Source organism: Acipenser ruthenus, chromosome 9, assembly GCF_902713425.1.
Source record: "Acipenser ruthenus chromosome 9, fAciRut3.2 maternal haplotype, whole genome shotgun sequence".
In the NCBI taxonomy this organism is placed as follows: Eukaryota; Metazoa; Chordata; class Actinopteri; order Acipenseriformes; family Acipenseridae; genus Acipenser; species Acipenser ruthenus.
This window is the reverse complement of record NC_081197.1, coordinates 29,097,189-29,169,277: the sequence shown is the minus strand read 5'-3', so window position 1 is coordinate 29,169,277 and position 72,089 is coordinate 29,097,189. Positions and strand designations below refer to the sequence as shown.

Here is a 72,089-nt window from a genome sequence, read left to right as displayed (position 1 = left end):
GGGATGCAAGCCAATGCATCTAGCTTCTCAGAGTTTGAGTTCTTTAAAATTAAATAAATGGCAAATGTTTAGAATCTTTCGTTTTAAAAAAAACCAAAAAGTAAGAGGCATTGTCTAAAATACATTCAGAATTGTTTTTCCTACTAGTACTCAAACTCCCAGACACAACTCATGTGTGCCGGATTTTTTCCTTCAACAGGCAGTACAGCATGGAAAAGAGTGCAATTTTATTGTCTACAAATACTATAAAAAATACCATTAAAATCAATTACGCTTTTAACATAATGTGTGCCTCTTTCATATATGAAAAATGTGAAATTTACGAAGTGATGGTAATATATATTAATATATATAATTTATGGGAATTATTTTGTAATCGATATGCACTTTAACTAGACAAAAACAGGAAACAGAAGAATTATTACCTGTTCCTTACAAGAAATTAGTTCCATATTTAAAACTATATAAAGCATCACCTACTCTGCTTTATAACTTATGTCCCAACATTACAGCACCATCAATAAATAAATGATCAAATATGAACAATTTAAAAAGAGTTTGAAACATATTGGGTTATTAATAAATCTTAACCATGATGTATTCAGTATGTTAGAAATAGTTATCATTATTTAATGTTAGCCTGTACCGAGGGAAGCAGCCTACTAAATTAATTGTAACTTCTATTTATCCCTCATGAGCATTCACATTCGTTTGAAAGGAAGAGCAATGATGACCACCATTACTAACCATGCCTGCTCCCTTCACTGAAGCATAATATGTCACAAGGGACTGGAATTTTAAGCATACACATAAATCAAATCTAATAGATTTCCTTGTGTTGAATTTTGTGTATATAATTGAACAAAAACAGTCAATGGATGGCACAATATAACATAAACATAAACATAAACTAAACATAAAAAACAAAGCAAACGTGTTGCAAATAACATTTGGAATATTAAAGTCTGTAACAACTCAATGAAAACCAGTTAAAACCTTAATTATGTTTTGTCGTACATTTTCACAGGCATGTTTGAAAGATCTCTAATAAAGACCTAGGTGAAACTAAATCGAGAGCCTCAACAACATGCAAGTCCTTTTTCTACCAACTTTCTCAATAACAACTTCCATCGTACAGTAATGTCAAGTAGTTGCAGTATTCTGTATCTGTGCTATTTGCATAATGCCAGAAGCTCTTAGCTCTCAATATGTAAGCCATTGGGTTTATATTATTTTCACTGTGCTTACACATCTACTTTGAATAAAACTAGTGTATGTGTGATGAGGGACCAGCAATATGTAACATACAATTATTTAACTTTTGTAATATGAAAATATATTGACTTGAAAAGCATCTCCAAAAGGTCACGCAAGTTGTTTTGCATTTGCATATATTAAGCAGCCTATTTCTGCGCCAGCCAGAAGCGCCAGCCAACAGAAGAGCCTCAACAAAAGAGCCGGGAGTCTAGCTGTGGGAGTCCAGCAAGGGGAGGCCTGCGCTGAGACGCTATTCCAATAGATCCAAACCTAACGGGGCTCTAGAAGAAGCTATCTACTAGTCAGGTCTGTACCCTCCACCCTACTGCTCCTACTGTGCCTTTTGTCCTGCTTGCCCTGCTATGACTGTCTCTCACATCCCTGTTCTGTCCTCTCGTCCTCGTCCTCTGCCCTCCCTCCGCTGCTGCTCCTCCAACCCCTCTAACCTCATTTCTCTGCCTCTCCCCCCCTCCCGCACACTCTCTGGTGCACTCTGGAACTGTCACTCTTCTGCTAACAAAGCTGATTTCATATCTGCCTTTGCCTCCCACCTCTCGCTCGATTTCCTTGCTCTCACTGAAACCTGGTTGTCCCCTGATAACACTGTTACTCCTGCTGCCCTGTCCTCTCTCTACGTCCTGTCACATACCCCGCGTCTCACTGGACGGGGAGGTGGGACGGGTCTTCTCCTCTCTCCCTCCTTACTCTTTTCTGTCCCCTCCGATCTCATCTCACTCTCTGTCAATACCTTTGAATTTCATGCAGTCCAACTAACCTTTCCCTGTCAACTCCTGCTCATTGTTCTGTACCGCCCCCCTGGGCCTCTCACTCACTTTCTGGATGAACTCGACTATCTACACTCCTCCCTCCCCTCTCTGTCTACCCCGACTGTCCTGTTGGGTGACTTCAACATCCATCTCTCCAACCCCAGCCACTCTGCTGGATTCCTCCCTCTCCTGCACTCCTTCGACTTCTGTCTCTCTCCGTCCCCTCCTACCCACAAAGCTGGCCGTCAACTGGACCTCACCTCTCCAGGGCCTGCTGCCCCTCCACCCTCTCTGTCACCCCCCTGGACCTCTCTGATCACTATTTCATCTCTTTTTCTCTGTCTCTCCCCCCTCTCCCTGCTCCTCCTACCCCCACTGTCACCTCTCGCCGTAACCTCCGCTCTCTCTTCCCCTCTGTCCTTGCCTCCACTGCTCTCTCTCACCTCCCTCCTATCGACTCCTTTTCACAACTCTCCGTAGACTCTGCTACCTCCACCCTCTTCTCCTCACTCACCTTCTCCCTCGACTCCCTCTGTCCCCTCACCTCCCGTCCTGCTCGCCCCTCCCCTCCCCATCCCTGGCTCTCATCTGCGCTCCGCTCGGCAAGAATCACACTGCGATCTGCTGAAAAGAAATGGAAGAGAACCAAACTCCCTGCTGCCCTAGACCTTTATCGCACTCTCCTCTCCTCCTTCTCCTCTACTCTCTCCTCTGCTAAATGTGCTCATTTCCAATCTGTAATCCAAGCCTCCACTAACAACCCACGTAAACTATTCTCTACCTTCTCCTCCCTCCTAAACCTTCCCCCCTCCTCCTCCCTCCTCTATCTCCCCTGATGACTTTGCCTCCTTCTTCTCTTCTAAAATCTCAGATATCCGCAAACTCTTTAACACCTCTCCCTCCCCCGCACCCCCTCCCGCTCCAACTCCTACACCCACTGCAACCCCTACTAACTCACCCTCCTTCTCCACCTTCTTGCCCCTCTCAGACTCTGACCTCTCCTCCCTGCTCCAGATTTTCCTCTCCTTCCCCACCTCTGACTCCACCATCCCCTCCCGTATCTCTAACTGTCTGTCTGCTATTTCCTCCTGGATGCACTTGCATCACCTCAAACTCAACCTCTCTAAATCTGACCTCCTTTTCTTTCCCTCCTCCTCCCCCTCCTCTGATCTCTCTATCTCTGTTCCTCTGGAATCTACCACACTCTCTCCCTCTTCCTCTGCTAAGAACCTTGGAGTCACCCTGGACCCCTGCCTCTCTTATTCCCAGCACATCTCCACTCTGGCACGCACTTGCCGATTCTTCCTGAGCAACATCCGAAGAATCCGACCCTTCCTCACCAACTATGCTACCCAGCTCCTGGTCCAGGCCCTGGTACTCTCCCGCCTAGACTACTGCAACTCCCTCCTGGCTGGCCTCCCTGCGTCCGCCACCCGTCCACTCCAGCTCATCCAGAACTCTGCTGCCCGCCTGGTGTTCTCTCTGCCTCGCTTCGCCCACGCTACTCCACTACACCGCTCGCTCCACTGGCTCCCGATCACCGCTCGCATCCAGTTCAAGACTCTTGTACTAGCCTACAGATGCCTTGACCAGACTGCACCCAGCTACCTCCAGACCCTCATCTCTCCCTACACCCCCACTCGACCTCTCCGCTCCGCCTGCACTAGAAGACTAGCTCTACCTCCGCTACGCTCCCCTGCCTCCCGAGCCCGCTCCTTCTCCACCCTTGCTCCGCAGTGGTGGAATGACCTTCCTACAGATGTCAGGACTGCTCAGTCCCTGACCACATTCCGGCGCCTCCTCAAGAATCACCTCTTCAAAGAGCACCTGTAGAACTCCTCTGTTTGTATCCTGGGACACTATCACCCTTCATGTAAATGTGCTTTATTTTGCTCTTATCTGCCCCCTATTTTACTGCATTTAATCCTGTACTTCAGAATACTGTAATCTGCCAAGTGTTTAACCTGTAGTACTTTGTATTTAATCACATCCTGATGTAACTATCACTATTTAATCATATCCTGATGTAACTATCACTATTATCTGCTGTATTATTGAATTGTGGTTTGTCACACTTGTACTTTGCTTGAACAAAAGTTATTGTATTTCTTGCTCTTATTGTATTACTTGTATTGTAACACTTGAAATGTATTTGCTTACGATTGTAAGTCGCCCTGGATAAGGGCGTCTGCTAAGAAATAAATAAAAAAAATTGCTGTAACAAGTGTCGGGACTATGAAGTCCACTGTATATATTGTTTGCAAGTCAAATAAGGCGAGGAATGGGCTCCATAAATTAAAGAAGATGGTAAGCATTCATAACAGTGAGTTTTAAATTAATAAACTTGAATAGAAAATTCAACAAGCCAATTCAGATGGCCTGCTTCACTAAATAATTAGAAAAATGGTAAGGTTTAATTTTCAGTTCAGCTATTATCGAAAATATAAACCAGATCATTCTAAAGGTCTCATAACCTTTTGTATAAAAGTCGACGGGTCCTACAGACTTTAACCCTTGTAATAAATATGTTTATGAAATTGGTTTCCCAGGAGTTTACAGTTACTTTTGCATTGCATGTATATGATTTTGAATATCTCCTGGAAACTTGTATTGTATCACTTTCCGTGTGTTGTGATTTTCAGTAGAGTTTGCGCTGGGTGCTGGCAGAAAAAGGGCTAGACATTCATGTTAATCCCTGCACTTATATTTTCTGTAATTTTGATAAGTAAAAATAATGATTGAATAATAATAAAATAACCTTGACTTCATAAACATTAATGATGAAACATTTAACATTTAACATATCAGGGAGAAAACAGGCACCACACAATTTTTTTTCTTCTTCTAAATAAACTTTATTTATAGCACTGACATCCCAAAAGAACATTAGAAAGGTAAACATCTTTATACATCTTTGAAAATTATGGTAACAGTAAAAAAGCGTGCATTATATTTGAAAATAAGTAAGATTTAAATGTGCAAAATCAGTTCGTTGTTTGTTATATTACTTCAGAAGACCCCGGAGAGTATAAGATTCCTTTGCTATTGACGATGTCATGAGAAATACTGCATTCAGCTTCTCCCAGCAATGCCTTCAATATGGTGCTTTGTCATGCTAGGACATCTCAAGTGCTAGCTATGCATATGATGCATATTAATTCTAGCAGGGGAAAAAAAACTCACCCATGTCTGACTGCAAAGTTTTGTTGTTCCAGCTTTTTTAATGCACTTTGTAAATTTGTACTTTGCCATACTTTCCTCACACTTACTCTATGAATATACTGTGCTGTCCAAAACATGTCAAAAAGCACATCTCTTTAACATTCTGGGCTAAAACAGACATACTGACAAATAGTGGGCCAGAAAACCATAGGATTGGTTTACTAAAACAAATTATACTACTATGACTACGATCACTACTAATAATAATGTTACGGTTAGGACTGAAGCCACTGTAGGGTAATACAATTAAATAATACAAAATTACATAATATTTTCTAACTATAGTAATAATTATTATAAAGTGTTATTCCAGTATATTCACAGAGAAAAATAGCACAAGTAGTGAAGGAAAAAATATTGATGCATGTTTGATTTGCTGTCAGTTCAGTTCTTTCGTTGGACACAAAATGCAAAACGGAAACCAAATGCAACCTGCCACTGGCTGGCTGCCAGAAAGACAAATCCAGTTGTGTAGCATGGAATGAAGTTGTTATTGAGAAAGTTGGCAGAAAAAGGACTCGCTTGTTGTTCCAGCTCTTGATTTAGTTTCACCTAGGTCTTTATTAGAGATCTTTCAAACATGCTTGTGTTCTGTACGAGATTGTTGTGTTTTCCAACAACTTCAGCAACATAAAGATCTCCCTACATTCTTTACATTTTAAACAAGGATTTTGACAGAACTATCAAGGATAAACTATAAGATTTCAAAGGTCATTTGAAATTGAAAGCCCCCAGCATTAAATTATCCATCGATTGTTGCAAATAGGCACTGAAGTTATCAGAAGGCATGTTCTCGCATTAAAGACAGACCTTTGTTTAAGACCTAGATGTGGCTTAAATGTGGAAGTGTAAAAACTTGTACCTTAAAAAACATAACAACACGGCTAGACAGCATTCCTTCCTAATCACAAGGGAGCCAATGCAGTAATCATAACTTACTAAGCATTTATCTACTTTACATGGTTTCTTAGTTCTTCCTTGTAAACATTTCACAATTTTGGAATGCCTTTGCACCTTCACAGTCAGCATTCAAATGTAACAGACGACTTACTGTACACTGTGCTTTTTGTGCTTCAAGATGTGTTACAAGGGATGTATCAAATTAATTGAAAACGCAGCCTCTGGCTTCCCTGTTGGATCCTATTTATCAACTTGCTTGATTGTTTTTGAATAATCAGGTGTTAAGTAAGCAATAACAAATGACAGGGTGTGTCGTAGCTGTATAATATACCACATCTCTGGTGTGGTGAGGCACATGGCAAAGCTAAGGGTCTTTTAAATAACAGGGAAGTCCACCCTCAGGCTCAGTGCATGCTGAACTCGGATGGACAAAGGCAGACAGGCAGGCTGACTAGCTTGTTTGCTTGCCTGATGTCACTCATAGTCAAAACTGCAAACTGCAACTTCAAATCTGAACTTGTCAACTAAAGCCTGACGGCTTCACAAGCACTCTTCAAAATAAGTGAAAAAGATTATTAAATCCATGATATGTCTTCCATTGAATGCCAAACAAATCTGTTGCTGATGTACCCTGGGAGTATAGGTGGAAACCTGACATCAGAGTTGATGTTATAAATATAAACAGATTATAATAGTACACTGAAATATAATGATGTCTGGATGGCAGAATGTCAGAACAACTTTCTTCTCAGGAAAATCTAAGCTTCACCCTTGTATGCCTGGATGTATGCGATTTAGCTACACTGCTATATTGCATTTAAACGTGCATGCAATTGAAATTTTCCATTTGAAACTTTTGTTGTAGAATCTGCTACTGTAAAAATGTATGGGGTTATATGAAAAAATTATTTACTTCAGCTATACATATTTTTCAGTAACATCTCTAACTGAGCTTCTAGGCTTACTGTATATTACAATGATATTGATGTGTCCACAGCGGTACCCGTAAATGAGGCAGCATCTGTTGTAACAGCTATTAAAAAAAGAGCCAGACAATGTAACTGGAAGAGCAGAACACACCTTTCTACCATGTAGCTAAGACATTACATGCATTGGGAACCATTACTCGGTCCACACCAGTCAGTACTGAAAAAATACTGCAAACAGCAAAGTCTCAGACAGTCAATATGTGGCTAGTGCAGTATGTTGTCATTTTCATTCTAGTTGTTCCCTATGAACAATTTAGCATAATTTTACTTGTGTCCATTAAGTCATTGTTTTGGATGAGATCAATAAGGAGTGCATTTGGGAAGTTAGGGAGGCTAAACAGGGTGCTAATTATTTGTAACAGAACAGTGTAAAATTGCTATTTTACCATGGCACATTCTATCTGTGTGGTGGTCAAAAGGTTCATTTGTGTCTCTTAGGTTTACAAGCTAATGTTTTGCACATTTTCTTCGTAGGTGGCTATCAGTTGCAAGAATCATGTATAGTACAAATGCAACATGTTGGTGGTATGCATCTTGTTTGTTCCTTCAAGCTCAAATCCCTTAACAGGAATATCGCCAGTATGGGTCCAAACCATCAGAAATGCCATTAGACCACTTTTGTTTGAATTACCAGGAATTTTACATATACAACTAATGTGCTGCTGCCAACTGAATATAAAGGGCTTGCATTTTAAAGTGATTGGTTTACATATGGCAAATACAAATACATTTATAATATTCAGTATATCCCTAGTGGCAACCCCTGCTGCAGTAATTAAGAAGTAAAAAAAAAAAACCTCATTCATCTTCCCCATGATGGGTACAATGAATGAAAAGATACATTTAAAAATATTAAATGTAACAGTGTTTGGCAGTTATCCTAGAAAACTTGCTGTGCATTTGTTATCTTCTGGAAGTGTTCATTTACCCATACTGGTTATAAAACTGTACACGAAAGGATTGTCTCTCATATATTATCTTTAGAGTGTAATCTGTTCATTGACCACAATTTATTCTGTACAAGAACTGAAAATTCCCACAGCAATCACTTGTCAGAGAGCATAACTTTGCTTATTGTTCTCCTCAATTCTCTCGCACACAAACTTGGCTGTGTATGCATGTAAAATCCACACAGGATTTCCTTACAGATTGTCTGTTAAATAAATATTACTGTAATACCTTTATTACAATCTTTTATATCTGAAAGCAATGACATTCATGCATTTTGAAATCACTTTTTATCCATTTGCACAACATTTAAACACAGCTTTTGAAATATCTGAACTGATAAATTAGGACAGCCTCAATTTTGAGTAAGAGCCTTAGGGGTAGATGTACTAAGATGGGCCAGTTGCAGCGCAAACATTTGCATTTTCATTACGACAATTCGCAAAGTGCACACTTTGTCATATGTACTATGAAAAAATATGTTTATGAAGCCGCAATATACTAATTTAAATATTATTTGCGTCATCTTAGCGAGATCTCTAGCGAGAATTGTGCGACATTTTTTCAAATAAAATAGTGGCAGTTGAGTTGTGGTTTGCTGCAGTAGAGAGTGCCCAACGGATAACATCTATACATGCAAGGGTACAAGAATCAAAATAACATTGTTTTTGTTAAATGTAAACGTCATCTGTACAATGCATTTTGTTCTGTCTTCATTTTACCTATTTTAATACTGTTATATATAAAAAATGAAAGGCAGTTTAATCCCATCAGACATGTTTGTCCGACATAAGGAGGTGACGGGTTTAAAAACAATACAATAAAATCGCACACACATACATTTACAGTTCTTGATGTATTTTAAATATAAATCACTGCGCTGAAATAACACTAATGTGTTTTAGGTAGGCTACACATTAAGTAAAAATATAAATCTGTACAGTAGGCCTATACAGTATACAGTACAGTACTAAAATCAACTGAAATCCTAGTGCACTTTTTTATACTTAAGCATGCTGGTTTTAGTGAAAATTAGGTACTTGGGTGTTCGTCTCAAAAATACATTGATCACAACTGGCAACACATGAGAAAAAGTGGACTGTGACATGCCAGCAACAATAGCAACTGTTAAAGACACTCAAAAATTCTTAACAAATTGAAGCAATTGTAAGTGTCGCAATTGCTCACAGCTTTAGTACATCTCATTACAATATTTTTGATCCCTCATTTGCACTCCACCCTGTTTTTGTGAATTTTTGCAGGAACGCCCAGAATTACATGTTCATTTAAGACTAAAGCGCAAATAAGAACTGCGGCTGCAAAGCATTCATTAAAATGATGCTAACAGCGTTGCGTTTGTTTAGTACGTTTCACGCTACACTTCCGACTGGTTTGCATGTGGTTTGCAACGATTGCGACCAATATAAACCAATATGACCAATTCCTTTCAGTTGTTATATCTTATCACTTGATTCTTGATTTCAAGCTGAAAATGCTCCTATACAAATGGTTGAAGTTGATACTGACTGGATTGACATGCAGTTTCCAGTCCAAGTCACCAGATGTGTGTGTCTTTGAACCTCTATCATTCTGGCAAATAGACTTTAATGTAAATTGCCACTTCAAACTTCCCTGAAGGAGTATAAAGCATTTTCAATATTGATGCCACTTCAAATCAGCACAGGCCTACCTGTCCATATAATCTTCCACACACCCTTTCGGTGTTTCTATTTTCTAAACCATGTATTTGCGTAAGGCAGAAGCTGGGTGCAAACCGCCGACCCTGCGCAACTCAAATGAGCATCTAAACCACAATGCATTTGTTGTAGTGCTTTGAACCTCATTTGATCTCATTGACAGGAAACAGAATCCATAATGGCAGTATATCACACAACACAGCCTGTTACATTCACATTCAGGCTTTTCTGTCACTGGTATTCACTCACTGAATCACATTTAACAGTAATCATACAGCTCTCTACATGGAACGGTATATTACTAAAAGTGTTTAGAACTGTAGAAAGATCAATTAACATACTATTGTGGCAGGGTGAAAGCGCTGCCGGTGCATGTGTGTGTGTGTTGGTGTGGAGAATATTGGGTTGGCAAAACATGTGGGAATGTGGCTGGAGCAGTGAATTGAATACGTGAGTAAATTATTAATTAAGGCTGCAGTCACAGGTGTATAAATAGGGTTATTACGGGTGTTAGTTAGACTTGGTAGCATTAATGTTGGTAGTAAAGGAGAAGGTCTGTGTTCTGTGTTGCGTACTGCACTGTATTTACATCTGTGTCCGTGTTTTTTACGTTTCGTGAGTTTTGTTAAATCTGTTTATTTTGGCCACTATGCCTTTTATTTTGTTCCAGTGTTTGTTTAGTGTTATTTGTATTTCTAATTAAAGTGCGGATTAGCCTTCCTGGTTGAAACAGTTTGCTATTGATGCTACCTTGTCACATGTGGCATGAAAAACGGGATAGTGCCCCTAGAGATTCAGAAAAAAGAAAAAAAAAACATAACCATAAAGAAAGTGTGGAAGAAGGGAAAGAGTGGCCGGTCCAGGAGGCAAATGTGGGAGGTGCTGCCGGCCCAGGGGCCCAAGAAGGGGGAGCCGTCTCCCGCAGTCAGGAGAGCGGCTGGGACGACTACCTCAGCGCTCGTAAGGCTATATGTGTGTGTATCATCTGCGGGGATCAAGGGCGCTTTACGATCAATTGCCCCCTCCAGATGGAGGAGGAGGAAAAGCTGCTGGCCCGAGTGATGAAGAAGGGGAGGAGTGGCCATACCCGGAGGCAAGCCAAGGAGCCAGTACCATCTCCAGCGCCAAAAAAGGAGAGCAGCTGGGACACTCTTCCTGGTTGAAACAGCTTGCCAGTGACGCTACCCTGTCACAACTACGTATCACATGACCGCACAGCTTGTTTGTCAAAAAGACAACGTTATTGTGAAAGCTATGCCCTTTTGTGTTGTATCAGATGCTGTAGAGGCTTCACTCAACATGACTTGACTCATAATAGCCTGAAGCAAAATTACTAATTTGTTTAGTGGTATGTTAAGAGAATGCTCAAAGGAAGTATGCAGTTGTTGTAATAAGCACATTGTCATAGGCAAAACATGTGGGAGATAGAATGGTATGATATATGATGTTCTATTAGTAGAGACTACTAATTCAAAATAAGATGTTCTGGAGAGACAGACAATTTTATTTCCCATTAGCAAATTGAATTTTTTGCCTTTGTAAATACAGAAAAAATAACACTAGCATGGCTTGCGTTGAAAGGGAAAATGATATACAGAATCTGCATTTGCTAAACTGTAGGCTATGTTCCCTACTAGTGTTGTGCCGAGCAGCAAGTACAAATTAATAGTCTGCTGTAAACTGTGTGGGTGTGGGGATGTAAGGTTGGCAGGGATGGGGTTAAATCTGCCCCTGCCAGCAATCACAAGTGTGGCCATTCCCCAGGTAGGTAATTGGGGAGTGGCTGCATGTATAAAAGCAAGGAGAAATCATTTGTTTGGGTGTGGTGTTTGGAGAAAAAAAGCCAGTGAAGGCGTAGCTCAGCCTGGCTCATGTAAGTTTTGTGTTTGACTTTTTATTTTGGCCTTGTGCCGTATGTTTGTTTATTGTTGTTTTGTCCAGCTTTGAGTCTCCATCCTGCTGGTAACGGCTTGGGCCGTGACGCTATCCTGCTACAGGTCCCAATAAGCTCTTTAACAAAATTTCAAATCCAATGCTAGCCTGCTAGTCTTAATCTTGGGTATAAACCCAATAATGTGGTACACATTTTAAATTGCAAGTGGTATAATTAAATTTGGGTAGAGTAGGGACATTCTTTTTCTTTGGAACTTCTTTATTTTCTGTCCCTCTCCATTTATTTATTTATTTTGTTAATGAAAGTCAATGTGATATTCTCACATCAGCTTTTATTTACCCTATAGAATTGTATATTTCAGTGATTTCAGGAATGAAACACAAATTACAAATGCCCTGTACATGAAAAGGGGGCAGGGCAAAGCCCTGCCGTAAAATGTGTTTGTTTTTGTATGTGGAGGCCGAGCGAGGTGCCGTCCGCCACGTTATTGTTTTGTTTTTATTTTGTATTTATTTTAGAACAGGGTACCCCTCCCCCCTGTGCAATTTATTATTTTGTATTTGTTTTGTTGTGATTATTATTATTATTATTATTATTATTATTATTATTATTATTATTATTATTATTATTATTATTGTTGTTGTTCCGATTTATTATTTGTATATATGACGGCGAGAAGCCGTAGGTTTTGTTTGGCAGCATGGATGGGAAGCCCCATCCACAATTTAAAAACCTTGTGTAGAAGGTGGCCATCTCCCAAATTGATTAAGTGATTAATATGTTGATAATCGGGAGATGGTCACCTGCATAAAAGCTTGCTGCTCTCTGCACTCGGTGTGGGTTGTTCGGAGGAGAGAACAGAGCGAGAGGGAGAGGGAGAGGAGTTTAAAAATAAAACTGAAACTAAATATAGGATCAGTGAAGGCGATTGCCCAGCCTGACCTATATATTTTTTTGTGTGTTCGAGATTTGTTTTATTTAAAACCTTTATTTTGCTCTGTTAGCAAGTGTTTTTGTTTGAATATTTTATTTATTTTTGTTCTTTAAAAATAAACAGCGCTGCAGCGCCTTTACAACTGCAGTACTTTGTTTGTGTCTCTCTGGCCTGACGTCACCACTCAGCCATCCCTGTCGCACTCATTATTAAAAATGATATTGCTATCAGTGTACATACCCTTATAACATGTTCCCATAGTAAAGGCATAGCAACGTGTAATAAAGCATAGTGAAAATGTGGTAAAGCATACTGTAGGTAAGCATTGTAAAATACAGCTTATTAAAAACAAAAATGGCAAACCAGGGTAAACTATTTTTGCATGCATAGTATAAGCTTGAGAAAAGCATGGCAAAAGAGCAAAAATACCATTGTGATTTTTTATAAGAGTAACTCCAGGCAGGTACTGATGTACTGTATGGTTGTGATTTGTCACATAAAGGGTTTTCAGGTTTTAAAAATTGTCCTAAATGTAAATGACATAATATAAAACATAATATAAGAAGTCATTTTGTGAAAGTTTACACAGTCATAAGACACGTTTGTGATGTTGACTAATGCTAAGTGAAGAGTAGTGCCTTAAAAATAAATTGATTCTAAAAGCTGATGAACAACCTCCTAATAGATACAGGTTTTCAAGCCAAAAGTGACAATTTTCAAAGGTGAAAGAGGAGAAGAATGCATTTGCCATCTGAAGTCTGAAAGAAGGTCAAATATATGTTCCTTGTGAAGCAGATAAAAGTTGAGATCAGGTAAGAAGAGTATGTAATTACATATAGGTGGTAACAGGTGCAGCAGGGTTATCATAGTTTCATATAAAACATAATGGCTCCAGTAGAGTACCATCTGTTGGTGAAAGGAGATACTGAAGATAAATTGAGGGAGCTTGGTTTACACGTCACATCAGCCAAACATGATGAGGAGCTGTTTTACTAGCAGGAAGATGTTGTTTATCCGGCATTTGGAATGTATAAAACTTAACTTAAAGAAATGTAAGTTTTAGTGATAAGCCTTTTTTATTTGTATGTTAGTACCCCAACCCGAAACATGCCCCCGTCTAGATCGGGTCGACCACATGGGGTTAATTAAAGTTTTTAAAACCCCGACATTTTTTCATGTTCCCGGTGGGGTTGTCTTGAGAATGCCCCCATCGCAATGCAGAAAATTCACTTAATTTGAACCTGATCTGAAGAAGATCATCTGAAGATATAAACTTAAGCAGAGGTTTACATTACATGTAAAGCATAGTGAAAATTTTGTAAAGCATACAACGATTAACATTTAGCAGTGCTTTGCATTTCTCAAGAGAATGACAGCCTCTTACTAGTGGCAACAAGTTCCAAAGTTCAAGAGCACTAGTGGAGAAACTCCGACCTCCCAGAGTGAAAAGCCTGGTCAAGGGAACAGCCAGCAGCTCTGAGCATGAAGAGCGCTGCTGACGCCTAGGGATGTAGGGATGCATCAATCCAATAAATATTTAGGGCAAGTTCTGACAGACAGCCTTGAGGGCAACAGAAGAATCTTAAAAATAACCCGATATTTTAAAGGTATCCCAATGCAAAGTATTCTTGCAGCAGTAGCATTCTGGATCAGTTGCACCATTCAGATTATTTTATTAATGTTAGAATATTTAGGTTGATATTTGATGTGTTATTTTATTCTGAATACAGCAAAAATGATGGTACTCTATTGTGTACTGTGCAGCTAATGTGGTACTGTAGCTATAATTGGAACCGATGTGCCCTGTGACGTTGCTGCTCACTGCTTAAGTTAGGTTATGTCTTTGAATCATCTTCTTCAGATCGGGTTCAGGTTAAGTGAATTTTCGGCATCGCAATGGGGTCGTGAGACAACCCCACATTGAACACGAAAAGATTTTGGGGTTCCAAAAATTGTAATTAACCCCAAGCCGATGTGGTCAATCCGATCTAGATGGGGGCGTATTTCGGGTTGGTGTCCTGACGTATATGCTGTTGACACATTATACACTTTGCTGTATGTAAGTAAGATGCATATCCCTTGATAAGGATATACTGTAAGCAACCCATTACAGAGAATACTTTGAAAAAGTAGGCCACTATGATCAATATCCACATGCAATATGAAATATAATTTCATAATACATTCAGGTAAAGGTGTGTGACGAAGTGCCCGCCCCTGTGTGTATTTTGTGTGTTATGTGTTGTATGTTGCGTGCGTGTGTTAATGTTGGTGTATAGTCATTGGTACAAGGGATATAAATGTAATTATATACAATTTAAATACGCCCTGGATAAGGGCGTCTGCTAAGAAATAAATAATATATTTAGGCACGGGATTGCACTTCACTTCACTTCACGTGCATTTAAAGTATAGTATGTGAGCACTGGGTTGCACAGAATTAATTCACGTGCTGGGATTCAAGTGAATAATTAATTAGTAATTGAATCCCAGCACAACAATATATATAGATGCACGTTTGACTCACTCGAGGTTGGGTGTTCGGTGAGTGGAGAACGGGAGAGGGAGAAGGAGGAAGTAAAATAAAGTAAATTAAATTGATAGTTGTTTTCACTCACCGTGTTTGTTCGTTTGTCTGTTCACTGTTTAGTCAGTTTTGTTTATATATTTATTTTGGCATAAGTGCCGTGTCCTGTGTTGTTTGTTACCACCGTTTATTTTCTGTTCTGTTTGTTAATTATTAAATGCTGAGCGCGATCATGCGCTCAGCTTCACCAAAACCCCAAGTCTCCGTTGTTTATTTCCTGGCTCTGGTCTGACGCCACCCACTCCAGCCGTCTTTGTCACAAGGTGCTATTCACAAGTTCACAAAAATCCACGCCAATTGGAATGACATTATTATAATATACCCTGTGGCTTATAATAATTACTTGCTAGCCCTAGTATTTCTACTTTTTTCATCTGTTCTCCAAAAGTTAATCAAAACAGGTATCTGACTCTTTCTACATAAGATAATAAAAAGTTTGAAATAGTTTTCAAATGTCTTTCATTTGAGCAGCTGTTTAAGAAAAGTACAGCCATGGAATGACTTTACAACAGTAGGTATCAACATTTTAAAATTGACTCTGGGGTGGTTTCACAGACCAGATTTACACTAATCTTGCACTACCTTAACTAAGTTATCATTAGGTAGTCCAAGAATAGAGCTTATCAGGGTCTGAGAAACCTTAGGTTAAATATATATAGGAGGCTGTGTGATCTGGTGGTTAAAGAAAAGGGCTTGTAACCAGGAGGTCCCCAGTTCAAATACCAGCTCACTCACTGACTCACTGTGTGACCTTGAGCAAGTCACTTAACCTCCTTGTGCTCCGTCTTTCAGGTGAGACGTTGTTGTAAGTGACTCTGTAGCTGATGCATAGTTCACACACCCTGGTCTCTGTAAGTTGCCTTGGATAAACAAATACATTTAATCATTTAATATATAAAAACAATTGCAGGATTGTGGCAAAGTGGTGAGTGAATACAGGTGAGTGCAGTGCAGAGCGAATATAAAACAGACAGACAATGATTTCCAGGTGCAAGGGTGTTTATTGATTTAATTATCAATGTCCAGAGCCTTATGGTAAACACCTGTAAATAATAATGTTGGAGTGATACAGCGGCATGTATCACTCGTTATTTGTAATTCCCCGGGTTTGACCCGTAACCAAAAAGTCCAGTTTTACACACCAACACTAAACACAAAACACAAACACAGTTCTTAGTGATAGTGAATATGTGCAAGTGGTGTAATACAGTTCTCCATGAAATGCAGGGGTGAAAGTGATGTCCGGGTTTATGCTGGCTTTCACTACAGCTCCGGATCGTGCAACTGGTAATCTATTAAAAAACAGACGACAGTTAACAAAACACAAACAAACACAAGACAAAACTCATGGTTCACGAAACAGCACCTTGTAGGTTTTCAACACTAACCATTTACCAAGGAACAGATCACGTATCCTAAGTCCCCTATTTATATCCTTGCTCATGACCCCTAGGTTAACGAGCGCATCCGCTCCTCCAATCCTCAGATGCCACACCGTTTACCGTCTGGGTCATTGAGTTTGGATACCGTAGCTGCGCCCCTTTCTTAAATGACCAACTTCCACCTACCCTACGGAATAAATTGTCGTGCCATTTAATAAAAGGGTACTCTGTTCCCATTACACAGTGCCCTCACAGGTCGAGAGGGAGATCTAACACCAAGCACCATTCGATCTCTGTCACAAGGATGAATAGAATACATTGTTGTTTTAAAATGAGTACAGGACTGTGACAGGGTGGCTGAGGCATGACGTCAGGTCAGAAGCAGGAAGGAAACTGACACCAGGCAAGTACTGCAGTTCAAAATAAAGATGCGGCTGGGTGCTGTTTATTTATATACAAAAAATAAATAAAAGGTTTAAACAGAAAACACTTGCTCACAGAGCAAAATAAAAGTTCAAACAAAACCAAAATCTCAAAACAAAATAATACAACACAGGTCAGGCTGGGCAACTGCTGTCACTGTTCCTGTGTTACTATTTAATTTTTAAGTTTCGTTTTCTCTCTCTCCTTGCTCTCTCCGCTCTCACTCCTAATACACCCACCTCGAACTGAGAGCGTTGCATGGCTTTTGCCCAGGCAAAGCAGGACCCTCGACAACCCCAGGCGAAGCAGGACCCTCGACGACCCCAGGCGACGACAGCAGCAGCGGACCCTCGGGAGGCGACGGCAGCAGCGGACCCTCGGGAGGCGACGGCAGCAGCAGCGGATCCTCCGAAGGTGAACTCAGGAGGGGAGCCCCTGGCCATGGAGGCGGCAGCGGGAGCTCCACTTCTCCCTCGTACCCTGTAACTGGTGCAGAGCAACAGGCAGCCCCAGGCGATGCGGATGTGGCATCCCTGAGTGGTGCAAGGCAGGCACCCTTGGAAGGTACAAGGCAGGCATCCTTGGGCGGTGCAAGGCAGGCATCCTTGGGCGGTGCAAGGCAGGCACCCTTGGGCGGTGCAAGGCAGGCATCCACGGGCAGAGCGGGCGAACTGGCATCGCCAGGCGATGACGAACTGGCATCCCCAGGCGATGGCGAACTGGCATCCCCAGGCGTTGGCGAACTGGCATCCCCAGGTGATGCACGACAGGGCGGCAACGGACCCTCTGGATCTTGTCCCGGTCCGTCCTGTCCTGAAGAGAGAGGCAGCTCCTGCTCCTCTCTCTCGGGTGGTGGTGGGACCAGCAGGTACTCTCCCTCTGCTGGCGGAGGTGGGAGCGACACACAGTCCTCCTAGGGCAGTGGAGGTGGCACCAGTAGGTATTCTCCCTCTGCTGGTGGAGGTGGAACCAGCAGGAACTCTCCCTCTGCTGGCGGAGGTGGGAGTGACACAGACCTCCCACAGAGGTGGAGGCGGAACCAGCAGGAACTCTCCCTCTGCTGGCGGAGGTGGGAGAGACACACAGTCCTCCCACGGAGGTGGAGGCAGAACCAGTAGGAACTCTCCCTCTGCTGGCGGATACCTGGGCTGTGGACGTTCGGCCTTCCCCCTGTTGGGTTGTGGACGCACCGACTCCCCCCTCTTGGGCTGTGGACGCACCGACTCCCCCCCTCTTGGGCTGTGGACGATCGGGCTCCTCTCACTCAGGCGCAGGACGTTCGGGCTCCTCCCACTCAGACGCAGGACATTCGGGCTCGTCCCACTCAGGCGCAGGACGTGTGTGTTCATGAAGTGTGTGTTCATTTTCGTCCTCCCGAGTCAGCGCAGGGGTGGTATCGGTGAGCTGAGCCTAAAAATAATTGGCCATTCCAAATTGGGAGAAAATAATAAAAATAATTGGCAACGACTAAATTAAAAAAAATAAATAAAAAAATAAAAATAAAAAAGTGCAGTCTACAGGAACACTGTCAGGTTATTAGGGATACACTAATGAGCAACTTAAACTTTTGAGTTTAACAATCTAAGAAGGGCACGATGCAGTATTTAACTAGTTCATTTTTCAATTAAAGTACACTTACAGAAAACCTATTTCTGAGAACAGAAGATCCATTTTTCAACAGCAGTATTTTTTCTCAGGATATCGCAATCCTCAGTGTGGAAAAAATAATTAGATACTTGTTGTAGGGAAAACTTGGAATTCTATCAGTAAAGATCAAAAAGCTTGGGAGAGATCATAGTGTAGCGTAGTATGACTTTATTAATAACGATAATTATTGAGCATGGGAATAAGATACGGCCATTCTTCGGTGGTGAACTAAAAGAACTTTAATCATTTCCAAGATCTCCCACTTTTGACATATAGAAGTTGACATTCTATGACAGTGTCTGAATTGACTGTTACACAGATAAGGTTAACCAGCAGAATGTAAAGACATTAGCCATTTTAATACTTATGCAGCCTTACACAATGCCTCTACTGTTGTTGCTTGATAGAGTAGCACACAGCTCGCTTTACTGGTAGAACCCTTTAGCAGAGCTCTCCAGACTGTGTCTCAGCGCCAGACAATGCACAGCCCCTGATCAAAGAAGAGAAAGGAAGTGACACTCTTATTCAAGTTCAATTTCTGTCTGTAGAATATTATAGAAAAAAAAAAAAAAAAACATTTAGCCCAGTAGACCGACATGACCGACATATATTAAAGGATATTCATTTCAGTTTAGAATTAGATTTCTGATTACTGATAAAAGTGATGACTCCTTTACTCTTTATGACCCCCAGATATCCAGTGTCCATTTTCTCCATGCCTCGCCCAAAGGAGCTTCTCAGTTTTAACACTATCTCCCTTGTGATGTATCATATACTGACTTTTCACCATATTGTTCCCAAAAGCTTACTTTCCTGAATAACAGAACAAAAGGTATCAAATGCTTAACAGGTGCCGCTCTGGGACACAAGATCACACCACATTTTAAGTTGGGAAGGAATACAAAAGGAAATGTAGGTGTTCAGTACAAAACTGTGCTATTGCTCTTGGCTTAGTACACTGCTCTGCACATGTACTGATACAGCTGAATGAATGCTAAACTTCTGGGGTTGGAACCTGTTTTTCCCCACTAAGACTGCTTGTTTACTGAATTTCTTTGTTTGATCATCAGTAATAGGCAACACAGTTTACTAAGCAAGACGTCTTATTAGTGTTGAATTCAGAGGACATTAAATGTGTCTTATTTTATTTTATCAATAGACACACAAACAGTACAGGTATGCAATAGGGTTCATTTATATTTTTAGAGGATTTCAATACTTACATGAAAACTGATGATGTGTATTATATATTCCTAAATACAGGACTAATAGTCGAGGTAAAGTAGATTATATTGAATGTTGAATACATTTCTATATTTAGGTACTTATAGAATGGCAACCCTTAGCCAAATAAGTGTACAGTATTTAAATGGGCACTTGTGGTATTGAACTGAAAGGAAGAAAAAGGAAGAAAACATCTTCCTTACAGTATGTGTTACTCATATCATCTTGGAGCTGTCATTGAGAAAAAATGTGTTGGAAAACATTCATTTATGCTTTATAGAGAAAAGCATGTCCTAATAACAAATACATAAACATAGGCAGATCCCCATTAATCCTAAAATATAAATACAAAGACAAAAACAATTTGGCCAGAGAGGAGGAGAAAAAATTATTGTAATATACCAAATACAATTTTAAATAGTGTGATTTAAATAACTGGAGGCTCTGATTTTACATTTATTGTATTCTTCACACTGTTCACTCAAATTTGTGAACATTTTATTAAAATCATTGCATTTGTTCAACTGTCAAAGGAAATTGTATCAGTGAAATCAAGATTAATAGAATAAGCTTTTGTCATTTTGACTGTTTTACCACATTCAGCATGCACTCGATATTAGAAAGCTGGATCTGACATTGTAATAGTCCAGTAGAAATACAATGAGGCCTTTTACTCAATTTTTCAAATGGAGAAAAACACACAAATACAATAATTTCATTTTATGTTGTTTAAGTAAGTTAGGTGCTTATGCTTATGTAATTTTTGATTGAGTAATTTATATTTTGAAGTAAAAAGCTTTGCAAATTAGCCACATCAAGTGTGATTAAAACCACATATGCAGTTAATATACAGTACCACGCAGGCAAGTGTTATAACAGGAATCCACAGTACTTGGTAAAAATCATAAATCCGTGGAATTATTGATGTATAATAAAATGTATGAATCTTAGTATTTTATAACATTATATGATGAAAGGGAGATTAAATTGTCGTGTTCTTAACAGAGCCCAATACCATTCAAAAGACATTGTATCATTCTGTGATGCATAACACAGCATCACAGTTGTTGTAGAAAAAAAATTTGGTTTGTATTATTTAAACATGCCAAGCTTTATTTGGTACATGATAAAAAAAGAGTACCATAAGCACTACCATAGATGTCATGCACAAGGGCACCTGCAATATAGTAATCTCTTCTGAAAGAACAATGCAAACCCCAAATGCCTGCTGCATTGACCAGTGAAGTTTACATATACTGTGCAAGTGTACACTACCCTTGGTTTCAGTATAGAGGAGGTAACCTTCACAATCCCCCACTGTTCTGTAATTAATAATTATAAAAAAATAATAAAAACATCTGTCAGTTGATAAAAGACATTTTGGTTAAGAAGGCAAAAATGTATTACTGTACTGCTTGCACTATATTTTCAAAACTCTTTTGTTGAGGATGAAAGTCAGAATGAGAGTACATGTCAAATACCGTACAGTGGTTTACAAAACATTACAGTGGATTTGTGGCAGAGTGTCCCGCCCCTATGTATTTATTTATTTATTATTATTTGTATTTTTGTTCTTTTATTATTTATATTTAAAAACCCTGTGAGGATGCATGACTGATCAGCTACTGATTATGTAACTAGCTGACAGTCATGCATCCTTACCAAACGCGTGCAGACTGTGGTCGAGGGGTAATCAGATAATTAACAACTAGTTAACCCCTCGGCCAGAGTATAAGAACCGGCAGCTGTCCGTGCTGCGGGGTTGGTTGTTGAGTATAGAGAGGAGAGTACGGGAGAGCGGAGAGAAAGAGTGAGGAAAAACAACAATTGCTATATTTAAAAATATACTTGTTTCTGTTTGTTTGGCCATCGCGCCTTTTTGTTTTGTGTTTTGTTACTGTTTAAATCTTTTGTTTTTGGTTTGTTCATAAATCCACGCTGAGTGCCATTGCATTCAGCTTCACCCGCCCATCCACTGTTTTGGTTTCAGTTACTTCCTGGTCCGTGACGTCACCACACCTCACCACTGCTAGCCATCCTGTCACATATGGTGTCAGAGTGGGATAAACAACGCCTCCAGGAGCTGGACCAGGAAAGAAAAGGTCGGGTTTTTTTGTTCGTTTTTTTTTTCGAATAAGTGTTTTTGTGTTTGGAGAAAAAAAAAAAAAAAAAATGGATAAAGTGGATGCCTACATGGAGAGCTGGCATGAGCATCAGAGGGTGTTGAAGGAAGGAGGGGCTACGTGGTGCCTTGCCTGCCTGGAGTATGGGCACCTCTCTGAGGTGTGCCCATATGAAGACCCCCTCTTTGTGCAGGCCTTTGATCAAGGTGAGGTGGAGACTGCGGAGGAGTGGATCCACCTGAAGGCCATACCATCGCCGCAGGTGGATCAGGAAACCTGCCTCACCTGCCTCAAAGAGGAGCAGTGGTGCTTTGCCGTCGGCAAGGTCGGGCACAAACCACCCGACCAACCCCCTCCATGGCAGGAGGTGGAACTGCTAGTCCCAAAGAAGCAGGCTCCCGCGCCTGAGTGGGAGCAGCCCGGACGTCCACAGCCCAAGAGGGGGGAGCCCCTGCATCCAGCGCCCAGAAGGGGGGAGCCCGTGCATCCAGCGCCCAGAAGGGGGGAGCCCGTGCATCCAGCACCCAGAAGGGGGGAGCCCGTGCATCCAGCGCCCAGAAGGGGTGAGCCCATAGGTACAGAACCTAGGCCTCCAGGAGCAGAGCAGCGGGAGCTGCCTCTGCCTCCGCCACCTCCACCGCTTCCACCACCAGCAGCAGAGCAGCGGGAGCTGCCTCTGTCTCCGCCACCTCCACCGCTTCCACCACCAGGAGCAGAGCAGCGGGAGCTGCCTCTGCCTCCGCCACCTCCACCGCTTCCACCACCAGGAGCAGAGCAGCGGGAGCTGCCGCTGTCTCCGTCACCTCCACCACCAGGAGCAGAGCAGCAGGAGCTGTCTCTGTCTCCACCACCGCTAGGGGCAGAGCAGCAGGAGCTGCCTCTGCCTCTGCCACCTCCACCGCCAGGAGCAGAGCAGCAGGAGCTGCCTCTGCCTCCTCCACCAGCAGAGGGTGAATGCCTGCTGGTTCTGCCTCAATCGGCGTGGGAGGACTGCTTGCCCCTCCCACCTCCACCAGCAGAGGGTGAATGCCTGCTGGTTCCGTCTCAAGCGCTGTGGGAGGACTGTTTGCCCCTCCCACCTCCACCAGCAGAGGGTGACTTTCTGCTGGTTCCGCCTCAACCGCCGTGGGAGGACTGCTTGCCGCTCCCAGCTCCACCAGCAGAGGATGAATGCCTGCTGGTTCTGACTCAACCGCCGTGGGAGAACAGCTTGCCGCTCCCAGCTCCACCAGCAGAAGGTGAATTTCTGCTGGTTCTGCCTCAACTGCCGTGGGTGGATTGCTTGCCCCTCCCACCTCCACCAGAAGAGGGTGAATACCTGCTGGTTCCGCCTCAATCGCTGTGGGAGGACTGCTTGCCCCTCCCACCTCCACCAGCAGAGGGTGAATACCTGCTGGTTCCATCTCCACCTCCACCAGCAGAGGGTGAATACCTGCTGGTTCCACATCCACCGTCATGGGAAGGACTGCTCCTGCTCTGCCTCGCACCGCCCAAGGATGCCTGCTTCGCACCGCCCAAGGATGCCTGTTCCGCATCGCCTGGGGCTGCCTGTTGCTCCGCATCGCCTGGGGCTGCCTGTTGCTCCGCATCGCCTGGGGCTGCCTGTTGCTCCGCATCGCCTGGAGAGCCACCAGTTACAGGGTACGAGGGAGAAGTGGAGTTCCCGCTGCCGCCTCCATGGCCAGGGGCTTCCCTCCCGAGTTCGCCTCCCAAGGGTCCGCTGTGGCTGCCGTCGCCTCCCGAGGGTCCGCTGCTGCTGCCGTTGCCTGCTGAAGGTCTGCAGCTGCTGCCGTTGCCTCCCGAGGGTCCTGTTTTGCCTGGGGTCGCTAACAGTCCTGCCATGCGGCAGGAAATACTGTGGCTGGAGCCCCATGAAGGGGAGCTGCCGGCCACAAAGAAGGGGGGGGAGGTCAGAAGACCAGCTCCCCCAGCCGCACTTTCGCGGCAGGAGCCCAATGAAGGGCAGCTGCCAGCCATGAAGAAGGTGGGGGGGAGGTCAGGAGACCAGCTCCCCCCGCAGCAATTTCGCTGCAGGAGAATGGGTGGCAGGAGCCCCACAGAGGGGAGCTGCCAGCCATGAAGAAGGGGGGGGGAGGTCAGGAGACCAGCTCCCCCCGCAGCAATTTCGCTGCAGGAGAAAGGGTGGCCGAAGCCCCACAGAGGGGAGCTGCCGGCCATGAAGGAGGGGGGGTAGGTCTGGAGACCATCCCCCAAATTTTTCGGGCCAGACGAGCCGGCCTGTGCATGGTCAACTGGGGCGCTACATTTGCTGGGGTGGGAGGAGGACATCCCGCCGTGGCCGCCCCCGGAGACACCTTGCTTCCCCTGTTCCTGGGCCGGGACTGCTAGCCGGGACTTTAGGGAATAAGGGGGGGAGGTGGCCGAAAAGGCCAGTCCCTGTGTATTTATTTATTTATTATTATTTGTATTTTTGTTTGCGGCACAGTTAAAAGCGACGCATCTTTTATTATTTATATTTAAAAACCCTGTGAGGATGCATGACTGATCAGCTACTGATTATTTAACTAGTTGACAGTCATGCATCCTTACCAAACGTGTGCAGACTGTAGCCGAGGGGTAATAAGATAATTAACAGCTAGTTATCCCCTCGGCCAGAGTATAAGAACCGGCAGCTGTCCATGCTGCGGGGTTGGTTGTTGAGTATAGAGAAGAGAGTACGGGAGAGCGGAGAGGAAAAAGAACAATTGCTATATTTAAAAATATACTTGTTTCTGTTTGTTTGGCCATCGCGCCTTTTTGTTTTGTGTTTTGTTATTGTTTAAATCTTTTGTTTTTGGTTTGTTCATAAATCCACGCTGAGTGCCATTGCATTCAGCTTCACCCGCCCATCCACGGTTTTGGTTTCAGTTACTTCCTGGTCTGTGATGTCACCACACCTCACCACTGCGAGCCATCCTGTCACAGGATTTTAACAGTATTTAAAAAAAAAATCTTTATTAATAGAAACATGTGATTTAAGACACAATCCCATAAGAGACATATGTACCAACTGTATGTACGAATAGCCTAAGGCTATAACCTAAGGCTATTGCACTTTAGCTTGCAACAAATGATTGCGGGTGTTGGGTTGGGAAATTGCGAAAGTTCTGCCCTAAAAGGAATACAAATAAGATACAAGTGGGAATCTAGACAGAAAAAAATGAGGTCACATGTAATGCTCTATGGCAGCTGTTGTGCCATTAATGTTTCCAGTAAAGACCTTTATTGTGCTTGAAGGTTTGAAGGTGACCTATAATTAGCGGAATAATAAATCTCATTGCACCCTTTTAACAGGAGTTTGTGTCCCTAAAGCTAAAACTAACAATCTGTGTAGTTTTAAAATAAAAAAATGATTGTAGGACACTGCAGCTTCCCTTACAGTAATTGGATAAAAGCTGAGTGAGTCAAGGTCAAATTTAAAATCTAAAGCCTTACAATCTAAAGTGTAAGGTTTGTCTTCTTCAGGTAATTTCAATCAAAAGAGTTTTATTCAGGAACACAGCAAAACCAATACTGTAAGCAAAATTACAGGTCTCAGCAGATGAAATCTTGAGCTGGCATTAGTGTAGATGTAGTTTACTGAGCTGCCTTGGCGGCAGAGTTGGTGTTTCTACCCAATAGAGCTGCAGGTAAACTTAGAGGTCTCTGTGTTTTTTTCAAGCCAGAAACAATAGTTACAGACATTAATCTACTGGGCAGGTTACATCCCACGGGATGTCCTGATCCACCCAAAAGGGGTGTAACCTAGTAATTCTTGCCAATAACAAAGTCGGCCCCCCTCAGATAGGAGGTGGTTCTATGATTAGATTGTGTCAGTTAAGCAGAAGTTTGTGGTTTCCACATATGATCAAAAACAGCTTTTTAAGCAAAAGTACAAGTTGCATATCTGATTTTATCAGATAAGCTTGCAGTTTTATAATAGAAATAAAGAAATGCACGTCTTGTGACAAACAAAGATAGGACCCATGTCTAGACCAGTTTATTTTGGTCTTGTTGAATCAGTGCATGTGTGGAATGTCTAGCAAAGTTGCATGGTTCACAGATTTCGGCTACGTTAGGCAGCATCACTTAGTTGGCTTAACCCCTTTGCAACCTCCATCGGCTATGGTGTTTGATTCCCTGAATGGTTTTTGAGTAGCCGCCATCGGCCGTGTTCGATTTTACACTATGCGTCTGTTCATAGCTGTGTAACTGTGGCATTTCATCATTAAACTGCACCAAACTACATAGACCGTCAAGTCCTTTGCGAACCTAATACACAGCTTGATTGACAGGCTGTTCTCTTTGAAGCGACAATATCTCTTGGCTGTAAAGGGGTTCAAATATGCAGTATCCAGTATAAAATGTCCAGTTTTATTGTTCTCTTTCAGAAATTGTCTAACTAATGTGGCAGTATTTTGATATCTTGGTGACTATATAAATGTAAAAAATGCTATGAGCTTTCCTGCTAACTCCCACTTCCCTGACCCCTTTGTACTAGATACTGTACCATACCTTTGTTAGAACACAACTGACTGGAGGGTTCAGATCTGTCCCTGAGAGATGTCAAAATAAATAACGTAAATGATTTCAACTGTTTACACGCTTTGTGCTGTACCGAGTTCTTTCTCAGTGGAAATGTTACACTTTTAAATGTATGAATGTTCATTTTTAGAGATAAACATGTTCTCTCTGTAAAGTTAATATTCCAGATTATTAAAGCGTCTAATGAGAAACTATCCAGTGTAATACAGCAATGTCCATTAGTATTATAAAATAACATCAAGTCTTAAGTCCTTTGCCAAGATTATATTCAGTATTAATTCCAATTCTGGTTATGACAGTTTTCATGAGCTGTTGAAAAATGTGGCAACAAAAATCCTGCATACTTGTGCAGAAGTATGAGCCAGGATTTCATATTGATAAAAAACTGAAATGGCAGTGGATCTAATCAATGCTGGCAGCATGATACAAGAAAATTGACCGCATGAATAAATTGACAACCTACTAGTGGCAGTATGTGTCCTTGTGGCAAATTATTATTATTATTTATTTATTTATTAGCAGACGCCCTTATCCAGGGCGACTTACAATCGTAAGCAAATACATTTCAAGTATCACAGTACAAGTAATAATACAATTAAGAGCAAGATAAATACAATGACTTTGGTTCAAGCAAGTACAAGTGTGACAAAATACAATTCAATAATACAGCAGATAACAGTGTCAGTGGTAGTTACATCAGGATATGATTAAATACAAAATACTACAGATTAAACACTTGGCAGATTACAGTACTCTGAAGTACAGGCAGTAAAACAGCAGGCAGATAAGAGCAAGTAAAGCGCATTTAAGGAAGGGTGATAAGTGTCCCAGGGGAAAAACAGAGGAGTGGTTAATAGTGTGCAGGTGCAGGTGATTAAAGAACAGACAGACAATTGTAATCCAGGTGAAAAGGTTTGTTTTATTTGTTTTTGTCCAGTGCCTGACAGCGAAACAGTAAACAATAATGAAGGTAAGTAATACAGCAGCGTGTATTACTTACTGTAATTTATAATCCCTGAGTTTGTCCTGCAAATAATAGTCCTGTTTTTATTATACACCCACACAAAACACATACACAAGTTCGTTAGTACGTGAATTAGTGCTAGTGGTGCAAATACAATTATAGTGATATGAGTGCAGTGCTGTTCCGGGTTTGTGCTGGCCTCTGGCGACAGCTCCAGAACATGTTAGCTGTCTAGTGAATACAAACAAACAAATAGATAGAACAAAACAAACACTCACGATAATTTCACCAAACACAGGTCCTTCCAGGTCACTTATTAATAACCAAAACGAAGGAACAGATAACATCGCTTCAACCCCTATTTATACCGTCACTCATGACCCCTTGGTAAACGATTGCAGCCGCTCCTCCAATCTGCGGCTGCCACATCATTTCCCTTCCGGGTCAATGAGTTAGTGTACCGAAGCTCTGTCTCTTTTCTACATGACCGACTTCCTTTTAACCCTCGGAACGAAGTGTCAGGCCAAGTAGTCCAGAGTACTCTGTTCCCGTTACTTAGCACCCTCACAGGTCGAGAGAGAGATTTACCACCAAGAATCATTGTCTTTCTGTCACAGTCCTACAGATAGATACAGTAGTCAAACATTCCAAAACCAAATGCTGCACAACAGGGGTGAAAGCAGTCTGGTTAATTTAGCCTTATTCAATTTGTTTTCTGGAGAATTGACCCACACCATAAAAGTAGTAAGGACTTATTGCAATACTGAATGCTACTGAAAGTGCATACAGTTGTGTACTTTAAAAGTGTATTGCTCCCAGTTAAGAGCCTCTGTGGGAGTGATAGGAGCCGAGACAAGCCGAAAAAAAAAAAAAAGGGCGTATCTCATGAATAGTCATACTTGCCCCTGGCATCAGATAACGGCGGCCATAAGGAAACAAGCTGGCTGATACTGCATCAGCGCTCAGAGAATATCACAGACATTTGCAGAGCTTTTTTTCAGATCTTATAGTAATAAAATAATGACTTGGATCGCATTATTGAGGCGTTTGGTGATAAAACGAGTGATCAGGAGATGTACGACTATTATTATTATTATTATTATTATTTATTTCTTAGCATATGTGAAAGCTATAGTGAACGAAAGGATGGGGCGGGGCTGGAGATGCCTAGTGAGTGCTTTGTTAATATGCAGGGCCTTTTAAACCCGTTTGGCTGTGGAAAAAAAATACTTTTAAACAGCGCGTCTAAAATTAACTGCACGTGTGAAAATAAATTGGACCTGACGCGCCTGACACACACTTAATAAATGGACTGCAAAGGGTTAATAGCAGATGTATAGCAGGTGCGGTGTGGATGCATTAATCCCAAGAACAAATACACAACAAAGTAAGGGTGAAATGGTTGTTTTAATGATTGTAAATCCAATGGTCTGATAACCAGCTAGCAAATAATAATGAGCTGGCAATACACAACAATGTGTATTGCACAGAAATGAAAAGGGTTGCAGTCCTGTAAACAATAAGCACAGTACTAAACACGCACAATTAGACACACACACGATCACAGGTCCAAAGTGAGTACTCTCAGTGCTTGTGGTGAAGTACAATATAATACGTCCTATAGTGGTGAAACAAGTGCTGATAACAGTGTTAATCGTGACTATAGTGCAGTGCTAATCTGGTTTTGTGCTGGGCCTTGGCGACAGCTCCGGATTTGTGTTTAGCTGTCTAGTGCTATATAACAAAAACACAGACAGTTACTAAACAGACACGAACAAACAAACAAAACACTCACAAACTCTTTTTCTTTTTACTGTGGGAAATCTCCCGGTCCTTACAGTTCCTTGTATCTCTCAAACCCAAGCGAAGGAAGGATTTACAATTCTCTGGCCCCTTTATGCGATCATGCATGACCCCTTGGTAAACAATTACAGCTGACTCTATTGCCTGCAGCTGCTACCTCGTTTACCTTCTGGGTCAATACGTTCCTGCAGCGGAGTCTTGCCTTCTCCAGGCTGACTGACTTTCTGACCCAGGAAATGAACTGTCAGGCCAACCCGTCCAAAACCTTTCCCTTTCGCTACTTAGAGACTTACAACCAGAACTCATTATATTTCCGTCACAGGCAGCCACATTAAGTCAGAAGTTAATGTCATGGGATATTTTTACACACTATGATAGTAGAACTATTATTCTTGAAAAAAAGTCCAATTGACACTGTCATTTTTTATATGGATTAAACAAACTAACTTCCACATGCTGAGCCAGTGGGTGTAATTTCATGGCATTAAGAGAATTGTGCCATGAATAAAACGTGCATTGCATTAAAAAGGGTGCTTTCAATTAATTCTGATACTACAGAAACCCTCCAATTTGACTTACGTAATCATGGCCATCTGGGTTTACAGCAGATGTAACTGGAGTGTTTTTTTTTTATCTCCAAGGGTGGTTAAATGTAATTATTTGTTAAATGTTTCCTCAGAACACAAGAGATCTGTTAATGTGCTGTGCTGAAGTTGTGCCAGCATGCTACCACGACCACTAATTCAATTTGAGTTTATTTTTTTTATATTTTATATAGCAATTTATTATTAATATGTGCTTTATTTTATGATAACTAAGCAATGCGACTATCAGAATAGCTACATTTTAGTATGAGCATCATAAAACAAAATGTGTCGTAAAAGTACATTTGTAACAAAATACTTTCCAACAGCGGAATTAAATGCCATGATCTTTAAGTCCACAAGATAAGGCTTTATTGACTGAGCTACATGGAGAATGGCTTGTTGCTGACATTTCAGTGGTTTTATCAGCAAGTTTTGAAAACCATGTGGAAGCACTGATGTAGCTCTGCTCCCTTTCCATGGTAGGCTTTTTTACAGTATCGAGTTTCATTGCCTCTGTGTTATTTGTTTGACGTAAGATGATGATTCCTCAATTTGTCCCTCGAATTTGTCACTTTTTGACCCATAGAACAATGTTAATTCTAGAAAAAGAATGTTCTGTTCTTGGTGTCAAAAGTTGTAAACATAGCCATGGTCAACAATTCATTTTCAAGATCTATATAACCCTCCAGGTACTGTACAATATCACTATCGTAAAGGGTTTCTGAGGCTTGGACATTGTGTTTGTGGCAGCTTCATAAGATAACTGGCAAAAAAGTGTAACTTTTTTTGTGCAATACCCACTTTATGCAGTTGTGTATCAAGTATGAAGCCAATATCTCGAACAGTTAGGTTATTATTGATTAAAAGCTATAAATAACAAGCTGTGCTAAACATGAATTTACAAATATTCTAATAATTCTAATAATTCTAATAATTATTCATTATAACAATTATAAATCATACTGAAATAGAAAATATGTACAACTGTTTTACAGTTTTGATTTTGTATTTTATTACCACACTCCAAAACTACATGACTCAAAAAAATTTAAAGGAGCAACATTTCAAACTTGAATTTTTCCAAACCATAATTAATAACAAGAATCAAAACTTGAATATTTCAAGGGAGCACTCTTTACACACTGAAACTAACTGATCAATGAATTATATTAAGTGCTTACCATCCGTGACATGCATCTGAGCACGAGACCAAAGGAAACTAAATCTACTGAAGAACATGAAAAGATCTGTTGGCGGATGCCTTAACACATTTGACAGTATGTTCATGTTGGGTTTTATGCAATATTTAACATTTGATAGAGCATATATGTGGTCCTATATGTGTTCCATTGCAACCATGACCCTATCTGCACTGTCTATGGAGTAATAAGCCAATTTTACAATTGACATTTAGGAGAGGTCAAAGGTCATGGTCAATTACATTTTTAGGTAGAGCATACATGTGTTCCTATATGTCTTCCATAGCAACCATAACCCTATCTGTATTCTCTAAGGAGTTAGTATCCAGTTTTACAGTTGACCTTTAGGAGAGGTCAGAGGTCACAGCCAATGACATTTTGCTATAGAGCATATATGGGTTCCTATATGTGTTCCATAACAACCATGACCCTATCTGCACTCTCTAAGGAGTTATAGGCTTTATGCTGATGATGTCATCCAGCGTGGCAGACATGTTTTTTACTGTAGCAACTTCCCTTGAACAAGTGTAAAAGGCAACCATACTGAGATCATTAATTCCAATTTTTGCTTCAATCGGATAAGCAGTTTCCAAGAAGAAAGTGTTTGTTTGTTAATCATATTACGGTTTGTACAATATTTGTATGATGTTATCCAACATGGCCGCCAAACCACAGAACCAATCAGCTTCTTATGAACACTAGTTAATCTTGGACTATTCCTCAACATATATATAGCAAAGGAGTTCTAAACAAGGTTTGCATTTGAGCTTTAGCAAGGTAATATATGCAAATATGTGCAATTTGACCATAGCTGAAATTTGATTGGCTCACGGTGGCCATGTTTTTTTATGTAGCGACTTGCTTTGAACAAACTTAACAGACAATCTTGCCAAGGCCATGTATGCAACGTTTTTATTCAATCGGCATAAAAAAAAATATTTAATATTTTTGACAATTCCAATATGGCCGCCAAACTATGTGACCGATCGACTTCTCTTGAACAACTGTAAATCTAGCCAATGAGGGGAGAATGTGCACCAAGTTTCAGATCTCTGCTGTAAACCGGTTCGGAGAAGATTTTTTAAAATTGTTCAAAATTCTCAAAAAATCCAATATGGCCACCACACCATGTGACCTATGATCTTCATTTTCGCTCTGACACAACTTGCCTTAGGTGCCTACCACCCTACCAAGTTTCGTGAGTTTCCGTGCAACAGTGTTGATTTTAGAGATTTTTTGAAAAGAGCGGGGAAAAAAAAAAATCCTAACAGAAACAAAAGGCTTCCCCAGCCATTCTGGCTAGGAAGCCTAATAATAATAATATTTTTTTTTTATTTATAGAGCGCCTTTCATGCCGCGAGGTTCAATGCACTTCACACAAGTTAAAATAAAACAACAAATACAAAGACAAATATTATAAAAACACTAACAGAGGACAACAAATACTCATAAAATGATTTAAAAAAATACAAAAAAAGGAAAAATAAATGAAACAGTTCAAATAACCATGACATGTCAGAATAAAATCAGAAAGCTAAATTATAAAGATAAGTCTTAAGCCTTGATTTAAAAGTAGTCACTGTAGGTGAACCTCTGACATGATCGGGCAGTTGCGGAGCCCAAACAAAAAAAGCAACCTCTCCTTTCTTCCTAAGCCTTACCCTCGGAGTGCATAGCAGGCCCCTATCAGCTGACCTCAATGCACGCTGAGGTCGATAGGGAGAGAGTAACTCTGACAAGTACTGTAAAACAAGAACATTTCACGAGCAAGAAATGTTTGCTAATTTCGCGTTTTTGTCAAATCAAGTTGTTGCTGAGAACTTACTATCAAAACTTTGATGTCACTAATACACTCAAGTAAGACTGATTTAGTGATAATGTAACCAGGTTTCACAGAGATATATAACTGTGTATCATCAGCATAATAGTGAAAATTTATAGCATGTTTATGAATAATCTGGCCTAGAGGTAGCATGTATAGAGAATAATATTGGACCAAGAATAGAACCCAGCGAAACAAAAGGTAAGATCTAAACCAGTTTAGTACATTGCCTGCGAGGCCCACACATCCCTTCAGAATGGATATAGCATTTGAATATATAGCATATATAAATTAAGTGTATTAGTTCATTATAGATTAAGTATATAACATGTCTTTATAGTACCATTTTGTATTGCTTTAGTGGTAATTAATTTGAATAGGTGTAGTTCATACCTGCCAAACCTCCAGATTTTCCCCACACTCAGGGTGGTTCTGTGGAAGGAAAGACACAAACTTGGCGCAGATGAGGCCAGATGAGGAGGCATCTGTGTTTTGAGAGCGGTTTAAATTAAAACATGTATGCAAGTTCAAAAGATACATTTTCTTAAAATAATTAAGTAGGCTATTGAAATAAACAGAGAATGTGCAATGGTTTTAAGTTGGTTACGGGAATGCCAAAAAAATCAAGTTAGGTACTAAAGAGGATTAAATGTGCCTATAGTGTTCAAATCTATGGAGAGAAGCAAAAAGGTCAGTTTTATATATTAATATAGTTGATTATTAGTTTTTGTTTGCATATATTTTACTGTAAAACTGCCAATACTGAGCAGTACACCAGGTTGCAAAAATCTGACATTTGTATAAAAATAATCTCAGGGTTTTTTAGTAGCTCACATGTGGGAAGGTATGGTCTAGCTTCACCACTCGCTGGATGATCCTCTTCGTGTTTGGTGGACTACTTTAGAACATTTTACATAAATAGCTTCTCCTCAGTGATGTTGGGACAATAAATCCTTCATCAGCAAGTCTACTAATCTGGTGTATAGGCAATAATCCAAGCAGCAATGGGTTATGATGATGCAGTTACAGTATGAATTTTCTGAAGTCTCTCTGTGGATGGGGAATCACTAGATGCAATTTTAGCGGGTATTTCATTTAATTCTTTAAATATCAGACTGAATCTTACACCTTGTAATTCTGAACGTTTCTGAATCTTACACCTTGTAATTCTGAGCATTTCTTATTTTCCTGATGTTGGACTAAAAAAAAAAAAAGAGGATTTAAGGATTAAACACCAACAACCACTGTACTGTATACTCCTTTTGCCCAGGCAGCAAACTGGCAGCTGCTGTTACTTACATAATTACAGTTCAGGACACTCATTACATAAATATAGATGTTAAAGATATTTCAGTAAACTGTATATGCTTTCCAGGTGTTTTTTGTTGTTTTTTTTTTTGCTTCTGAAATAAAAACAGGCACAATAAAAATGGGTAAAATGATAAAGAAATGCCCTATCCAATCATGCTTGATTGTTAGTCAAATGATAATATGCAGGGTGCCATTTCATTTAGGATTACATTGCACTTGCAGAGATTGCTAATTAAAAACATTTGCTTGTATTTGAAAATGGGATAATTATCTTACCAAGGCTACAACATTTTTTAGTAAGCAAGGTTTCTAAAATGAGTAAAACTGCCTCCCAGTTGTCTTTCTGCATTATTCATCTGATCTCAAACGAGTTTTAAAATAAACACATGTTTTTAAAACAAAACCTTGATGACTATTTATATCAACAAGTTATTTAATGACCATACTGTGTACACATATCACTGGAATACATGGCTTAATAGCATTTTTGCATAAAAGCTGCGAAGATTTAGAAACTCATGAATAATAATTGGCCTCAACCAAATAAGTTTAACTAAAAGGTAGCTTGTCATTTAATGATAAAAGTATAAAATGCAACCATTTTTTTCAGTTAAACACCATATACTTTGTATTATAGCTCTCAGGCACAAATTAGCATTTAAAACAGCAGGGGATAACTGGAAAGCAACAAAAATCTAATGGTGCATTTACACTGGCTGTTTTTAGGACGGCTTTGGGCCATCTCAGGTCTTTTTTCTGCAGTGTAAACGCACACGGCCGACTCTCAGATGTCCAGACATCTAAAAACAGCCAACTAAAGACGTGGCTCAGTGCCATCTTAGGTCCATTCAAAAGGCAGTGTAAACTCACCCGACTTTAGTGACTCACAGGCCGCTCGGCTCCTCCCCCATGGAATCTAAACAGGAAGAAGCAAAAAGAGAAGAACGACTTGAGACAAAGGCGTCCTGAATATTTGAATTTATTAACTGTTTATATTGGAGAGTATTTGTAAATATCTACGTTTCATTATTAAGTTGTCGTCAAAAGTGTACATACCCCAAATATCCATACATTGGGCTATGTAAACTTTTGACGATAAGTTTTTTGCTTTGTTAAACAGCTGCAGACGCCAGTGGAATTATTTAAAAAAAATGCTATCAAAAATAATTTTATACAAAAACTATCATGGATTTTCCAAGTTATTTTATTGTAAACCACTTATTTATCGGTTTAGTTTCAAACACGCTTTAACACACCATATTTTTGTTGTTTGTTTTTATGGTTATTTAAATAAATATTTTGATTGTACCAGTGATTAGTTAAACACAGAATAGTTTATTTTTTTTACAAATGTTTTTTGTTTGTTTCTGACAACCGCGGCGTGAACTGGGAGAGCAAGAAAGCAGAGCTGTCATAGCGTTGTGGGGCGAAACGTAAATCCAAAGTGCACTCTCAGCAGAAACACAAAATAAATACGTATACCGAAAAATAATGGCATAAGATCTGGCAAAAAGATCTGTGCAACCCCCTCTCAGCAGTTTTTGATTTTAGCTGATCTGTTACACAACTGCGTTTTACATGTTATGTTCTAAGTTTAAATAAATATTGTTTTAATTATTTGCGGTCCCTGTCATTTCGTTGTTAAAAAAGGAAATGTTTGGGCTCCCGAGTGGCGCATCCAGTAAAGGCGCTCCACGTGGAGTGCAGGATGCACTCTATAGTCTGGATGTCACAAGTTCGAGTCCAGGCTATTCCTTTGCTGACCGAGGACGGGATCTTTCAGGGGGCAGCGCTCAATTGGCCGAGCGTCGCCCGGGGGGAGGGAGGTGTTAGGTCGGTCAGGGTGTCCTCGGCTCACCCCGCACCAACAACCTCTGTAAGCTGCCCGAGAGCTGCGTTGTCCTCTGACGCTGTAGCTCTTGGACGGCTGCATGGCGAGTCCGCAGTGTGGAAAAAAGCGGTCGGCTGACGGCAAACGCTTCAGAGGACAGCGTGTGTTCATCTTCGCCCTCCCGAGTCAGCGCAGGGGTAGCGGTGAGCTGAGCCTAAAATTAATTGGCAACAACTAACTTAAAAAAAGAAAGAAAAAAGTTACAAAGAGTTTAGTTAGTGTACTTATATAACAAGGACAGGCTCATTTTGGAAAAGACAAATCTATTAGCTCGTATTCCCTACTATTTTACTTCACTATGATGACAATAAACAAACAAATAAATTTAAAAAATCACATGACAGCACAATATTATAAACTATCCACACCGCACGAATTATCACAGGTTCATCCGTAAAAGTTTTTTTTTTTCTTTTAAATTACACTATGTAACACAATTTTTGTTCCTGGGTAGTAAGTGTTATTTCCTAATTGCTTATGCCTCAAAAGTATAGAAAATGGCTATTATTCCCCACAAACTTTCCTTTTGTGACCAGGACATTGATATTTTGAAATGTAACTGTTTCCAATGAGAAAACGGGTGAATTTGTGTCTTTTCGTTCACATAAAGTCAGAAAAAAACAACATATGAATCCAAATGAACATATATTTATACTAAAGTAATACAAAAATGACTACAAAAGATTTAGAAGTGAGTAGTTTTTCGAGATTTACAATTATACTGTAAATCACTTTCACGAATCAGCCCCCAAATGTAGTCTCCCATCATGTTCTCGTTATACTGTCCTTGGTAGCGGTGTTCAAAGTCCAGTATATCCTGGTGGAAGCGCTCGCCTTGCTCCTCCGAGTACGCTCCCATGTTCTCCTTGAATTTATCAAGATGAGCATCAAGGATATGGACTTTGAGGGACATCCTACAGCCCATTGTGCCGTAGTTCTTCACCAGAGTCTCAACCAGCTCCACATAGTTTTCGGCCTTGTGATTGCCCAGGAAGCCCCGAACCACTGCGACAAAGCTGTTCCAAGCCGCTTTCTCCTTACTAGTGAGCTTCTTGGGGAATTCATTGCACTCCAGGATCTTCTTTATCTGTGGTCCGACGAAGACACCGGCTTTGACCTTTGCCTCAGACAGCATAGGGAAGAAGTCTTGAAGGTACTTGAAGGCTGCCGACTCCTTATCTAGAGCTCTGACAAATTGTTTCATAAGGCCCAATTTGATGTGCAGTGGTGGCATCAGCACCTTCCGGGGGTCCACCAGTGGCTCCCACTTGACGTTGTTCCTCCCCACAGAGAACTCGGTCCGCTGTGGCCAGTCCCGCCTGTGGTAATGCACCTTGGTGTCCCTGCTGTCCCAAAGGCAAAGATAGCAGGGAAACTGGGTAAAACCGCCTTGGAGATCCATCAGAAACAACGGGGTGTCTGAGCAACAGTACGTGAAACAAATACAATCATACAGTGAGCAGGCCCTGTACAGAGATTGCAATAAACATATTCCCGCACAGACCAAGTTACTGTAATGTAACAAATGTACACATAATGCTTACTTTCAGATGACTATTCAATACTGAATTTAAAAAGCATATGCTCTTGTAAACAATTCGACACAGCGACCCTACAAAGGGGTTTCCAAACACCAGAAGCAACTAGACATTTTTAAATGTATTATTATTATTATTATTATTGTGCTTTGCTTTACTTTAATTTGATTTGTTTAATGATTTCTCATAGATTTTTTATTTAAGCGATAGTGCCCAATGATGATGGCTCTGGCTGCGTTCACGTACAATATTTTCCTAATGCTGCCCAGATTTTGTGCAAAACCTGTCCAAGTTCGCCACCTGCGTGAACTCATCCGGAAAAGACGTCACCAGGTCACGCATCTCCCGAGCGCAGATCGCGCATGTCCTGACAGGTACTGCACTGGAGCAGCCGTGGATCAAAACAATAGACAAGCGTTGGCTGACAAAGAAATGTGTAGGCAACCAGATACAATCCTCACTCCATGTGCTACTGCCACCTAGTCAGGGGGTGTGAATCATTTGTAATGATTTGTAATACAAATTAAAATGATTGGACTCTTTTTCCACACAGTTATTATACTTTTCAAATATTCAGATATTTATTCTAAAGGTTTAAACATGTAAAAAAATAAAATAATGCTAAACGGTTGAAATGAACCTAAAACCGCTGTTATTTTCAGCAGGTGTAATTGGTTATTGATGAAAGGCTATCAGGGACAGGGATTAACCTACTTTGAATTAAGAAGAATAAATCAGCTTTAATAAGAGGTAGTTGAAGTGAGATATGTGACCATATGTGGAAGTATTTTAACTATTTTTGTCCCAGATCAAAATACAGTACTGTAACAACCCCTTTGTGAGAGGGCGGGGGGGAATCCTGCCTGTTATAATACTCATTAATTTGTCTCACATCACAAAACATACGTTTATATTATTTCTTTATAGCAGGGACTGTTTATACTATACATTTTCTGATCATGCTGTAAATTATGAAGCTGGTGGAGCACAAAGGGAACTTCGACTGCATCCACTTCTGCGATTAGAATTTTTCTCAACACCACCTCCATTTTGGTTCTGCTCAGAACTGTTGTTCATCTACCAAAGCTGTCCACACTCCGTCTGCACAGACCGTGACGTTACGCGCCGACTCCCGTCTGCAATTTAGCTGGCATTTGTTAGGGTTTTAAAACCCTATTTATAATCTGGACATTGCCTAAGGAATGAACTGAGAAATTACTGGACAGTCTGTGTACGACGGAGTCTGAACTACCAACACAATCTCTCATTAAATACCACTCTAAAATGCCTCCTAACTCACCATGATTCTACCTTCGGCCGAAACCTTTCTCTCCTGAATCATATGAATGGAGCAATATTACGGAACTGTTCGCGTCTCGCTGAAAAATGCTGTGTCTGTGCACCAGTCGAGTGTGATTGGCTCTCAGCAGTTGCAGGTACAAGATTGGTTGCTTTCGTCAATGCAAAGTATTAATTGGCTGGTTTTGGTGGATAATAAAATTAATTTGGACCAATTATGTTTTTGTTTAGTATTTACTGTCCAATAGTGAACTACGCTTAAAAATACAGCAAGTCAAAAAGAAAAAGCCAGCACTTGCGCGGATTGATTTTAAATTTGATTCACAGTTGGTGCTGAGGCATTCCAGAGGGTATCTACTGCTAGAACTGGAAGCTGACGGTACTGAATCAAATTAGAATCTGAAACTGGGGGGGCACTGGAGCTAAACTGGTCGGGCCAGGCCCCCTGGCCCACCCATAACACCGGGCCTGCAGGAACCACTATGTTGTGTCAAACACTGTCTAAACAAATAACCATTTTTCTCGTAGACTGCAAGATAAGTATATATTTTTTTAAGATGAGTCCCTGCAATATGAACATGACACTGTATTGTTTGTTTGTAATCAGGGTTAGTGAAAATAGTGAGTGGACTGTAAAGTACGAAGCAGGATACGCATCCCAAGGACCCACTGATCCAGGTGACAAAGTCCTATTTTGTTAATCAGATTTACAGCTCTACTCAGGGCGGATTAACTATTTCTCTACCCAGCTGATCCCATGTAAACAGGGCCGGATTAACAAAGTCAACAAAATTAATCAATTTTAAAAATGCAAGCTATATCTGATCCAATACACCAACATGAAACAATTTGAACAATAATGATTACAATGCAACTGTTTAAACGTTAAAAAAAAAATCTATTATTTTACATACTGTTTGGTTTGGTAAGTATGTCATTCAAGTTAACTGTAAAGTGAGAGCAGAGATTATTCTACTGCCACATAATGTAAAAACCTCTACTGTTAAACACAACTCCCCTAAATCCTGCTATGCAAATCACAAATTATTTAAAAAAAATCTTAGTAATAGGCCTGTTGTATAAAATTGATAACTTTAACTGTTCCTTGCAAAATGTACAAAAAACCATGATTGTGTCACTATCGTCTTACCGACAGGAACAAAAAAATCTTCAATACTCCTCCTCTTCATCGTATATTAATGGTCGTAACAGTTAAATATTCTAACGTTCATAAAATACACGATGGTGGTTTTACGGTTGTTGCCGAAGATAAAAATAATGGACTGTTCTATTTCTTATTGGTGTGTGTGTGTGTGTGTGAGTGGGGGCGTGTTCACTTTGTCAAGACTCATACAGAAGGCAGCACGGAAAATCGATGCCATTTGAAGTTATTTATGGTGGGGGGTGCACTTCATATAGTATTTTATATTTTATTCATTGATTTTTGTTAAAAAATCAAAAAAAAAAGTGAGTGGACCGTGTCCACCTGCGTCCACCCTCGAGCCTAACCCTGTTTGTAATACCACTCTGCCTCTTCCGCCTTTGTGGTTTGGGGAGGGGAAAATCATCATTCCTTCAGCGGTCGTTATGACGTCACTGTGCACGTATTGTAATTTAGATGGTATGCGCATACATTCGGACCTAAGCCAGCTCAGGGCACAACCGCAGTGTAAACGCTACGTGAAAAATTATAAGATTCTTCGCGATCAGTTGGACCTGAGTCGGCTTAGGTCCGATGTGGCAGTGTAAATTAAGCGTAAGTAGCTGAAAGTAAAACTGTGATTGCTGTGGTGTGCTTAAACAGATGTCTGTCTCCGCCAAGAGACTGGAGCATCTGGATTCAGTAGCATAACTGATTTGTGAACATTCTTGCTGAGAAATTCTAACTTAAGGTTACTGAAGAATATGTGCACTATACACTGTAGATGTTTTTACTTTAGTGAATATTACACTTACAGTATTCTCTGTTTTCTTTGATTTTATTTTTGTACCTTCTAGGTTTATCTTCAGAGTGTATTAACACCAACACCCATGGTCTTTCGAATCTGCCATAAACATCTGAAATGTCCTTGGGATGTTTTCAGTTTATTGCCTTAAAAGTAAGCATTCTGATATTTTTTTTTATTCGTTTTTTTAACAAACAATATTTATGACATGGGTGTCAGCTGTGCCTAACAAGAATCAGCAAGACTATGCTGAATGAAAATGTGGTGGTGTAAGGAGTGTGAAAGACAGGTGTGTGTTCAATGACAACAAGGCATCTGTGACTGCACTTTTACAGAGATATTTATATGCTGTTGATATAAAAGCAGGCTTGGGGACATTTCACTGAAATATGTAACGTTGTCATGGCAGCTTATTGATATAATTTATTGAGGTTTTTTGTTCTAATAGAAGCTTAAATGCCTGCAGGCAGGGAGTTGCATTATCAGGCTACACTGGTTTAGATTCGACTACTTTTACTACTTTAATATGTTAAATGAGGAGTACAGTATATGCTCAGATCATACCATAATAAGTTGAAAATTGAAAATGTGTTGATACTTTAATTAATTATTAAATTATATTGAATTATACATTATTAAAAGAAGCTTGAAGACAGGTCAGTGCAGTATACCGTATTTCTTAAGAACATAAGAACATAACAAAGTTTACAAACGAGAGGAGGCCATTCAGCCCATCTTGCTCATTTGGTTGTTAGTAGCTTATTGATCCCAGAATCTCATCAAGCAGCTTCTTGAAGGATCCCAGGGTGTCAGCTTCAACAACATTACTGGGGAGTTGGTTCCAGACCCTCACAATTCGCGTTGTAAAAAAGTGCCTCCTATTTTCTGTTCTGAATGCCCCTTTATCTAATCTCCATTGGTGACCCCTGGTCCTTGTTTCTTTATTCAGGTCAAAAAAGTCCCCTGGGTCGACATTGTCTATACCTTTTAGAATTTTGAATGTTTGAATCAGATCGCCGCATAGTCTTCTTTGTTCAAGACTGAATAGATTCAATTCTTTTAGCCTGTCTGCATATGACATGCCTTTTAAACCCAGAATAATTCTGGTTGCTCTTCTTTGCACTCTTTCTAGAGCAGCAATATATTTTTTGTAACGAGGTGACCAGAACTGAACACAATATTCTAGGTGAGGTCTTACTAATGCATGTAAAGTTTTAACATTACTTCCCTTGATTTAAATTAAACACTTCTCACAATATATCCGAGCATCTTGTTGGCCTTTTTTATAGCTTCCCCACACACATTGTCTTGTCAAGACATTTCCTAGTCAACATAAACTCCTAGGTCTTTTTCATAGTTCCCTTCTTCAATTTCAGTACCTCCCATATGATATTTATAATGCACATTTTTATTGCCTGCATGCAATACTTTACACTTTTCTGTATTAAGTGTCATTTGCCATGTGTCTGCCCAGTTCTGAATGCTGTCTAGATCATTTTGAATGACCTCTTGTATCAATGGTATGTTTTTTTTTATTTAATCAAATGTATTTATGTGTGCTTTTGCCATTCCTTGTGTTGCACCCTCCATCTCGCCACTTCCACCTCTCAGCTTACCTCTTATCCTCACCTGTTGTTCTTCACAGGTTCTCTGCTCTGGAGATTATGTTTCTACCTCAGTGTCTGGCTGTGCCAGTATGTGTACCGTGAGATATACTACAGCTGTCCCAGAGGTGGAAGATCAGGTCAAACCCTGCCTTTAAATTCATTACTGTGGCTGTGGGGATGGACCATGCTCCCACTTGTCTCACTAGTAAGGTTGGTATAAGACTAGATCTGTTAGGCTAGAGATCTGCCCTTCCTTTACTGTACTGCCATTTGATCTCAACTGGTATGAGACCATGCTTACTTTTGAGACTGTGATGCAGTGTGTGGACCAGTGTCTGTTGTTCTAAGATGAATATTGTGTGGTTTCACTTTTGTAGTTTGTCTTGTCTCTGCTGGAACATGAACATCAATGAAATGTAACAAAATAAAAAGGCAAAACATTTTGTTTAGCTAAAAACTGCATTACAGATGAAATATCCACTGTATTGAACAGGTACAATACATTTATTTTGCTGGAGGAAACACACCAAACACGACCATAATTAACTCCTTGTGCCATTTCTGCATAAAAGACACACACCCCTGTCTTATATTTAGTACAGTATCTGTGAAACTGTTCATGTACATTTAGGAAAGGAAGTGAAATACACTCTAATTATGCATCTGTTGGTTAACCACTGATGTTTCTAAATCTGCCCACAAATATGACATATCTCACATAATTAGATGCAAAGTCATAAGGCTGCTGGGAGATAACATTCTTATGTTGTAGAAAGTCCATAGTGAGTCTATATAGAAAAACATAATTAAATGATTCCCATAAAGTTTGATCCTTTATTGTCACAGTAATTTTTCTACTTGTGCAATTAATATTTTCCCTTTTATATGTTTTATATCTAGGTAGACAGTTGTAGACAATTCTGCTTATAAGCTTAATAGTTCACCATATACCTGTCTAATTTGCACAAAAAATGTTCTATGTAAAATCCTATAACCTGAATATTGTGTGCAACTCCTATATAACTATATTTTATAGATAGATAGATAAATATAGATGCCAGGCTAAAATGGGGCTCAAACACAAAATGTTAGAATATTACATTTTTTTATTCTCATAATACACAAAGTGAACACTCAACCCCCCTCAATGAATTCAGAGCCCTACAGAACACCAGAGTCATACATAACCCTCTGTGGAAGGTAGCATGATGCAATACCATCAGGAGAAATAGGAAGGTCACTGTACACTTTCATGCTTCTATTGAATATTTTAGTAGCAAATACATAAAAACAGCCAATAAAGGTTTCTGTTAATTCAGCTTAAACAAAAGCAAAGAATGTTTTCTACACGACTCTTTAACAGACTAAAACATTTACAAATAAAGGTTAGTTGCTGAATATACTGTACACTTCTCAATCATGATAATGCTGGAATGTATTCTTACATTGGTGACCTTGTGTGGCAATGTGCCCCGCCCCTGTGTGCATTTCTGTGTTATATGTTGCATGTGGTGTGTTAATGTTGGTGTATAGATATGGCTGCACGGGATATGAATGGGTGTGTGCAGCACAAGTTATTTAAAATGTATAATTGTATTTAGGCACAGGGATTGCACTTCACTTCACATGCATTTAAAGTATTTAATATGTGAGCACGGGGTTGCACATAATTAGTTCACATGCTGGGATTCAAGTGAATAATTAATTAGTAACTGAATCCCGGCACAACAGTATATATAGATGCATGTTTTACTCACTCTGGGTTGGGTGTTCGGTGAGTAGAGAGCGGGAGAGAGGAGGAGAGTAAAATAAAGTGAAATAATTCAAAATAATTCATAACAATTGCTATTTACGATACTTGTTTGTTTTGACTCACCGTGTTTGTTTGTCTGTCCGTCCACTGTCTGTTTAGTGTTAGTCCGTTTTGTTTGTCTATTTATTTTGGCCTCAAGTGCCATGTCCTGTGTTTTGTTAAACCTTTTTGTTTGTTTATTAAACGCACTGAGCGCAGCCATTGCACTTCAGTTTCAACTCCACTACTGTCTGTGTTTTCCTTTCTGGTCAGACGTCATCCCTGCAGCTAGCCTGTCACACCTTGGTAGATTTGTGAGCATTTTTGGGGTCTTGTTCTTTTACAACAATCAGGGAAGTCTCTCATTTCAAATTGTTGTTCATTTTAAACAATGTTTCTTGTTTCGCAAAAAAGAAATATCTTAAAACATCTGGAACATTTTGGAGCTGGGCCATGCCTTCTAGCATTGGCAAGTTCAGGCAGTGAATTGTCAGTTTTTTTAATTTTGCAGATGCCCAGAACTGTATGCTGTGGAGGAGGGGTTTTGGAGGCAGTTTTAGGGAATTAAAAGTTCTAATGCATTCCAGTTAGTTTGTTCTACAGCCATACAATGTCTGCTTTGACAAAGCTTATTTTATCTTCATATTTTGAAGTTCAGAAATTACAACTATCCTCAAGATCTACTGTATCTATCTATGTGGACTTCTGTCTCATAATACACAGCATGGTAGAAGAAAGAAAAGAAAGCTGGGAAATACAGGTGCAGTCAAGTTATTAACCTGCTTTTCCATTTCTCAGATGTTTTGGGATCTATAACACTGACTAAAAATACAAATAAGAATATCCACAAAATGTACTAGCTCTTCAATTCACAGTGTAAAATCCCCGAATGACAGGCACATGCGTCCAGGTATTATTTTACAGCACATAAATATAGAAACATTGCATATAGGGTGCTTCAGATGTATATGTTTATTTAAGAACATAACAAATTCAAAAATGAGAAAAGGCCATTCAGCCCACCTATGCTCACTCGCTTTGGTGCCAGCGTGGTCTGGAGGAAAAACAAAAACCCTAACTAGGTTAGTAGGGGAAATGAAACCTGGAAATCCATGGCTAGACGGACCATCCTTCCTCCAGGCAACTAACTAAAGGTATTAGTGTGGTCAAAGAGAGGGTTATATACTATTATTCATGACAGCATCCAGTCTTTTCTTGAATGATAGTCTCAGCTTCAACAGCTCTGTGCGGCAGCCTGTTCCAATGGTTCACCACCCTTTCTGTGAAAAAGCTCCTTCTCCCTTCGATTCTGAATATGCCCTTTAGCTTCCACCCATGACCCCTGCTTCTGTTCTCTGTCACGTGTGAAAAATAATTCTCAGCAGATAATTAAACCCCTTGACAATTTCAAATAGCTCTATTAAATCACCTCTGACTGTCCTTTTTAGGCTATATAGATTCAGCTCTTTCAGTCTATCTTCATATGACATGCCTTTCAATCCTGGAATTAATCATGTTGCTCTCCTCTGTACTTGTTCCCAGGGCTCTATGTCTTCCTTATGATATGGGGACCAGAACTGTACACAGTATTCTAGGTGTGGTCGTACCAGTGCATTGTATAATTTTAATATAGCTTCTCTAGATTTGAATTAAACAGTCTTTGGCTATATAACCTAACATTGTATTTACCTCTTTGATAGCTTCTTCACACTGTCTAGTTGGCTTAAGAGTTTCATTCACGACTACCCCAAGTCCTTTTCGCATAAAGCTTCCTCTATTTCTTTACTATTCATGTTGTACTTGCCTGTAATATTTTGGTGCCCTATGTGCAAGACTTTGCTTTTATTCACATTACATTTCATCTGCCATGTGTCAGCCCAAGTTTGAATCTTGTCTAAATCTATTTGTATTATTAGAGTTGCTCATTGGGAGTTAGCTACCCCTCCCAGTTCTGTGTTGTCTGTAACCAATGGAATTAGTATTAGTGGTAGCATATTGGCACAATGTTTGCACAGGACATTAACCAATCTCTTCTGTGCTACGGGGGAATCTTAACATGTTACAGAACACCCTGTTACAAGAAACACATTATGTTGCCTTTGTTGTGGCCCATGGCGTGGCGTTTGTTATAAAAATAGCCACTGATACCATCCAATGTTCTGTGACCTAAAGAGGAGGGAAGGCTTTTATTTAACAGGATTTATAAATAAAGAATAAATATTGTGCTAATTATGGACCAGAGAACTACCAGTTATGGTTGCATGACACAGTGATAGTATAAGAACTGCCCCATCAAAATCCTTGATCAGTTATAGAGCTGTTGAGGTACTATTTTTATTTATTCAGTTGCAAACACAATGTAAAGAAACTAAACAAAAGCTCAATTTGGAGACCTAGACTAAACACTTGTTTTTCCTAAACTAAGATGGGACAGCTACGCTGTTTCCCCATGTCCCAAAACACCAGCTTCTTTCCAACACACAACTGTTAAACATTTATTATTATTTATTTCTTAGCAGGCGCCCTTATCCAGGGTGACTTATAATTGTTACAAAATATCACATTATTTTGTACATACAATTACATTATTTTTTTACATACAATTACCCATTTATACAGTTTTTTTTACTGGAGCAATCTATATAAAGTACCTTGCTCAAGAGTACCTCCGGTCAAGAGTCCAGAGCCCTAACCACTACTCCACACTGCTGCTCATTTAAACTACAAACATTGTTTGTAGTTCAAGAAAATATAGTACTGAAAAAAAAATAAAACATCTCAAATGTACTCCAATATTTGTGGTTTACCTTATTTATGTTTCTTTTTAATAATTTTGGTGGTGAAAATGAAAGGTGCTAGATTTGGAGAAGTGAAGGACAAAATGCAGTAAGTACCCTTGAGCAAGGTACTTTACCTAGATTGCTACAGTAAAAAAAACCCAACTGTATAAATGGGTAATTGTATGTAAAAATAATGTGATATCTTGTAAGAAATGCTAATAAATAATAATAATAATAAAGAGCTGATAACTAGGGGTCTATGAAACCAGATGGAAATTTCACAAATACATTTCACTTGTCTTTTGAATTTGAACTGTCAGGTACCAGAAGATGAAACATGTTGTCAATGGAAAATGCCTCAAACCATTTGCATCATTATTTAAATTAATAAATTACACATGCTGCACGAAAAGCATTTAAAGGCAATCTAGCTCACCCCATCATGTCACATATCCCACTTTTCTTTATGTTTCCAACTCTGTATCGTGTTGTGAGGTTTCTCTCTAGTATTATTTAGCACTGTATGATTGTTGTACCACCTGTCAACAGCTTCTGTGTCAGTCTATATATTACTGGAACCGATTCACTTACCCTGGGGCCATAAGGCAGACACGATAATACAAGTTTGATCCTAAAAACATGCAGCAGGCAAGGACGTGGGTTCATTTTTGTTCTGTTACCATCAACTTCCTAATTCCTGCTTGTTTTCCACGTGCATTGTTTTTGTAGTTCATGCTGTTGAATTGTTAATTGTTATTCTACCATTGCAGCAATCGCCAGATGCCTCACGGCCATTGGTTCTTACAGCATCCCCTCAGCTTTTCAATCTCCGTGCCTCCTGTTAAGGACACGTGTAATCATCGGCTTGTGAAATTGAGTACTTTGTTGTCATAGCAACTACAGATACTGCACAGCCATTGGTCCTACAAGTGCTGCTCCTCCGGACGTCCAGCCTTTCAATCTCCATTCCCTGTTGTATTTAAAAAGTCAATTTGCTTTATTCACATAGCAGCCATGTTACATTTGAAAATGAGGCTTGGTGTGCAAGCTACTGTCATGCCCGCTGCAGCCACAGATACTCTTATAAAGCAGGAAGAAACTGATAATTGGGCAAATAATGATGTGCGAATTCCTAAAAGCACACAACAGAAAGGGTATAGCAACTGTATCGAGGGTTACATTCATGAAATTTAAGGTAATTTAGCAAGCGTCTTATCTGGCGATCGGAAAATGAATACTGTACTATGCTGTGCTAACATATATCCTCAAAGTGTTTATCTGCCAGTTTTAGTTTGAGAACGTTTAATTTAACTAATATACACTGTGTTGATATTAAGTACCTGTTTGTGTATTGTTTCTACGTGTATTGGTATTAATCATGTGTTTGTACATGTTTTCTTAAATACAGTTAATAGGCAGGAGAATGGATGTAGCTTTAGGGCTAAGGCGTTCCGGTCAATGAGAAAGAATGAGTCTCCTTGCAGGGTTCAGGTAGCGCCATACCTCTGAAACCTAAACGTTTGGTTTGTTCCTTCAAGTTCCTGTCAGTTTTATACCAATGCATATGTAATATACAGATGTCAGATATACATTTTTAATTGATTATCCCTTTTCACATTGGTGCTCCTACCTGGGTCCCGACCATAACTCAGGTTGTGTGTTGACACACTTTGACTTGGGTCGAGCGAGACAAAATGCATGATGGGCATTCGGAAGTGAACTAAGTAACAAAACAGCCATGTCCTTGTGAAGGTTTCACTTCTGCAAGGAACTTCCAAGCCATTTCTGTTTAGCCATATTTCTGTTGATTGAGACATATCCTGAGCCAGATTGCTGCAGGGATGTAGTGGAGCGATGAAACATTTGCTCAAGTCCACATTTTCTTGTAGGCCCCCTTGTACCTGGGAGGCACTACACACATTTAATAAGATTTGTAATATTTTGAAAAAAAGAGAGTATTGATTTTATTTCTTTATTTGAGCATTACAGTATCCCTAACTGTGCAGAAACAGCACTGCAGAACTGATGACACCAATGAAACCTTTTCGTGGAACAAAGTTTTACAAAATGTTGTAGTGAATTTGGTAGTTCCGTCTGTTCAGTTTGGAATAACAGTGCAACTAAGGGCATGTTCTCTAAAGCACAAAAGCCATTAGCAATGCACATGCACATACATTGAGCACCCATTAAGCATTACACATTGAGACCCAAGAAACAAAGAACTAAAGGGGAGGGATATCCCAGTTATACACTTTCCAAGGAACTGCCTCATGGAGTTCAGGGTGTGTCTTAAGTTGGGAGGTAATTCCAATCCTGTGAGAGTTGCTGATCTTGGCTGGGGGCTATATGGAGTGCTACATTGGACATCCAAGCGGGTAGGGTGTGGGTGCGGGGAGTGGGTGACTGCGGTTGGTTCTCCTCATCACTCCACAGTCATCCTTAAAGATCCAGTATCATAGTTTAACCTTAATAATGTTGTGCATGAATTCCTTTTAAATTATTAACAATTGTACCCATTTCAGAGAGACCCGCCTCATCCTGGGTTATGTTAAATAATCATTTGTCTATATTTGATGTAGGTCCTGGAAATAAAGTCCCAGCCATCAAAGTACTACTTCAAAATAACCCTTACTCATTTTCAAAGGACTGCAGGAATCAAGATTTACCTGCTCACTGCAACAGAGGTCACCTGTCATTCAAATACTGCCTCCTTAGCAGTGGAAGAGAATGACAATGGGGTTGATAGTAATGATAGTTCTTAGAATCATGTTATCATGTTTATAAACATTTGCAAATTATTTATTAAGAGATGTGTTTTTAAAATGCATGGTCCTGTTCAGAGTCGAGAATAAAAGGATAAAGTACAAAAGATAATGAAATCTAGTCTACACTCACGCTAGTCATAGAGACGGTTGTTAAAATACTATTGCCCAAATAACAAAACATATATTTTAAAAAAAGTGAAATGCTGTTCTGTTTTAAAGAGTTGCCACAATTTACAAAATGATACCTTTAGGAATGTTTTTCAGAGTTGGTTGATATTTTAGTAATTCAAAACGTGAGTTTGTCAGTCTTTTCTTATTATTATAGTAATGTAACAAACTTTTTTTTTTTTTTTTTAATAGCCGATGCAGAATAACAGTTAGCAATGACTAAACTTCTGGTTAGGAACAGGGCACAAGATGACAACTAAACACGGGTTCTGACCTCAGCTGACAACCGGAGCGGTCTCAGTATTGAGTTTACTATATACAATTACCGTTGCAGTAGGCATTTTACTAAAATTTAAAAATGATGTTTTAATGGTGTATAAAAATAAAACATGTCTAAAACCAATAGGCAATTGAGTTAATTCATCCCAGATGACACTGCTGCACGTGACGCCAGGCAGACTGTATCCTTGAAACCTGAGCAGCTACTGTCTAAAAATGGAGGAACACCTGAAAGAGAACAATAGGTGCATCAACTGACTTATCATGGTGCGCTGTGCTATCACCTGACTAAAAAGAATGAGGATGCTAATTCCAGAACTGCATCCAAAAATGAAAACATACCACCAAGCTTTGTGATAGATAGAGGTTGCCTGAAGCATGATGCTGAAGACGTACTGAAACGTATTTACAGGTATTGTTAAAACTTACAGTATATAGATGTAATACTGGCTCTTTAATGGACAGACACAAGGCCAGGCAGAGACCAGACAAGTTTAAAGGTAATATTTATAGGTCTGACAGATTAACAAAAAAAGTTTACCATTACTGCGTATATGTTTTCCCTTACTCTGATACATTCCATTGTTTTTTGGGTGCAGTTCGGACATTAAAATAATGCATTGCACTGCTCTTGCAAAGTAAACACATTCTCAGCCTCAGAACCTTGGAGGACTGGGCGAGGCCAAAAACAAATTACCTCTGACGTATTACTCCACTATATATATATATATATATATATAAAGGTATTTGCAACGTTACATCTAGCAATTTTTCCTAAGGGATTCAAAACAACCAGGAATCAGTACAGAAAAAGAGAAACATGGCTGTTATTTTCATTCAAACCTGTGTTTTTCAAAAAATGCACATAGTTTTAAGTTAATGTCATGTTCATAACATTAATGACAGTCAAAGAGTTGTAAGGCACGACTGCAATTACTATACAGAATTACCAACATTTTCATGAAGCTTCTTTAGATGTATGGCCCAGATGGGAAGTATGTTCTTTTCCCTTGTAAACACACACAGAAAAAGCAGCTGCTATTCAATTACAACATCCTGGTAGCAAGAAAAAAAAAAAAAAGTTTTGCGATTGTACACATTATGCTTCTGCAGTAAGTTGCCACAATATTAATGTATGTGTATATATTAGCCAATGTGATACAGTGAGAGCAGTGATGCCTAACAGGAAAGGCAATTTGAACCGCAGCGCGTTATGTTGCTTTTCAGTGAAATATACATGTACTTCACGTTAGCTTTTCTCTTTCACAATTTTGCCCAATCATGTCTATCCATCCTTTTTTTTTTAATGTTACAAGGCTAGTAATTTAGATGCATTGGTTTTCATTTTAATATTTTCAGGTCCATAAAACCTCTCAAAATCAATACAATCTGTATGTATCTTGGTTTAATCGAGAGGAACGTTAGTTCCTCATGCCAAGATACAGCGAAGCGCGAGAATCAAGAGGAACGGTAGTTCCTCGCGGCAAGTTACAGCAATTACAGGGAAGGGTGAGAACTGCCAGTGACTAGCTATACAGCACGGATAGTTTACGTGTTTTCAGGGTATTGGCGCAGCGAAGGTAAATCAGCCAAAAGCACCATTCCACATTTAATTTGTAGTTCCCAGTAAATACCTGTCATACAGTACGAGAAATAAGTTGCCAAAAAAAGGTAAAATGTCCATCTCCTCCTTCTTCCGACATATTTTTTTGCAGATTTTTGCAGACCCCAGGCACTTTTATCCACACATATGTATATTACAGGACATCTGAGTTTAATGACAATTAAAGTATTTTATCAACATGGAAATATACTGGGGAACGCACTTATTTTGACATCTGTATATTAAATGATTTATTGATATTTTAAAATGGACTAGTCGCACATATCACAGGCAAAAAAAATAAAATAAAAAATGGAAGACCCCAGGCACTTTTATCCACGCATTTGTTACAGCACATCCAAGTTTAATGACAATTAACTTGTTATGTCAACATGGAAATATACCAGGGAACGCACTTACTGTGATGTCTATCAGTTATATTAAATGACTTATTTCTGTTTTAAAATGGAAAATTTGCCTGCAATATATATATATATATATATATATATATATATATATATATATATATATATATATATATATATCTATATCTATATATATATATATATATATATATATATATATATATATATAAAAGGTCTGGTATACATGGGATTTAAACCTACAACCTTCAGTTTGTAAGCGTCTTGTGTTAACTGTCGTCAGTGCTAAGTTGAGACAGCACTGACGACAGTTAACACAAGACGCTTACAGCAGTATTTTCAAAGATGAAGTCAGCCAGCTGAGAATTCTCCGGACTTTGTTATATTTTTTGAGATTTTTCGAGCCATAATCCATCTTCATCAATTTACATTCTGAGATGTTTAGCTTATATATGATGATGTTTCTGTTATTTTCATATTAGTTCAGTAAAATAATACATGTAGCATAATGCATTCTGTTAACGGTAAAGGCATATTTTATGGAAGGACTGGGAATCACCAACCTGCTTAATTGTGTTAAACTGTATTACAGTATACTGCAGTTTTGATAGACCAAGGTTGACTGAGAAATATGTCTGGGTTTGGTCTATGGAAAAAATGGCAGCCCTACCCTGAGTACTACTTCCTAAATATGAACACGTTACAATATACTAAAATTAACAGATCAAGCTTATTCATACTTGCCAACATTTGGAAACTTCAGCGGGACGCTCATCATACACATGGGAGGGGTCATACGCAAAAAATACTCTATCATATAATAGACGTATACCCTCAACTCAACACCACACGACCAGCATGACAGTAAACATAGACACAATGAAGCGTTCTTACCTTTGTATACCGGTAAGTTGGTGATCAGCAGATATGTCAGCCGCACGAAGAGCACAGCGTGTGGTTTTCACTCCTGTACAGAATAAATGATTTTTTTTTCTATGTGTAAATATCAGGACTTTCTTCCTATGCATCGGGACACAGGACATTTGCTAGGAAATCGGGACTGTCCCAACCATATAGGGACTGTTGGCATGTATGCTTATTATGATAGTTTGCAAAATTAGATGAAAACGTTCAATACAATCGCGATAACACATAATCATTAGTTACAAAATCTTGTTACTTGTTATAAAAAATGCTATACTACTTGCAAACTTGCATACTACTTGGTGGCGTGAAAGCTACGGCGCCTGCACTGCAACCTGCATTAGAATGCCTTGGGTTCGATTCCCACACAGGGTTTAGGTTTATATTGCAAACTTTAAAAAAAATTAAATGTATTTTATTTATGTGTAACAAACACATTTTTAATGTGAAAAAAATAGTTGATATGAATGACACTTTCATTGAACAGAAATACTTTTGCGAACATAACTTTAACATGCATATATATTGTTGATAGTTTCTATTGGCTGGAGCAAGGCGACAACGGTCAGGGGTTTGAAGATTCATCAAAGGAGAATGAAATGCTTGAGGGAGAAGGGACAAGGGCCTCACATTGATCAGTACTTCTTACTAAGTCAGTCAAGTCAGTCGAATGAATTCCAGCGACAGGAAGCAAACCACAGTTCGCAGGATATCAGCACCCGTCATAGACGTGAGGAGGACTTGCATGGATACCGTTAGTGATGAACCTGATGATCCTTGTGAACGTGGTCAGATAAACCAGCATAAGAGAGAAAAGAACCTCAACGGGCACAAACCTGGAGTTAAAGAGCTTGTGAGAAAACTGCATGGGACACAGTAAACACAGATCTCTGCATTGCATTGGAAAGATTAAGTGGAACAGTTGAAAAGAAGCTGGATAAATTTGGGGACATCATCTACGCATATGGAAGCAAGAGGTTTGGAGTTGAAAAAAGGAAGGAAAAAGTACAAACTATTCCTGGAAAGTCTAGACGGCAGCAGGAGATTGAACGCTTAGTTAGAGAAAGGAGACAGCTGAGGAAGCAATGGAGAAGAGCAAAGTCAGAAGGAGGGACTCAATCTATTACAAAGGGTCATAAAAGACAAGCTTGCAACATTGCACAGAGCTGAGTGCCTACGGAAATGCTACAAAAAGAAGGAGCGTGCGAGAACTAACTTTTATAAAGACCCATTCAAATTTGTAAAGAAGTTATTCACCAGTGAGAAGAATGGCACACTAAAAGCAACTGAGTTTCAGCTGGAGAGATATTTGGAGGAAATACATACAGATTCAAAAAGGCAGGAGCCTATGTCAATTCCTTCAGACATCCCACCTATCAATCCACCAGAATACCAAATTGAGGACTGTGCACCTAAGTGGAAAGAAGTAGAGCAAACTGTGAAAAAAGCAAGGGTTTCACCATCTCCAGGGCCTAATGGACTTCCGTACAGAGTGTACAAGAGTGCTTCAGTTCTACAAATCCTGTGGAAATTGATGAAAGTGGCATGGGAGAAACAGGTTGTACCAAGAGCATGGCGCCGAGCAGGTGGAGTCTTTATACCTAAAGAAAAAGATTCTACAAGCATCAGTCAGTTTCTCCCTATTTCCCTATTAAACATAGAAGGCAATATTTTCTTCAGCATTATTGCTCAGAGATTGCGTTCCAGGTTTCCCAGGATGCTTAGAACACATCAGTGTGATCTGGCAACAAATTCAATCAGCTAAAAAGGAGAGGAAGGTGCTCCATGTGACCATTCCTGGATTTGGCTAATGCATATGGTTCAGTGCCACATTAACTACCTCCCATGGCACTGTTAACTCTACCAGGTGAACAAGGCGTGCTGATCCAGACCACAAGACAATATCTGGTCAAAGGTTAGTGGTGGCAATCTCAGGTGGAAAAATAAGCCGTTGACCAACATCTGCCAGCATTTTCCAGTCTCTAGCAGCTTCCAGTTGTCCTGGGCGAGGATTGGTTTTAACACCTTTTCTTGGTGGTTGCTCTCCTGGGCAGAGGAATGTTGTCCTTTGTGTGTAATGTTTTGATGGAACAGGTGGCAACTTATTGGTCATGTTACGCTTGTCTTCCAATGCTAAGGCCAAACATCACAGCACCTGGTCATGGCGCCAAGTAAACCGTCCTTGGCTAAGAGCCACCTTACATCCTGTCAAAATGTGCCTTAATGTTGCAGGTGATGAACACAAAGGACGTATGGTGAGGCAATACCAAGTGTCTGAGAAGCCAGTGAAAAGTCTTGGGAGATGGTACAACGGGGATCTAAAGGACACAGTTCGTGTTGGAGAAGTTAGACAACAAGCAGTGGAAGGGTTGAAGAGCATAGACAGCAGCGCTTTACCAGGCAAACTAAAACTCTGGTGCTTTCAGTTTGGTCTACTGCCGAGGCTGCTGTGGCCACTGACTGTGTACGAGGTTTCTTTGACAACAGCAGAGAAGCTGGAAGCTTTAATCAGTTCATACATCAGGAAATGGTTGGGAGTTCCACGCTGCCTCAGCAGAGTGGGACTTTATGGTAAAGGAATACTGCATCTATAAGTCTCCGCTCTAACCGAGGAGTTTAAGTGCACCAAGGTCCGACTGGAAATGACATTAGTAGAGTCACACGACAAATGCGTAAGGGAGGCAGCACCTGTGTTGAAAACTGGAAGAAAGTGGGTGGCAGAGAAAGCCATGGAAGATGCAAAGGCTGTCCATCAAATCGGTGATATCATGGGGCAAGTTCAGCATGGAAGAGGGGTCTTTGTCTCAGTTCAGCTCCTCCTACATGGCACAAGGCAGCCCCAGCTCAGTGTATGTATGTATGTATGTACAGTGCCTTGCGAAAGTATTCGGCCCCCTTGAACTTTGCGACCTTTTGCCACATTTCAGGCTTCAAACATAAAGATATGAAACTGTAATTTTTTGTGAAGAATCAACAACAAGTGGGACACAATCATGAAGTGGAACGAAATTTATTGGATATTTCAAACTTTTTTAACAAATAAAAAACTGAAAAATTGGGCGTGCAAAATTATTCAGCCCCCTTAAGTTAATACTTTGTAGCGCCACCTTTTGCTGCGATTACAGCTGTAAGTCGCTTGGGGTATGTCTCTATCAGTTTTGCACATCGAGAGACTGAAATTTTTGCCCATTCCTCCTTGCAAAACAGCTCGAGCTCAGTGAGGTTGGATGGAGAGCATTTGTGAACAGCAGTTTTCAGTTCTTTCCACAGATTCTCGATTGGATTCAGGTCTGGACTTTGACTTGGCCATTCTAACACCTGGATATGTTTATTTGTGAACCATTCCATTGTAGATTTTGCTTTATGTTTTGGATCATTGTCTTGTTGGAAGACAAATCTCCGTCCCAGTCTCAGGTCTTTTGCAGACTCCATCAGGTTTTCTTCCAGAATGGTCCTGTATTTGGCTCCATCCATCTTCCCATCAATTTTAACCATCTTCCCTGTCCCTGCTGAAGAAAAGCAGGCCCAAACCATGATGCTGCCACCACCATGTTTGACAGTGGGGATGGTGTGTTCAGGGTGATGAGCTGTGTTGCTTTTACGCCAAACATAACGTTTTGCATTGTTGCCAAAAAGTTCGATTTTGGTTTCATCTGACCAGAGCACCTTCTTCCACATGTTTGGTGTGTCTCCCAGGTGGCTTGTGGCAAACTGTAAACGACACTTTTTATGGATATCTTTAAGAAATGGCTTTCTTCTTGCCACTCTTCCATAAAGGCCAGATTTGTGCAGTATACGACTGATTGTTGTCCTATGGACAGAGTCTCCCACCTCAGCTGTAGATCTCTGCAGTTCATCCAGAGTGATCATGGGCCTCTTGGCTGCATCTCTGATCAGTCTTCTCCTTGTATGAGCTGAAAGTTTAGAGGGACGGCCAGGTCTTGGTAGATTTGCAGTGGTCTGATACTCCTTCCATTTCAATATTATCGCTTGCACAGTGCTCCTTGGGATGTTTAAAGCTTGGGAAATCTTTTTGTATCCAAATCCGGCTTTAAACTTCTCCACAACAGTATCTCGGACCTGCCTGGTGTGTTCCTTGTTCTTCATGATGCTCTCTGCGCTTTAAACGGACCTCTGAGACTATCACAGTGCAGGTGCATTTATACGGAGACTTGATTACACACAGGTGGATTCTATTTATCATCATTAGTCATTTAGGTCAACATTGGATCATTCAGAGATCCTCACTGAACTTCTGGAGAGAGTTTGCTGCACTGAAAGTAAAGGGGCTGAATAATTTTGCACGCCCAATTTTTCAGTTTTTTATTTGTTAAAAAAGTTTGAAATATCCAATAAATTTCGTTCCACTTCATGATTGTGTCCCACTTGTTGTTGATTCTTCACAAAAAATTACAGTTTCATATCTTTATGTTTGAAGCCTGAAATGTGGCAAAAGGTCGCAAAGTTCAAGGGGGCCGAATACTTTCGCAAGGCACTGTATATATATATATATATATATATATATATATATATATATATATACACACACACACACACACACACACACACACACACACACACACAGATGCAAAAAAGAAACACAACACTAAGGTCTATGGATTTAATAAAATATTATAAAGAGATGTCAAACAAAAATACAGATCAAAGAATCTTTCAGTTTTCAGTATAAAAGGTGACACACTGTCAAAATGAAAACATTACAAAGTTAGTATCGGGTATGACCTCCCTGAGCATTAGCACAATCCTGGCAGCGTCTTACGCATAAACCTGATCAGCCTCTGGACTCTTCTTTTGCAGCTGCAGCCAGCTGGCGAAGGTTGGCTGGTCGCGGTTGCCCCATTGAATGGCTTGAACAATGCAAGAGTCAGCATAACGGTCTTGGGCCGGTGTGGTGACCCTCTGCCTTCCAGAACTTGGCCTGTCCCTCACAGAGCCAGTTTCCTGGTTTCTCTGGACTAGTCTGCTGATTATTGAAGCAGAACATCTCATTATCCAGGCAACTTCTCTCAGACAGGCTGCCTTCAATCATGCCGATAGCAACCAGGCGATCTTCATTACTCAAGCGGGGCATGGTCGTATCTTTCAATGTTCTTGCGTTAATTAAAATCATATCTTTTCAAATGGCTATTTATACAGATTCTTAATCAACTCATTTTGGCAATTTTAATTCAACTCAAATAAACACTGAGCACCTGGCATTTTTATGAAATCACATGACTTGAGCTAAGTATTTGATACAATGAACAAACCTATCTGCTCAGTATGTGCATATTTGCTTTATGCTGGGCAAGGTTGCCCCAATGGTTTCTGAAACTTGGCTTGTGTTTTTTTGATATCTCTACTTTAAATGGCTGGGCACTTCTGGTAACTTTTTTTCACATTCCAATGTGTTTTTGTTTCAGATGTATTTGTACATTCACAATGTATCTGCAAATTGAAATTCCGAAGAGTACAAAACCGATGCTATACTGTAAACCTGCAAAGTACAATGTTTGTGCTGTATTGGAAATATACTGCAGTTAAATGCATGACAAAATTGTGTGTTGGGTGATTGTTTAGGACCCGACCCCGTCTTCTAGTACAGGAAATAATTCGCTCACAAGTTGAGTATATTTAAATAAGTTGGTACCTGTGAGTTTATTATGTACAAGACAGAAAATAAAATAATCAAAACAAAAGCTTAACTCCAATCTGGAGCTAAAAAAAACAACTTTTTTGCAGTACCTTTTTACAATTGTTGTTTTTGGGTCTTTGATCAGGTCTCAACCTTAACACCAACCATGATAACTGCACCAGCCCCTACTTAAATACCCGTTACAATTGTTAAGAGGTGTTTCAGATTAACCACCTAGCCAAATCATGCTTGGCCATGCTTCCTAACAGTGTTCTGGGAAATGTAGTCTTGATATAAATGTAGTGCGATATAACAAGACTACATTTTCTTTTCACTGAGGATACAGGCTGTGCAGTAACTGCAACCCAACATGTTTACCCTCGACTACTTTACCCAACATTCTCTTACAAATGTTAGATTATTATTTTACACATGCATGCTACATTCAACTATAACAAAAAATGATAATTTTATAGCCTCATTCAATTGACTACAAAATATAAATAATACATTGTTTTAGCTTACCTTAATGGTTAGTTTTCTGTACATTGTCTCCTTAGTTGTATCCCTTACAAGCTGCTTATTTCTTGCGTGTTCAGTATCTTAAATGCTCTGAACTAAAAACACCAGTTTGTCAGCACGGCTTTTAAGCAGCTTGAATTGCAAAATGTTGACAGGTCAGTAAACAAAGAGGTCCCTTCTGTCATAGCCCTGTCTTGAATATGACCTTTTTAAAAATGTTGGAAAATGATCTGATATTTTGATTTCTAGTATATCAGTCCCAGACCTGTCATGCATTTTAAATCTATACTGTCACACACTGTTTCAGGGCTTGTCATAATGTCATTTATTGATTGGTATCATCTTATTTATAGTTGGCATTTACACTCTTTACATTTTTTGGAATGCAACAAAAAGCATGCAGTATCTTTAAGGATTATATTTCAGAAATAAATACCTATGAACAGCTTAAAGTATAATTGTACTCAAAGTCAAATGTAGAACTGAGGAATTAGTTGAAGACATACTGTAACATCTTCTCTAATTTTGTTTTTAGTGAAAGTCATATTACTGAAAGGCCTGATATCAGCATCTTTACATTTATTGCTGACTGCATTTGTCTATATGGATGCATTTAATATGGACAATATAATCAGATTTTGTTGCCTTTTTAGTTTTTACTTTTAAAATGTTCTTAATTTCCTGATTATGAATACTTGCTCACTGGCAAAATGCCTTCCACTTCATTTAACTTAATTTTGCTTCATTTACATCTCCAGTCTTTTATCAATCCTAAACATCAATATACATGATATACAATTATGCAACCTGTACTGTATGCGGTGTGTAAAAAAAAAGCAAAAAAAAACCTAACAACTCCAGTGTTAACTGAAGGAACACGTTTTGTTAATTGGTCAGTTGGAACAAACACCAGAAGGGACACCGGCCCTCCAGGACCGGAATTGCCCACCCCACATCTAATGGGTTATTTAACATAAAAGACAACATTGTTCTTTGTTATTAACTTGAACTAATAAGGACAGCTATGAAAATCTTTTTGAAATCTTTAAACAGTACGTGGAATATATTGCTATAATAATAGTGAATGCAAAGATTATTCACATTGGGGTAAGCTGTTCCCAAAATATAACTTTCAATATATCTCAGCCAATCAGGTGTCAGTAGTGTGAAAAAGTATGTCAGCACTCACATAGTACATGTAATAGCTTCTTTAACAAGTGTCCATACAAAGTTTAATTAGATTTGGGCAAATGGTTCTGTAGCCTTTATTAATGAATGGCCATACCAACTACTATCATCACAACTGAGTGACCGGTTCTCAATATATACTGTAGTTAAAACAAACATCCAGGTGTCTCCCCTGTATCCCCGTCACCTGTGAAAAATGTAAATGTAAAAGGTAATACGATAGAAAAATGAATTTTAAAAACACCCTTAATAAAACATATTAACAATGTTTAACAGCAGATGATTAGGAGAGCAGTACAAATAAAATGGATTTTCACTGCTCCCCTTATCGTTTAGTGGAACATTTCTTTGTTAAAGGTGTTGTTGCTAAGGTTTTAAAATGTATTTCCTTACCTTGGCCATGTTCACTGCTCCCCTTATCATTGAATGCTACCATGCCCATCAAATGTCAGTCTCTATGCTAACAGCCTAACCTGGATGCAACTGAGTTATGGGTGATATGACATTTCCTGACTTTTGTGACTTCAAGCTGCCTCATTGAAGTTACAGTGTTTATAGGAATTATTCACCCCCCCCGGGTAAGAAGGGCATTGGTCAGAGAAGCCACCAAGAGGCCAATGACAACTCTGAAAGACCTACAGCATTCCATGGCTGAGATGGGAGAAACTGTCCATGTGTCAACAATAGCTGAGGTACTCCACAAATCTGGCCTGTATGGATGAGTGGCAAGAAGGAAGCCATTTCTGAAAAACACCCATGTAAAATCCTGCTTGAAATTTGCAAAAAGGCATGTGGGAGACTCTGAAAAGATGTGGCAAAAGATTCTGTGGTCTGATGAAACAAAAACTGAACTATTTGGCCTAAACGCAAAGCGTTATGTCTGGCACAAACCCAAAACAGCACATTACCTAGGTAACACCATCCCTACTGTGAAGCATGGTGGTGGCAGCATCATGCTATGGGGATGCTTTTCATTGGCAGGGACTGGGAAGCTTGTCAGGGTTTAGGGCAAAATGGATGGTGCTAAATACAGGCAAATCCTTGAGGAAAACCTGCTTCAGTCTGCAAAAGACCTAAGACTGGGACGGAGATTCACCTTTCAGCAGGACAATAATCCCAAGCGCACAGCCAAAGCGACACTGTAGTGGCTTAAAAACAAGAAAGTGAATGTCCTAGAGTGGCCCAGTAGAGGGTTACCCCAAAAAACTCACAGCTGTAATTGCTGCCAAAGGTGGTTCTACCAAGTATTGACTCAGGGGGGTGAATACTTATCTAACCACAACATTTCATTTTTTTATTTTTCATTAACTGTTGTTTGACAATAAAAATTCTCTTGCCTCTTCAAAGTGTTGAGTAGGTTGTGTAAATCAAAGGAAAAAAAGAATCCCATTTAAATGCATCAAGATTTCAGGTTGTAACACAACAGTAAAAACGTCCAAGGGGGGTGAATACTTACTATAGGCATTGTAATTTAATGATCATTGTTTTGTAAGGCATTACGATGATTTACATAGTCACTGCAACGCCATATAGTCATGATACTGAACTTCATAATTGAAAAGAATGTTCGAGAGGTTTCTTACAAATTCCATTGTTTGTCAAAACATGGTCCCATATTTTAGATATAGCGGCTCCAGTTTAACACCACCTCCTTAAACAACCAATCAGCAAGAAGTAATTTGTCCTCCTGACCAGAAAATGTTGATTTGTTTACAAAACATGATACAATAATCCATCAACTTTCTCCAACTCAGAATATTTTTTTAAGATTTACATACATATCTGAAGCCTAGTTACTCATTATTTATATACCATCTCTACATACATGTACTTTATCTTACAGACTATAATGCCTGATAGCGACTGGTAAAGTGTACATTAATAAATAATACTGTTCCGCTTACCAGTGGTTTCATAACATTATTAGGAACCGCTACTCGATGTAAGAAACATATATGATATAATTTGAATTAAAATCTGAATGGTTAACTTGATAATGTTGTTCATTGCCAACAGTCACCTACAGATGAAGCTTAACCCTTTGCATTTATTAAGTGCGTGTCAGGTCCAATTTATTTTCACACGCGCAGTTAATTTTAGACGCACTGTTTAAAAGTATTTTTTTCCCCACAGTCAAACGGGTTTAAAAGGTCCTGCATATCAACAAAGCACTCACTAGGCATCTCCAGCCCTGCCCCACCCTTTCGTTCGCTATCACTTTCATATATGCTAATAAATAATAATAATAATAATAATAATAATAGTTGTACATACCGATCAATCATCTCCTGATCACTCGTTTTACCACCAAACTCCTCAATAATGCAATCCAAGTCATTATTTTATTACTATAACATCTCAAAAAAGCTCTGCAAATGTCCGTGATAGTCTCTGTGCGCTGATACAGTAACAGCCAGCTTGTTTCCTTATGACCGCCCATATGGGATGCCAGGGGCAAGTATGACTATTCATGAGATAGGCTTTTTTTTTTTTTGGCTTGTCTCGGCTCCCGTCGCTCCCACTCGGCCATTGAATGGTTTTCTCGGCTTTTTCCGGAGAAAAAACGACTAGAAACCTGTTTTTTTTTTTTTTTTTTTTGATGATGTCGGACAGGGTCCGACAATGGACAGGATAGGAATAATTAATTAATTGGACCAATTAAGCTTTGTATAAGCACTTAATTGGTCCAATTATGTAATTTAAGGTACAGTTCAAACAAAAACCAAGAGGGACACCGGCCCTCCAGGACCAGGATTGGAGACCCTTGCTATAAAGTAAGTAGGAGTAACTTAATTTAATAATAAACATTTATTTGATTTGATTATTTTATTTGTATAGTTGTACGTTGTTAAATAATTTGATATCACATTTGTACAGCTGGTCCTTTTATTTTAACTTGATTGTTTTAGTCGATTCATAACTTTGACAAATGTGTCAGAAAAGTATGGCAGGGCAGAAGCCCTGCTGCTTTAAATAGTGTGTGTGGGAATGTAAGGTTGGCAGGGATGGGGTTATATCTGTCCCTAGCAGCAATTATAGGTGTGGCCATTCCCCAATTAGGTAATTGAGTGCTAATTGGGGAGTGACCACAGGTTAAAAAAGGAGCAAAATCCTTTGTTTTAAGGAGGAGTTTGTATTGTTTCTTTGCACTGTTTTGTAATGTTGTAGTGAAGGCTAACTCCCAGCCTACATGTAGTTATCCTTTTGTTTGAACCTTTTATGTTGGCCTTTGTGCGCTGTTTGTTTTGTGAATTTTTGTTAATAAACGTGCGTATCAGCACTTAAACTGCGTCTCTTTCCTGCCAGTACCCAGCTTGGACATGAAGCTATCCTGTCACAAGAAGTCTTTATGTCTTCATGTTTTTCCTTACTTTAATTAAAAGAATCCTAATAGAAAAGCTGTTCTCTCTCTCCGCCTTGGCTATACTCACTTTTCTTTTCCATTTATACACAATTTCATGAAAATTATTAGATGTTTTTTGTGTCTTCTAACAAAGACAGCAACAAGGAAAGGATTTTACATACACGGGCTGTCTATTTTTCCGAATCTATTACAGAAGATGGGGGGGGGGGGGGGGGGGGGCAAAGATGGACATGTTACACATTAAACTGGCGGATGCCAATGATTTCAGGCAAAATGGAAGTTAATATTCTAATTGTTAGTTTGTATCGCAGAATGTTGAAAGCAAATTACATATGCATTGATATTAATTAAAATTTAAAGAGTGAATCGGGATAATGTTGTATACCTGAGTACAGAAAGAAACAACTTGTTTTAAAAATTGGTGCCTATAGTGTTTCACGAGTCACAAGTAATAAGCATTATGCCAGACAGCTTGTACTGTGGAATTTCTACCTGAGGCTGTAAGCCAGTGTGATGGGCCTACCTGTTTCACCAGCCTGCTATCTTAGCTGCTTGCTTGGCTTTTGTGCCCCACTACTGGACTGTCTGCTTACTGTGCCAGTGGGTTCATTTTCTGCCTTTCTATTTAATTTCTCAGCCTGCAGTCTACTTGGTGATCTGCTGCTGGGCCAGCTTGTCTTCCTGATCCCTGCCGTGTCCTTGCGGTTTAACATCCATTCTTTCTTCTCTTGTCTATGACTTATCTTCAGGGTTTTTTTTTGTTTAAATAGGAAACGCTAGTTAAGAACATAAGAAAGTTTACAAACGAGGGGAGGCCATTCAGCGCATCTTGCTCGTTTGGTTGTTAGTAGCTTATTGATCCCAGAATCTCATCAAGCAGCTTCTTGAAGGATCCCAGGATGTCAGCTTAGTTATGTTTTTCATGAAAAGTTTTACTTATTGTTAAAATAAAAACACAGGTCAATAAGGATACACAAGTGTAAGTTACTTCCTAACAGAAATAATTATTTTGTTTTTGCTTTTGATTTCCGTCTAGGGGACTGCATCTTTTTTCTCAAGGCAGAATTGAAGGGGAAAAATCCCTGTAACATCCCTTGTCACTTGCATCTCTTTTGAATATTTGGCCTTTACATTTTAATGGCATCACCCAAAATTAGAGACAAAAATTAGGTTGAACCTTTGATCCCTGCAACACTACTGTATAAGGGTGTCGGAGTAGAAGAATTGAAGAAATGGGGAAAGGTAAAAGTCTAACAGCTTATGAAAAAGAATGATAGAAGGTGCATGTTGAGCAGGTACCATAGGAGCAAGGACAGTCATGTTGGTAGGCAAAGAGGTCTTGTTTTCAGTCTTGGTGCTTGATTGGCCTGGCCAAATGTATTGAATGTTTGAATGGGCATTTATGATCTATGCTTTGGCTGTAGATCATAATACAAACATCTGTAATTTGTTATGAGCATTTATGCCCCATGGCGTACACATATACCTTGTCATTGCACAATTCAGCTTGTATAGGTATTAAAATACATACATGTCATTGTTAATGTATTGTTAAGGTTTTAATAGATTTCACTTTTTTTTTTTAAACGATGGTAATATGTACAAAATTAAAGAGTCCAAAGAGTCCAACATTGCTGAGTTTCACCCAGTAACAACAATAATAGCAGTAATCATCAATTGCGTTGTTGCGATTAAGATTCTTTGCATTTGTTTTATTTTGCACTTAGAGGACTTCATATTAGTACATTATTTCCCAAACTGTAGTCCTGCTGTAGATACTTGCACAGGGTTTTATGATCACCCCTCACACTCTCCTCGTGACAGACAGCTTATTTAATCAATTACATTCAAACTTACCTCCAAGGCTGAAATGCTGTTTAAAATGTGGAACTGTGTCAGTCCGAGTGACGAGCTGGTTATGTAAGGTGTGAGATTTAAATATGAAGAGAAAAGCTATTGCCAGCCTGGTTTAAGGGTATGCAAAGGAAGCTTAACTGTAAGGAAACATTAGCTTTTAAAAAGAAGGCACCAGCCTACCACCACTGACATTTAAAGATTAAAGGGACATAAGTACTGGGACATGAAAAGCACGGTAACTAACTGGGGATAGCGTTTTCTGTATTAATGTAACAGCATGATTCACTCTATGTATTATCCATATTTAATTAAATGTTTGAAGTATAAGTGATTTGTTAGAACAGAAGCAGGAGAAACAACACAAATCAAACTAGTAGTGAACGAAAAATCAATATGGACGATACAATATCTAGGTCTCCCTAGACAGAATGGATGCAATAATTGTAAACAGTGAAGTGGATGTGTAAGTACTGGAGTAGATGTACCTTGCAAGCTACTATATTCATAAAATCTGTGCGACAAACATTATTTATAGTAGTAATATTGTAGCAAGCTTGAGGGGTGGGGCATGGATGTAAGAGGAGCTAACCCAGCATTAAAATAAACTAAACAAGATTGGTTTGGATGTGCTAGTCCCTGTTTTGGTCACTGATTTGCAGTCTAGGGTGAATTGCCTGTACAGCTGTCACTCACTGTCATACAGATCACTGTGCCTATGCCTCAGTGACACAACACTGGTTAGTGGGCAAGGTTTGTATTTTTTAAAATATATACCGTACATAAAAATGCTCAGGCTGAGAAATGACTTAATTCAGATCACATTTTAGTTTTATATTCAACGATATAAAGTGTTTAATCTTTCAGTTTTACCTTCTTATTTATACTGTAGTCTATCACTGCTTGCAACCCATTATTCATGGTTTGTGCTGTTAACACTGACATTCACAAACCCAGGTGTACATAAAACGCTTTATTTAATATACATAAAAAAATGCTGTGTTTTCTGTTTATTTGGGCACTTGTATTTTACAGTGGGGAAAAAAATCTTAAAAAAACAAGGCTATAGTTTGAATTTCTTATGAGGAAAGAGTTAAGTGCAAAACACCGGGAAATGTATTATTATAATGCAAGTAACTGCTTTAACTGTGTAACCTCATTCCTATTAGTTATATATATATATATATATATATATATATATATATATATATATATATATACACACAGACGTGCTCAAATTTGTTGGTACCCCTCCACAAAAAACGAAGAATGCACAATTTTCTCTGAAATAACTTGAAACTGACAAAAGTAATTGGCATCCACCATTGTTTATTCCATATTTAATAGAAATCAGACTTTGCTTTTGATTTTTTATTCAACATAATATTGTAAATAATAAAACTAATGAAAATGGCATGGACAAAAATGATGGGACCGCTAACCTAATATTTTGTTGCACAACCTTTAGAGGCAATCACTGCAATCAAACGTTTTCTGTAGCTCTCAGTGAGACTTCTGCACCTGTTAACAGGTAGTTTGGCCCACTCTTCCTGAGCAAACTGCTCCAGCTGTCTCAGGTTTGATGGGTGCCTTCTCCAGAATGCAAGTTTCAGCTCTTTCCATAGATGTTCGATAGGATTCAGATCAGGACTCATAGAAGGCCACTTCAGAATAGTCCAATGTTTTGTTCTTATCCATTCTTGTGTGCTTTTAGCTGTGTGTTTTGGGTCATTATCCTGTTGGAGGACCCATGACCTGCGACTGGGACAGAGCTTTCTGACACTGGGCAGTACGTTTCGCTCCAGAATGCCTTGATAGTCTTGAGATTTCATTGTGCCCTGCACAGATTCAAGGCACCCTGTGCCAGGCGCAGCAAAGCAGCCCCAAAACATAACCAAGCCTCCTCCATGTTTCACTGTAGGTATGGTGTTCTTTTCTTTGAAAGCTTCATTTTTTCGTCTGTGAACATAGAGCTGATGTGACTTGCCAAAAAGCTCCAGTTTTGACTCATCTGTCCAAAGGACATTCTCCCAGAAGGATTGTGGCTTGTCAATATGCATTTTATCAAATTCCAGTCTGGCTTTTTTATGTTTTTCTTTCAAAAGTGGAGTCCTCCTGGGTCGTCTTCCATGGAGCCCACTTTCGTTCAAAAAGCGACGGATGGTGAGATCAGAAACTGACGTACCTTCACCTTGGAGTTCAGCTTGTATGTCTTTGGCAGTTATCCTTGGTTCTTTTTCTACCATTCGCACTATCCTTCTGTTCAATCTGGGGTCGATAATCCTCTTGCAGCGGCGCCCATGGAGGTTGGCTAGAGTTCCATGGACCTTAAACTTCTTAATAATATTTGCAACTGTTGTCACAGGAACATCAAGCTGCTTGGAGATGGTCTTGTAGCCTTTACGTTTAGCATGCTTGTCTATTATTTTCTTTCTGATCTCCTCAGACAACTCTCTCCTTTGCTTTCTCTGGGCCATGTTCAGTGCGGTGCACACAATGATACCAAACAGCACAGTGACTACTTTTATCCATTTAAATAGGCTGAATGACTGATTACAAGATTGGAGACATGTGTGATACTAATTAAAGAAACTAATTAGTTTGAAATATCACTATAATCCAATTATTTATTATCTTTTCTAAGGGGTACCAACAAATGTGTCCAGGCCATTTTAGAATATCTTTGTAGAATAAGCAATAATTCATCTCTTTTCACAGCTTCTTTGCTTTATTCTATGACATACCAAAGGCATGCAAGTATACATGATAAAATAGCTTTTAATTTCATCACTTTTCAGGAGGAATGAAGCATTATTTCAATGAGCTGTAAGGGTACCAACAAATTTGAGCACGTCTGTATATATATATATATATATATATATATATATAACTATATATATATAACTATATATATATATATATATATATATATATATATATATATATATACACACTTCAAGTGCTAGTAAACATAAGCTAGTAAACATTCGTGCATTTGACTCCGTTAAAATTTAATTTAATTAGACCTAACATTTAGTAAAGGTTAACTTTTTACAATGTAGCATTGTATTTCGGACTATAGATGTGACAGTATACCAGTTTTACGGTAAACCGCGGTATAAACTGCCATGGTTTTGAAAACAGAACCATTTTTCTATACCATGATAACCGGCTTCACACGGTTTAAGGTGATATGGGTGTTTGTTTGTTTTTTATTCACCGTTTGTCCATCAGTGAGCCACTGTGTTCATGATAACTAACTAATAATGAACACTGACATCTCAAATTCTGCAAGCTGCCATGCATGAGATTATCCAAGTAGGCTATTAAATAAGTGACGTCATATTTAAAATAAACCGCCCTACTAAACAATGGTCGCTTGCAAACGCGATTGTCAGTAAATGAAACACAAATACTCGAAAATATCAACAGGAACAAGGAACTGGAACTTTTCATCACTGCCTTCCTTTTAATTTACCAAACCAAAGATGCAACAATTATCTATCGTATCGGTCAACGCAGTAAGCACACACCAATGCAGATAATCAAAAAGTCTATATTTACTACTATATAACTAAGTCTAAGATGCAAAAATCAATACAATTTTATTCCCATTAAAAAAGTCCCCTAGATGCCGTTTAACTTTACAACGTAGTCATACCCACCTTAACATTTCTTCTTTCCTTTGTGTTCATTATTGTTAATACGCCGTCTTCTCACATTAAGTTTTGCACTCGGCTGAGAGATCAGTGGGCGGGCACTGCATGTCTTAAAACGCACTTGATTGGCTATTGCTAGGTAACACTTTGCTTCTCAACTTGGGGTTTTCAACCTTTTTTTTTTTTTTTTTAAAACACCCCTTCTGTCGGGAGGTTTCAGCCATTGGCAACTCGTGGCTTGAAAAACTGGTGGAGCACATCCCCCCACCCACCCCCCAAAAAACCGTACTCAAACCCAATGCCCGATTTTAACCATTTTTATGTAAACAGTAAGCTAGCTTTCTAACATTACCAGATCTTTCATCACACAGTTCTACGCCAGATTGTCACAATCAAGACAGCTGCAAACAACACTTTACAGGCAAGGGTCTCATCGACAGACAGCTGCACCTGCACCTGCACCTGCACTAACCTGAGCGTTTGAAATGGAAGTATCATCACACTCTCGACTCTTGTGCTGTTAATTACATTCTGAACTACAGAAGAGTCGGGTTTGGTTTCTGTTGATGTCTCTGGCGTTGGTGGTTTAGATTTTTTGTTGTAGAAAAACTCCAAACGTAGCTGTCTTTTTGCCATTTTAACAGGGCTCAAATTCACTCCGTTTTATCACATATTTTCGCTGACTGAAAAAGTGAAAGTCTCACCGAGAAAAAATATAACGGTGAAGGGTCTTAGACATGCTTTGGTTATGTTATTAAGTTTTGAAAGTTTGAAATAAACTGCACATTTTTAAATAATAAACCAGGCGTAGCCAGGATTTTTTTTCGGGAGAGGGTGGAAAATGGTAACTTTTTTAAGGTGAATAGTCACAGTGGTGAAATTGGCAACCTGATTTCTTATTAGTGCATTGACGTTTTATTTTCGAAAAATAAAGAACATTTTTTTTAACAGAAGATCCAATAACCAAATACACTGTTGTGCAAAAAAAAAAAAATTCAGTTTAGAACACTTCCGATTAAAAACAAAAAAGGAAATACAAAGCAAAGGACTTGAACTTTTAACATGCGCATCAGATTTCAATTTCACATTATGATAATAAATAAAAATAACTATATATAATTTCATTCGTACTGGTTGTTCATTTCACATTTGGTGTTCAAAGCAAAGCAAACCATTTTATTTAATTTCACAAATCCTGACTAATTTAATTACCTTTTGACTGACGCAGGATTGCCGGTGGTACCTATCATTTTTTATGGTATCACACTGCACTGACATTCGCTAGCCTATCAGGCTTTGTTGAGCTGACGGACACGCTGTAGCCTAAACAGATAATCAGAATGAAAATGAATAGGTAACCAAACTCAGGAATTGAAACAGTTTTGCCGTTTCTCTCTCAGCAGCGTCCAGAACTGTTTTCATTCTGATTTATTTCTTTAGTTATTCAATTAATAATAGGTTGTACATTTACTACTCCATCTCCAAGACCTGGATGGACTTGGTTACCGTCCCTTGATGAAGCTGGCTGCACAATCCATTAAAAATGATAATCTTATTAGTAGGCTGGCCGCTGGAGAGGTCAGCTGGCAATAAGATATGTCATGAGGCGAGTGCATTCTACGTAAATACATAGGCTACTCATTACATAGTAGATGTCCTCTACCACATCTATGTGTGTAGTAGCTAGGCTACATAGCATATACAGTAATCTTAGCCTATATGTTTCATGCATCTGTGTTTGGGCTGTGCATTTCTGAGTAGTCTTGTGTAACCCCAAGGGTACACGTACCGCCAATCAAGAACATAAGAACATAAGAAAGTTTACAAACGAGAGAAGGCCATTCAGCCCATCTTGCTCATTTGGTTGTTAGTAGCTTATTGATCCCAGAATCTCATCAAGCAGCTTCTTGAAGGAGTCCAGGGTGTCAGCTTCAACAACATTACTGGGGAGTTGGTTCCAGACCCTCACAATTCTCTGTGTAAAAAAGTGCCTCCTATTTTCTGTTCTGAATGCCCCTTTATCTAATCTCCATTTGTGACCCCTGGTCCTTGTTTCTTTTTTCAGGTCGAAAAAGTCCACTGGGTAGACTTTGTCAATGCCTTTTAGAATTTTGAATGCTTGAATCAGATCACCGCGTAGTCGTCTTTGTTCAAGACTGAACAGATTCAGTTCTTTGAGCCTGTCTGCATAGGACATTGATTGGATGCCGTCCAAACTGATAGAGATGATGAGGGTATCCAGTTGCAGTGGTCACATCCTTACCCCTATCATTCCAGACTGAGCCCAGAAAATGTTACTATTTTGGTGTTGTTAGTGTTGTTTCTTGTTAAAAAAATGACTTGACTTGAGTGTATTTCTTTAAATAGCCATTTAAAAACGGATTACAAAAAAATGACATTATACTGCGGTATGACAATAGCCGTGGTATATTTTTTGATGGTTACCATACCGTCAGGTAGTTAACAATGAAAAGAAAATACAGGTATGTTATTTAAACAGTTGTAGCAACACATTGGCACATGTAACGCTATATTGTTCGGAATCCCGCTACTTACTCTTTAAAACTGAGCATTGTAAATCATAGGTGTGGGTTCTGTCTAATCATTTGTTGTTGCTTAACAATTTGAACTCTGAAACTGGGCAGCATAGAAGAAAAAACTGTTTTTACATACCTGCGTCCTCGTGCC

General features: G+C 39.5%; 1 long non-coding RNA gene across 1 annotated transcript; it reads left to right on the top strand.

The window, feature by feature from the left end:
- The first annotated feature begins 40,583 nt into the window (after positions 1 to 40,583).
- Positions 40,584 to 44,515, top strand: LOC131737906 (uncharacterized). The gene is made up of 3 exons (XR_009329472.1): positions 40,584 to 40,688; positions 40,931 to 41,031; positions 42,524 to 44,515. It is a non-coding gene; the product is annotated as an uncharacterized LOC131737906 (long non-coding RNA).
- Positions 44,516 to 72,089: the final 27,574 nt, after the last annotated feature.